Source organism: Vicia villosa, linkage group LG2, assembly GCF_029867415.1.
Source record: "Vicia villosa cultivar HV-30 ecotype Madison, WI linkage group LG2, Vvil1.0, whole genome shotgun sequence".
Classification (NCBI taxonomy): domain Eukaryota; kingdom Viridiplantae; phylum Streptophyta; class Magnoliopsida; order Fabales; family Fabaceae; genus Vicia; species Vicia villosa.
In genome coordinates, this window is record NC_081181.1 from 76,818,437 (window position 1) to 76,890,525 (window position 72,089).

At 37.3% G+C, this 72,089-nt stretch overlaps 3 protein-coding genes, 1 long non-coding RNA gene and 1 pseudogene across 10 annotated transcripts; 3 read left to right on the forward strand and 2 right to left on the reverse strand.

The window, feature by feature from the left end:
- Positions 1-22,771: 22,771 nt before the first annotated feature.
- On the reverse strand, positions 22,772-24,703 carry LOC131651562 (uncharacterized). Its single transcript, XR_009298418.1, has 5 exons — positions 24,628-24,703; positions 24,163-24,279; positions 23,757-23,864; positions 23,517-23,629; positions 22,772-23,352 (listed from the first exon to the last, which is right to left on the reverse strand). It is a non-coding gene; the product is annotated as an uncharacterized LOC131651562 (long non-coding RNA).
- Positions 24,704-25,621: 918 nt separating this feature from the next.
- Positions 25,622-27,682, reverse strand: LOC131651561 (uncharacterized). Of its 5 annotated transcripts, none has more exons than XR_009298417.1 (6): positions 27,142-27,682; positions 26,901-26,959; positions 26,608-26,769; positions 26,278-26,521; positions 26,142-26,222; positions 25,622-25,862 (listed from the first exon to the last, which is right to left on the reverse strand). XR_009298417.1 is itself a non-coding variant. In XM_058921218.1 (6 exons), exons 3-6 carry the CDS (start codon positions 26,750-26,752, stop codon positions 26,155-26,157), a joined length of 354 nt encoding a protein of 117 aa, XP_058777201.1. In that variant the 5' UTR covers positions 26,753-26,769; positions 26,901-26,959; positions 27,142-27,682; the 3' UTR covers positions 25,622-26,154. The 5 variants fall into 5 exon arrangements, 2 of the variants coding, with proteins under 2 accessions (XP_058777201.1, XP_058777202.1); XM_058921218.1 differs by having other exon boundaries at positions 25,622-26,222; positions 26,278-26,370; positions 26,474-26,521; XM_058921219.1 differs by having other exon boundaries at positions 25,622-26,199; positions 26,278-26,370; positions 26,474-26,521; positions 27,142-27,681.
- Positions 27,683-36,409: 8,727 nt separating this feature from the next.
- LOC131651564 (uncharacterized) lies at positions 36,410-40,050 on the forward strand. Of its 3 annotated transcripts, XM_058921221.1 has the most exons (11): positions 36,410-36,589; positions 36,863-37,008; positions 37,105-37,372; positions 37,487-37,705; positions 37,961-38,051; positions 38,140-38,278; positions 38,377-38,492; positions 38,578-38,698; positions 38,789-38,959; positions 39,045-39,101; positions 39,495-40,050. In XM_058921221.1, exons 3-11 carry the CDS (start codon positions 37,273-37,275, stop codon positions 39,696-39,698), a joined length of 1,218 nt encoding a protein of 405 aa, XP_058777204.1. In that variant the 5' UTR covers positions 36,410-36,589; positions 36,863-37,008; positions 37,105-37,272; the 3' UTR covers positions 39,699-40,050. The 3 variants fall into 3 exon arrangements, with proteins under 3 accessions (XP_058777204.1, XP_058777205.1, XP_058777206.1); XM_058921222.1 differs by having other exon boundaries at positions 36,863-37,372; XM_058921223.1 differs by having other exon boundaries at positions 36,412-36,589; positions 39,045-39,634.
- A 1,138-nt stretch (positions 40,051-41,188) lies between these two features.
- Positions 41,189-51,157, forward strand: LOC131651563 (uncharacterized). Its single transcript, XM_058921220.1, has 13 exons — positions 41,189-41,318; positions 43,913-44,399; positions 44,502-44,657; positions 44,948-45,094; positions 45,171-45,373; positions 45,507-45,596; positions 45,708-46,149; positions 46,267-47,156; positions 47,266-48,468; positions 48,977-49,195; positions 49,284-50,141; positions 50,264-50,844; positions 50,953-51,157. The coding sequence occupies exons 1-12, from the start codon at positions 41,297-41,299 to the stop codon at positions 50,839-50,841; spliced, it is 5,295 nt and encodes a 1,764-aa protein (XP_058777203.1). The 5' UTR covers positions 41,189-41,296; the 3' UTR covers positions 50,842-50,844; positions 50,953-51,157.
- Positions 51,158-66,905: 15,748 nt separating this feature from the next.
- Positions 66,906-72,089, forward strand: part of LOC131649402 (ATP-dependent DNA helicase PIF1-like) — a 9,457-nt pseudogene continuing 4,273 nt past the window's right edge.

The window sequence follows — 72,089 nt, forward strand, 5'->3', positions numbered from 1 at the left end:
CAGTCTGCGGATGATAAGCAGAACTCAGCCTCAGCTTAGTACCCAAAGCTTTCTGCAAACCTTCCCAGAACTTAGACGTAAATCTCGGATCTCTGTCTGACACGATACTCGAAGGAATACCATGCAGACTAACTATCTTCTCAATATATAATTGAGCCAGCTTCTCCGTCGGATAATCCATTCTTACCGGTATGAAATGTGCAGACTTTGTCAATCTGTCCACCACAACCCAGATAGCTTCACAATTCTTAACAGTTCTCGGCAAACCCGAAACAAAATCCATCGATATGCTATCCCACTTCCACTCAGGAATAAACATCGGTTGCATAAATCCAGATGGCTTCTGATGTTCAACCTTTGACTTCTGACAAGTCAAACAAGAATACACAAACTCAGCAATTTCTTTCTTCATTCCAGGCCACCAAAATAGCTTTCTCAAATCATGATACATCTTGGTAGCTCCAGGATGAATACTTAATCCACTACGGTGTCCTTCTTCTAAAATATTTCTTCGGAGTTCAGCAACATCCGGAACACAAACTCTGTTTCCAAACCTCAGTATACCATTCTCGTCAACTCTGAATTCACCTCTCTTGCCTTGGTTAATCAAAGTCAACTTGTCGACTAATTCGACATCAGCCTTCTGGCCCTCTCTGATCTCTTCAAGAATACCACTGGTTAGCTTCAGCATACCCAACTTAACACTAGTAGGAGTACCTTCACATACCAAACTCAAGTCTCTGAATTGTTCAATCAAATCCAATTCTTTCACCATTAACATAGACATATGCAAAGTCTTCCTACTTAAAGCATCAGCAACTACGTTTGCCTTACCCGGATGGTAATTCAAACTAAAATCATAGTCTTTAAGGAATTCCAACCACCTTCTCTGCCTCATATTCAGTTCCTTCTGGTCAAAGAGATATTTCAGACTCTTATGATCACTGAACACTTCAAATCTCGACCCATACAAATAATGTCGCCACAACTTCAAGACAAAAACCACCGCTGCCAACTCCAAATCATGAGTCGGATAATTCCTCTCATGCACTTTGAGTTGTCTCGACGCGTACGCGACCACTTGTTGGTTCTACATCAATACTCCACCTAAACCCATCAGCGAAGCATCACAATAGACCACAAATGATTCTGTCGGATTCGGCAAAATCAAAATAGGAGCACTAGTCAACCTCTTCTTCAGCTCTTGGAATCCTTCCTCGCATTTTACATCCCAAATGAAAGCCTGACCCTTTCTGGTTAATTTAGTTAACGACAATGCTAACTTTGAAAATCCGTCAATAAACTTCCTGTAGTAACCTGCAAGGCCAAGAAAACTACGAATCTCTGACACTGACTTCGGAGCTTCCCACTGAGACACAGCTTCTATCTTTGTAGGATCAACAGCAATACCATTCTTAGAAATCACATGTCCCAGAAAACCAACTTCCTCTAACCAGAATTCACACTTCGACAGTTTGGCAAAAAGTTGCTTCTCTTTCAACAGCTCTAACACAGTTCTGAGATGTTCTGCATGTTCTTCCTTACTCTTAGAATATATTAGGATATCATCTATAAACACCACCACGAACTTATCGAGATAAGGATGAAATATCCTATTCATATACTCCATAAATACACCAGGTGCGTTAGTAACTCCAAACGGCATTACCGAATACTCGTAATGTCCATACCTTGTCCTGAAAGCGGTCTTCTAAATATCATCGTCTTTCACACGAATCTGGTGATACCCAGACCTCAGATCAATCTTACTAAACACACATGCTCCAACCAACTGATCCATCAAATCATCAATCCTCGGCAAGGGATATCGATTCTTGATAGTAACCTTGTTCAATTGTCTGTAATCCACACACAGCCTCATTGAACCCTCCTTCTTCTTCACTAGCAACACAGGTGCACCCCACGGAGAGACACTAGGACGAATGAATTTCTTCTCCAGTAATTCTTCCAACTGCTTCTTCAGTTCTGTCAGCTCAGACGGTGACATACGGTATGGTGCCATTGACACTGGGCTAGTTCCCAGAATTAAATCAATAGAAAACTCCACTTCTCTTTCCGGTGGTAATTCATTCACTTCTTCCGGAAAAACTTCTGGGAATTCACACACCACAGGTAATTCGCTACTCGCCACTTTTTCTTTCACATTCATCAATGCGAACAACATAAACACTGTTGCACCATCCTTGATAGCTTCACCCACTTGTCTAGCCGTCATCTCCAGATCATCAGAATGAACTTCTTCAGGAAAGATTACTGTCTTCGAAAAACAGTTGATGTGAACACGGTTAAATTCTAACCAGTTCATCCCCAGGATTACATCGAGTTGTTTCAATGGAAGGCACACTAAGTCCATCCCGAATTCCCTACCAAAAATATCAACCGGACAATTCAAGCATGCAGACGAAGTAGTTACTGACCCCGACGCTGGAGTATCAATAACCATACTTCCATTTATTTCAGATATTTCCAAATTCAACCTCTCAGCACAATCCAAAGAAATAAAAGAATGAGTTGCTCCAGTATCAATAATCGCAACTAAAGGTGTGCCATGAATAAAACACGTACCTTTAATTAGTCTATCCTCCGGAGTGGTTTCCGATCCAGACAAAGCAAAGACCTTCCCTCCAGCTTGGTTGTTCTTCGGTTTAGGACACTGTGGGCTAATGTGACCCTCCTCACCACAATTGTAACAAGTCACAATCTTCTTCTTACAATCAGCGCAACATGCCCCACCTCTTCACACTTGAAGCACTTCTTCTGATTCAGCTTGCACTCATTCCTACGGTGCCCGACCTCATCACAGTTGTAGCACCTGACAAAAGCACTGGAGTCTCCCCCACTAGGCTTCTTCCAACCACCAGTCTTTGGATTGCCTCTACCATATGGCTTACCCTTATCCATAGGCTTCTTCCCTTTCCTGTCAACTAACTCGCGAGAGTGAGATGACTTCAGCTTGAGATTATCTTCCTCGAAGATCCTACTACAGTCCACCAAGTCTACAAATCTCCGGATTCTCTGATATCTGATACCCTGCTTAATCTCATCGCGGAGACCGTTCTCGAACTTGACGCACTTCGAGAATTCACTAGCTTCATCATTGTTGTAGTGAACGTAGTACTTTGCCAACTCAACGAACTTCGAAGCGTACTCTGGTACTATCATGCTACCTTGAACTAGTTCCAGAAATTCAATTTCCTTTCGACCCCTTACGTCTTCAGGAAAGTACCTTCTCAAAAACTCTCTCTTGAACACAGCCCAAGAAATAGCCACACCATCAGCTTCCAGTTCAGTCCTGGTAGTCAGCCACTAGTCGTCAGCCTCTTCAGACAACATGTGAGTACCATACCTCACTTTCAGATCCTCAGCACAATCAATGACTCTGAAGATTCTCTCGATCTCCTTAAGCCACTTCTGAGCACCTTCAGGATCATGCGTGCCCTTGAACAATGGAGGATTGTTCCTCTGAAAACTGTTCAGCTTCCTGTCAGCACCGATCGCAGCTCCATTGGCATTTCCCCCCAGCACACCAGCAATCATGCCCAGAGCCTCAGCGATAGCATCATCGTTTCTTCCTCCTCTTCCAGCCATTGTTCTGCTTAAATCACAACCAATTTAATCAGAACAGAAGTATCGACAGTTAACTCTTACTAGTCGCATACACAGGAAAGCAAAACTGACACTAAGACTCTGGTCATAACGACCGACTATGCTCTGATACCACTATTGTAACAACCCTTACTAACCCCGCGGCAATTTAAAACAATTATTCAAAGTACATGAAATAAGGGTGCCAGAATTCATAATAAATAAACATCATTCAGTCATGTCATGCATTCACTGAGGTAATCATCATAATTTAAAACGATTCATGTTAACACAGCGGAAATTTATCAAAAACGGACTAAGTTTAACATCTTCAAAACTTATCCTTCAAAACATCAAAACATAACTAGAGTCATAATCATAAACTCTAAACAATCGCGTCCCCAGTGTTACAACTATCAGAGCATGACACCTGATGCTACTAAAACACTGACTCATGAGCTAATCCTCACCGAGTCGAACAGCCGCTATCCTCAATCTGAAAATGACAACATGTAAGGGTGAGTCTCATCATAATTAACAAATGTTATAAGGTTATAAAGCTATAACACATCACAGTTGTATCATTCACCCAATTGTTTCATAAACAGACATTCACAACAAGCAAACCAAAATCAATACATCATTAATATTTACAACACTGGAATACATCCGATCATGTTATAAATTATGCATATGTATGGACTGACACTATGCATGTGGTACTAATCATCATCAAATGGGAATAACCCATGACCGATCCAACATCGTCCAAGATACGGCCCTGCCAGCACAGATTCCACACGATGGGAATCATGCCCTTCACTGATCCGACACACCCTTATGGATACAGTATCATCAATGAACATGAATGAATGCAACATATATAACATACTTATACCATCATCATCATCAATCATCAACATCATCATCATCATTCAAGTATGTTCATATATATTAACATCATTCAATTACAATTCCATAATCATCATACACAAAACATACACGTATTTGCATCAATCTTCATACTCAACAAGAATAGCATACATGTATTTTCATCATTCTAAAAACCAATCAATCATCATCATATAGATTATCCTACAAGGTTCGTTTAGCTCAAAACGGCGCATCAAACGGACCAACGGTTAAAAAGTTATGCATCTTGAACCTTTTTAAAAATATCTCAAAACACCAACAGCACGCGGCGCCATCACCCGTTCGCGGCGCGCACTGAGCGTCCCAAAATTCATTGCCTCTCTGCCAAGCTGTTCGCGGCGCAAACATTCACACGCGGCGCGAAACGAGAAAAAAGTTACGCCTTCGCGGCGCGAACACAGGTACGCGGCGCGACCTGAGCGTATCACAACTTCCTGGCATTCTGCCCACCTGTTCGCGGCGCCAACCCTATGCACGCGGCGCGAACCGGTAATTTCAGAAACCCCAACCTGCAGAAAACAGCATTCTATGCATTCCAAACACACCCAAACCATACCAGTACGAACCTAGAGAAATAGAATGCACAAACAACACAAAATACGTCTCATAATACACCATTTACACATCAATTGAGACCATAACAACGCAGACATCATAGATTCAAACATAGAGATCAAACATCATACAATTGACTCAATCCCTAAACCTATCATATGACTCAATCGACCCGAATTCCACATCTATTCAGTATTATCAACCCCTAACCCGATAATAGATGATAATCAGATAAGTCCCCCCTTACCTTAGACAAATTCTTGGTTCTTGGTCTCTCCCTCTACCGTTCTCCTTCACGTTCCTCGTTCCTCAGACTTCTGTTCTTTCACGTTCTTTCTTTCTTCCCAATTCCAATTATTTTATGAAAATAATAATAATATTAGTAAAGGGCCTTCCTATATCACACCCCCCCTTTTACTATTTCCCACATGGCCCAAATGCCATAAACCATTATTTATTTATTATTTTCACAAAATCCTTAATAATTCTAATTATTAATTCAATATTCTTGATTAAATTAATATTAAAATTATACGGGCGTTACACCATGCACAATCACGACAAGACTGATTAATGTCAGAGTGGATGAACTTTAGATCATTAGATTTACTTTCATTTGCAATTTCTATTCTGTTTGTTTAAACATTCAAATTATGATAGACATTATCTGTTTTAATAATCATCATCAATGCATTGCATATGTTTGTCTTGAGTAAATTATTTCGTTATCACTCATTTTAAATTATGTCTTTATTCTGCATATGTTTTTGTGATACTCAACTCCTGCTAAAGTTGTATACCTTTTGAGGGAGGATGACGAAAACGATACCGCAACCTCATACAATATGCTTTCGAGCGGACTATGCTGACGATGTACAGGCATTTGTTCAATTCCTAAACAGTGGAGATATAAGGATGTTAATCCCTCGTCAACCCGTTTGAGCCTAAGAAGTAGAAGTTTCTTTCTTGTACTAATCAAAACCCTTTGATTATAACCTGGGGCAGGGTAGTTCTCAGTTAATTTTATTGTGCATTCTATTTTAAGAGAATCATTCAGTATACCTTTCAACAAAGGTTTCAATCACAAGCGTTCATCCGCACACATCAAATAAGCGTTGGAGATGACAGTCAAAAGACAATGATGGTTCATCAAGCAAGGCAGTCAATATCTTTCAAAAAGGAAAAAAATGAAAAAACATATATACAAAGAAAAGCCTGCTAAGTCAAAAAATCAAAAGATGACTTAGACAAAAATCAAGGCATCCCGCTGACTGTAAGTTCAAAATAGACAGTTCAGGCAAAAGTTAGGGATATCAAAAGGATGAAAAAAGAGAAGTCAATAAATTCCTGAATAACAAAATGTTGGGACTACCAAGAGGAAGAAGTGGCTGCCATCTTAAAAGTTCTCTTTGCTTGGGAACCATCATCATCATCAAAGGTGCAAATCCAAGAGTCTCTTGGAACCTGAATGCATAAGTTGAAATTAACTGAGCTTAGGACTGAAGATCATCACGAAGAGGGGTGGGTAAAATCAAATTTTGAGCCTTTATCCTTTGTTTCTTAAACCGTGGACCAAGCCACGTTACAACCCTTGAAAGTCCTAACTGAAGCATGGTTAGTTCGAAAGCATATTGTCACCTAAAAGGTATCCTGACTCCTTAAGGTTACCAAAAATGCTAAGTTGATATCACGTTTTTACAAACATCACATTGTTACGAATACCACGTTTTTACAAATATCACGCCTTTACATCTCTTGTTTTAATGTTTTTCAAAAACTCAAGACAAACGTATGCACTGCATCTCATGAATTCATTATTAAACAAATTTTGCTACATAATTTCAAATGTTATCAACAGAAAGAATTTGCACAGGGTACAACTAATGACTGAAAGTTATCCCGACAGACAATATTACTCCAAGAAGCAATGTCTTCTACGTATACAAGGGGCATGACACGTTTTTCCCAATCAATCTGGGGCAATCAAGTCAAGATTCCAAGAATCTCTCAAAAGCCAAACAGTCAGGGGAATCATCCTAAGTTTACGATTACTAGGGGCATGTCGCCTACAATATACACTTCATAAAGTCCTCGCGAGGTGAATCTCCTTAAGTTCCTACTAGCAGGGGCAAATCTATGAAAGTCCAGTTTAACATCTGATCAATACTTAGTGGTGTGTCCTAACCAAATCCAGGAATGGTAGTTACTATAATACTAGGGGCAACTTTCACCCATGTCTCCCCACAGAGCTGGGTTCACAAGATCATATCCCCACAGAGTAATCATTAAGAAGATATCTTCAAACGCTCTCGACAAAGACATGGCTCCCCAACAAAGTTTACATCTTCAACACTGCTGGTTCTCCAACACTTTGCTCTTCTCCAACATGGGTTACTAATACTTTCGTCCCCAATCAGGGTCCATCAAGTTACTGATCATCCCCAAGCAAGAATCATAAATTCCCAGTTGAGCGTCTTCAAATAAGATCAGATATCAAAGACAAATAGATTTATTTTCTCAATCAAGACAACATAAAGCATATTCACATATCATATGTCATAAACATATTCATACATTGCATACATTACCTCGTAATGAACTCATCCATAACATACAAAGTTTCTCATTTATTTTGAGGGACTCATTACATAATACATGCATCATGACATTGCATAAAGACTAACTATACCTATTGCAGGATACAGGTACAGACAAATGAACGAAATCTCCAACTTTCCAAGATCTAATTCAGCTACTACGAATGGTACTGACACGGTCAACGCTCGAAGAATCTAATTCATTTACCACGAACGGTAATGACACAGTCATTTTCAAAGATCTAATTCAGTTACTACGAACGGTACTGACACAGTCAACGCTCAGAGATCTAATTCTATCATCACGAACGGTGTAGACACGATCAATGACCAACTAAGTCTAATTTAGCTACTACGAACGGTACCGACACGACAAAAGATCTAATTCAGTTACTACGAACGGTACTGACACGATCAACTCTCAGAGATCTAATTCTATCATCACGAACGGTGTAGACACGATCACTGACCTTCCCAGTCTAATTCAGTTACTACGAACAATGCTGACACGACAAGAGAATCTAATTCCATCATCACGAATGGTGTGGACACGATCAACTGTTTCCTAAGTCTAATTCAGTTATTACGAACGGTACTGACACGATCAACTCTCAGAGATCTAATTCCATCATCACGAACGGTGTGGACACGATCAACTGTTTCCTAAGTCTAATTCAGTTATTACGAACGGTACTGACACGATCAACTCTCATAGATCTAATTCTATCATCACGAACGGTGTAGACACGATCATCTTCCAAAGTCTAATTCAGTTACTAAGAACAGTGCTGACACGACCAACTCTCCAAAAATCTAATTCATCTACTATACGATCAACATTCAAACAACTACTTCTCAAACATTTCAGTCTCGACATCTGGATGGCATCTTTAAGCCCATCTCCAACAAATATTCCTCAATACAAAAAACATCAACCTAACGCACGGTTTTCCAGACATCTGAGGATGCAATTGAGAGTAGTCTAACGCACGATTTATTCATCGACCTAACGCACGGTTTTCTAGACATCTGAGGATGCAATTGAGAGTAGTCTAACGCACGATTTATTCTTCGACCTAACGCACGGTTTTCCAGACATCTGAGGATGCAATTGAGAGTAGTCTAACGCACGATTTATTCTTCGACCTAACGCACGGTTTTCCAAACATCTGAGGATGCAATTGAGAATAGTCTAACGCACGACTCATTCCTCGACCCAACGCACAGTTTTCCAGACATATGAGGATGCAATTGAGAATAGTCTAACGCACGACTCATTCCTCGACCTAACGCACGGTTTTTCCAGATATCTGAGGATGCAATTGGGATTAGTCTAACGCATGACTCATTCCTCGACCTAACGCACGGTTTTCCAGACATCTGCTGATGCAAACTAGACCCAGTCTAAGAAACAGTCTAACGTACGACACATTCTGACTCTCAAGTATATCAAGTAGAATGGCATCTTCAAGCCCATCTCAATCATACATCTTCTCCAAACACCTGGATGGCACCTTCAAGCCCATCTCCGACAAAAATCCCTACTTTAGCTAGGGCAAATTTCTTGGTATTCTAGTGTTCAATCATCTTCCACCTTCAGATACCGATTGGCGTACAAACCACTCTACATCTTCAGGTTGAAGACAATTGAACAGGGGCAGCTGTCATACCCCAAAATTTGCCCTCTTTTCTATCTGGCTTATCGCTTCACAATCATTTGCACCATTGGCATTAACATTCATTTAGAAAATAAAAAATATACATTACATGTTCATCTTTGCGCATTTTTGTTCATCTTTACGAACAAGATAATATTTTTGATTTACTAATCCTTATTTTGGGTTTACAATTTTAATTTTAATTTAAGTTAGAATTAAAATTAGTAAATCATTTTATTATATTATTGTATTAGTTGTATTATTTCTTTTTGTTTTACAGGTGCAAATAATAATAATAAAATCCATTGACCTCAAGTTAGTACAACTCCATCGTCATTCTAACCTAACTCTTCCTATAAATATAACAGCTTTAAACCCTATTTGGAAGAGGTCACACGAACAAACCCTGAGTCCGACACTAATCCTATTTTTTAGTCAAAACTCTGTCACAGTTCTTTAGCAATTCTATAATAACAATTACACTACTTTTTCACTCATGGACATTGACTTTTCTCCGATCATCACACCCTCTCATGTTTTCTCAGTGAGACATCAAAAACCACTATACTCCGCCGATTAAGCACCGTAACACCCTACAGAATCAGATCCAAATGTTTCAACTGTGAGAACTGTGACAAACATTCGATTCCTCACCGGAAACGTAACTACAAGCTCCCGGAATCACACTTAATAGCTGTCGGTCCCCATGTAGCTGTCTGTCGGCCCAAAAGATTCTCATCAATCGCATCATCATTTGCTGTGCCGAAAAAATAGAAGGAGATTGGGAAACCAAGGCCGCAAACTCCCCAGCTTCGACTCACGGCACGCTCCAATCCGCACTGAACAACCACTCTCCAACAAATCATAACCATGCACGGTTTCACTGGTTCTTCATCATTCGCAAATTTAGCATTACAATCATTCGTGGTTAAGTTTCATACCGCACATCTGCAAAACGCAACAGGAACAACAACTTCCTCAACATCAATTCTGATCGAACAGCAGTTCTGCCACAATTTCAATCACCGACGCTATTCGAAATCCACTGCACATCAACAACAACACGATTTCAGCAAGCAACAACAATCTCCAACATTTCATCGATGCACACGTGCGCTACAGTAAATTGCAAAAGATCCTTCAACAAATCGCTCCAAATCGTAGCACTATCTCAGCAACACGGAAATCTCTTCAATTCGGTACGATTTCAGAGCATGTTTTCTTTTCCAATCTGTGATGCTATTGCCTGTCTTATGAATAATTTCTCCTTGTTATTATTGCTGTTTATCATGCTTTGTGTTGTTGATTGTTGTTTTGTTCATGACCGATTGAGAACTCACGAGAGAGAGAGAGAGAGAGATTGAGAGATTGGAGAGAGTCACACAGTATTGTTGTTTGTGAGTGAAACAGAAAGTGTAAGAGGTAGAAGCAGAGTGAGAGTGAGAGAAGGCGTTAAGAGAAGCCAAGGAGGGAGGCGGACCATGCTCTCCCATGTTTAGGGTTTTTTCTCTTTTAATTTCACTTGGGCCAAGAACACATGATGCAGCCCATCCGAATTGCTCCATGTATACCCCTTACCAGCAGTACACCCCCCTGACAGACTCTTTTCTATTGGACTTCTTTGGCCCAACACTCAATTAATATTGACATTTTTGTTGTTTGCTTTTTTATTCTTTAGCCCATATTGTGTTATTGATATCTTTAATATTCTTGTTATAACTTTTCTATTTATTTTATTAATCTATATAATTTTTAAAATACAAAAAGATGTTACTGATTATAGTTTTGTTTTTCATATTATATCAAAAAAAATTTAGTTTGTTCTCTCTTTTGGAATTTAATATTTTTAGACATTGTTTTGTTTTCTTTTCAATCAAATTTCTTGATCATTTTCTATATCCGTTCTACCATTCTCTTAATTTTTGCGAGGTACTGCCACCGTGAGCATGGGACTGTTTTGCAGACATCCATAGCTTATGCATGCGTGGATTAATCCAACGCTTCAGAGCCTGCAGTTCCATGGTAACCTTCGAGATTCGACCACACCTGACTTTAGCACTAGGTTTCCTCCGACTACGAGCCATACCACGCACCACGTCAAATTCAAAGCTAAGTTCTAATCTTTACTATTTAAATATTTTTCTGCCTTTTGTTTAATTAGGGTTTGATTACCCCCGTCAATGAACTCCTCCTACACTTACTTTTTCCTTTTATTCTTCTGTCTATTCTCAGATGATCGGGGTCAATGCTCGAGGCAAACCTTTGCCCATCAACCTTCGTCAATCGAAGCTAAGTATTTTTTACCCTTTCCTCGTGTTTTTACTTTTATTGATCAGGGTTAACCATATTTGATGTCTGAATGATAATGCACTCACTATATTTTACCTTCTTATTTTTCCACCTTTTCAGGGTTTGTCAATTGCCAAAGCGTCGAGTATCGGTAACCCTAAACCTCAACTATATTATTACTTCTTGCAAACCCATTTGCTTTAATCCCGCTGGTTTCAATTCCCCTCTCCTCCGCTGGTTACAATTTCCCTTCCCCATTATTATTGTTTATGATATTGTGTGGTTAGTAATCTTAGGGAGTGCAAGCCTTTAAATTAATTTAGATAATTAATTACAAGATAAAATTTCTGAATTAATCACGTGATTGTCGCACCCACGCACACTTTTGGGGTAACATCTCCGTTGCCTGTTGCCTTGTTGCCTGTTGCCTTGTGTTTTTTTGCAAAATAGCCATGTCCCTCGAATACGAGGATACCTCAGCCATGTTGCCTCGATTAAGGTCATGGTCCCTAATGATGCTGCCTTCGATACACATGATCTCGACCCTCGGAAGTTGCCTACGAAAATGCTGAGGTATCCTCTGGTTGCCTAAACGAAAGGCTATTCTGATCCTTCCTCTAGACTACCTGCCTCTCTATGGCATGGGTCAGTCTTATGGCGAACGATAAAGCAATGACCCTTCAAACCTCCAAATGAAAGGCTTCTTGCCCTCTTATGGCAAGGATAGACCCTTTCACCCTGAAAGGCTAAAAGAACATTTTTCATTTAACTAGGTAATTGCCCTTAATTGCTTTGCCTTGCTCTAAAATGTTTTTCATATTCTTTCTCATAATCCTTCAAAAGGGCTACGCTCATTTACGAGCTAAAGTCCCTATTCTTTTTTCTACATTTCTTTTCAAACAAAGAGCAAAGCAATTAAGAGCTCATGGAAAACCATGGATGCAAAGGGTGCCTTACACCTTCCCTTTGCATAATTACCCCCCGAACTCCAAATTTCTTTAAAAGGTTTTTTCTCTGTTCTTTTAGCCTTTCTGTTAATTTGGATAAAATAAAAGTCGGTGGCGACTCTTGCTTAACCGCGACATTTCGATTATAAAAGTCAGTTCACCGTATTACACAATAAATACGCTAGATAAATTTAAAATTTTTATTATGATGATAAGTATAAAACAAACTTTTTTTTAGTATGCAAACCCTTCATGATCTTTAGAAATTCATGGTACTTATATCTTTCATCTTTAAACGCATTCTCTATTTCTTTCAGTTACATTTGTCATTGATTCCCTTGTATCAGGTATCCTAAGTTTCTAAAATTAAAAAAAAAAAAAACTCAGCATTAGTGAAATATATAATATTCAACAAAATATTAACCCAACTAACCAATAAAATGTAAAATCAACAATTGAAGAAATGACTGTAACACAAATGTTCTATGAACAATCTGAAGTCGTCTTCTAAATATTGACAAAATAATTATTCATACTATGTACTTTACAAAAAAAAACTAAAGTGATTACTTACACTATCAATTTATATCATCATCCGTTTCCATTAATTTATATTTGATTAAATTAAAAATCAAACCTTTTTCAATATTCAACATCTATGAGTGTATTTTAATTAAATTTAACACTTAAAAACACAGTTTAAGACAGTAATGTTGGATCAACTAAAAAAATATGAATTGAAAGCTTCGTGACACAGATATTAGGTGGAAAAAAGATAATATAAATAAATGAAATGAAGACTCTAAAGCAACATAAGGACTTGAACAAAAAAAATCAAAATTTATAAAATTATACAGATATTATAGTTGTTGAATGCAAATGAACTAAATGAAAAGAAGCTATTATAAAATTTGCTTCAAATATTTACTCAATTTTATATATGTACCTTTGTCATCTCAAACGCTAGATGTGAGAATCAATGGACTTATAAAAAAAAAATGAGATGAAGATTGTATTTTCAATGTGACTTTGAAAAAGAAATTGGGAATGAAAAGCATAAAATTGTATTTTCAATGTGACTTTGAAAAAGAAATTGGGTATGAAAAGCATGAAATGAGACCACATTTTATTTTATTATATACTAGCATTCAGACGGGTACTCCCGTGCCTGTCTGTCCGCTTTTTTTAATGCGCACAACAGAGAAAAATAAACGTGTGTACATTTTTTAATGAGGTTTTTAACGTACGACAAATTTTAAAAATAATATTAGTTAGACACAATTAGTAGAATTAAATTAAAGATGATAAATATGTATTTTTAAATTGTGTTATGAACTCAATCTTCTTCGTATCAAATTAAAGATGACATATTTTAAAATTGTGTTATAAGCCATATCTTCTTCGTACATGAAATTAGGAAACTACTTCCATAACACGTGTATATCTTTTATGCAGTTTTCGATATACGACTTGCTAAAAATAACTTTATTTAGACAATATTAATTTTGTAAGAATTATTCTATTTAGGTAGAAAATTTTTAGTGCACACACGTATGAACTAAACACATATAAAAAAAACCTTGAATACTCTCTCTTTACTTTTACTACTCTCTCTCTCTCTCTCTCTCTCTCTCTCTCTCTCTACATCCCCCTTTTCTCTCTCCCTCCCTCCATTCTCTCTCTATATATATATATACACAGATATCTCCCTCTCATTCCCTCCCCCTCTCTCTCTATCTCTCTCTCCTTCCCTCTCTCTCCCTTTCACTCTCCCTCCCTCCCATTCTCTCTCCCTTTTCCTCTCTCCCTCCCTCCCCCTCCTTCCTCTCTCTCTCTCTCTCTCTCTCTCTCTCTCTCTCTCTCTCTCTCTCTCTCTCTCTCTCTCTCTCTCCCATTCTCTCTCTCTCTCTCTCTCTCTCTCTCTCTCTCTCTCTCTCTCTCTATCTCCCATTCTCTCTCCCTTTCCCTCTCTCCCTCACCCTCCTTCCTCTCTCTCTCTCTCACTTTCTCTCACTCTCTCTCCCTCCCTCCCATTCTCTCTCTCCCTCTCTCTCTCTCTCTCTCTCTCTCTCTCTCTCTCTCTCTCTCTCTCTCTCTCCCTCTCTCTCTCCCTCTCTCTCTCCTTCCCATTCTCTTTCCCTTTCCCTCTCACTCTCCCTCCCTCCCATTTTCTCTCTCTCTCTCTCTCTAAGCAAATTGCATGAGATATACAAGCAAGGCGACGAATTATCTAAAAAGAAATCATCAAAGAGAATGCACCATTAAATCGGGCAGCCACACACACTTGAATCAAAGCCCACCGGAATCGATTTTCGCACAACAAATTAATATTCAAAGGTGCTTTTCAATTCAAGTCATATTTGTTCCAATTTATTGGTGCATTGCCGATTAAAAAACTCATGCCAAAAGTGCTAATTCCTAATAACACAAAGAAACTAATCAACTCAAAAGATGAAAGAAGAAAAAAACGGTCCACAAGAGAATCCTAAAAAACTAATACCAACATTGAAAATTTCATTGAACAATACTCAACCTAAAATAACCATACTCGATTCCTCAAATTGAAATTAACTAACTCCCCAAAATCATAATACAGAGGTATTGCTTATACCCTAATTTCACAATCCCAAAAGATGAAAGAAGAAAAAAAGAACTTACCCAACCCCAAAGCAATGTCAATCAGAGATTAATTAACTAACCTTTTAATACCTTATAATAATTAAAGTTAATAATATTAATCTCTGATTGACATTGCTTTGGGGTTGGGTAAGTTCTTTTTTTCTTCTTTCATCTTTTGGGATTGTGAAATTAGGGTATAAGCAATACCTCTGTATTGTGATTTTGGGGAGTTAGTTAATTTCAATTTCAGGAATCGAGTATGGTTATTTTAGGTTGAGTATTGTTCAATGAAATTTTCAATGTTGGTATTAGTTTTTTAGGATTCTCTTGTGGACCCTTTTTTTCTTCTTTCATCTTTTGAGTTGATTAGTTTCTTTGTGTTATTAGGAATTAGCACTTTTGGCATGAGTTTTTTAATCGGCAATGCACCAATAAATTGGAACAAATATGACTTGAATTGAAAAGCACCTTTGAATATTAATTTGTTGTGCGAAAATCGATTCCGGTGGGCTTTGATTCAAGTGTGTGTGGCTGCCCGATTTAATGGTGCATTCTCTTTGATGATTTCTTTTTAGATAATTCGTCGCCTTGCTTGTAAATACTTGTGCACGTTGTTTCCATTTGATCAGGACCATTTTTGTGCGTTTTCGTGAAATAATACATGGCTGCCCGGATTTGACTTGGTGCGTATATCTTTTAAGGAATTTTTATTGTACGATTCCCTTCCTAAAATAATATTAGTTAGTAGAATTAAAATCAACATGATAAATATACATTTGTTAAAATTGTTTTAGTGAGTTTACCTATATATAATAATTTTATTATTTTCTGATATTAAACAATTTGAGTTTTATTGAAAGAGAGTGCATTTTTTAAGAAGTTTGTGTTATACGTCTCACAAATAATATTATCTAAACATAATTAGTATAATAAAAATTAGATGATCAAAAACATTTTAAATATGCTTTAACATTCTATTCTCTCTCTCCTTTCACATATGTCACACCGATTTTTTTATTAGGCTCTCTCTCCATTTCAAAATTCAAACAACTCTCAATTTAATAGAATTTAAAAAATAATGATAAAAGTAATGAAAATAGGATAGAGAGAGAATAGAATGCTAAAGCATATTTAAAATGTTTTTGAAACCAAGAATAATAGGATATTTTACCAACATTATATAGGGTAGTATAAGCAAGCACGGTAGCCTATGGTCACATCAGTGTGTGATTGAGCATTTTAGCGGCTAAAGTCAGTGTATTTTTGAAAAAAATATTTAAGAGAAAATTCCATACGTAGACGCCATTTACATTTTTTTTAGTTCTGCTTTTATTATGTTTAAATGCAGATAAATTAGAGAATCTTGTATTTGATACCTTGGTTACCATATGCATCCTTCTTCCATATCTCAATTATATGTTGAAAAAAATAACAATTTCCATAAAAAGCGATTTTGTGTTTCATCTCTGTAAATGAAAAATATAAAATTCATTTTATTGAGTTAAGAATTTGAATACTCTAATGATTTTGTGTGTTAAACAGGGTATTGCATAGCCAAAGTAAAAAAAAAAAAAAAAGTTACTACAGAGAGTTGCTGCAGAGAAGAAGAATAGGGATCGGAGATAAAAAATATGGATTGGAGAGAAATGACTGTTTTAATTTTTATTCTCCATAAATAATGTTGAACGGTTTAACTTGGGCATTTGTATTTTTAACTTCCATCATTTATCTTCAATACTTGAATGGTTCACTTGGGACAACAATTTTAATTTTAATTGCTAGCAGTTTAAAAAGACTTGTGTGTGGCGGTTTCTTTTAAGGATATTATTGGAATTAAAATAGGCCAGACCAAAACCATGTATCCCCTTTATATATAATATATATATATATATATATATATATATATATATATATATATATATATATATATATATATATATATATATATATATAAAAAGGGATACATGGTTTGGCCCATGTAATAAAAACGAAGACTTGGTGGCCAAAATTTGGAAGATGGTGGTTCCTCCTAAGATAAGGATTTTTGGGTGGAGACTTTTTGTTAATAGATTGCCGACTAAAGACCTATTCAAGATTAGAGGTATTCCTATTCCTTTAAATTCTTTAAGTTGTTCTTTTTGTGAAGCGGAGTTGGAAAGTAGAAATCACTCCTTCTTTAATTGTAAAGTGGTGGACCTAATTTGGAAAGATATTGCGATTTGGGAAGGTAAACCGGTAGGAAAGGAGGATTGTTTAGCTAATTTTTTGGATTGGTATAGTTTTTGTAAAGACAACAAAGTTAGGGAAGGAAAGTGGGGTCTTATTTGGATGGCAACCACGTGGTCCATTTGGTTAATTCGGAACGGTATTTGTTTCCGGAATGATGGATGGAGTGTTGATAATACGGTGTGGAATGTAAAGATTCTTGCTTGGAAGTGGTCTTTTTTGGGAGAAAATTCTAAGTCCAATTATACTTTTTACGATTTCATTAAGGATCCTTTATTGTTCCTTACGTAACTAGAATTGGTTGGTATTTTCTCTTTTTTGGGAGGTTTCGACCGCTTTTGTGTAAACAGGATTGGAGAACCCTTTGTTCTTCCTTTTATTGATTCTTGATTACTCAAAATATATATATATATATATATATATATATATATATATATATATATATATATATATATATATATTATATATTTGGGTTAATGAACTTTTTGGTCCCTCTATATATTGCAGATTTCGTTTTTAGTCCCTCCAAAATTTTCCTTTAAGAAATCGTCCCTTCAAAATTTATTGTCTAAACTATTGGTCCCTAACGTCAAATTTGCTAGAGATTAGCTACGACTTTAGCCACTGATTAGCTACGAAATTTGACGTTAGGGACCAATAGTTCGGAAGAAAAATTTTGAAGGGACGATTTCTTGAAGGAAAATTTTGGAGGGACTAAAAACGAAATTTGAAATATTTAAAGGGACCAAAAAGTTCATTAACCCTATATATATATATATATATATATATATATATATATATATATATATATATATATATATATATATATATATATATATATATCGGGACGACTCAAGTGAGAACAATTGGTTATTATGAGAAATGAGAACAGTGAATCATGACCATTAAATTTTGATTTGTGCATTTTAATGAACTGAATTGATTTCTCTTTCTATGTTGATTTAAAATAAATATTAAGGATCATAGAAAAAGAAGTCAATCTAGTCCATTAAAATCAACAAATCAAAATTTAATGGTCGTGATTCATTGTTCTCATTTCTCATAATAACCAACTGTTCTCACTTGTGTCGTCCCCTATATATCTAAATTTAACCTTATAAAAAAAGGTTTAACTTATTTACCTTATATGAAATGAATGGTTTAAATTGTTTGACCAAAAATTGTAATATTTATATTGATTATTAATTGGTATAACATATATGGTATTTGACTATTTAAATTTGACTAAAAATGAATTGTTTTACCTAAAATTTCATAAAAACCATTTTAATTTTTATATACAACATATATGGTATTTGACATATAAAACACGGACGTACATAAAAAAATATATAATAATAGTCTAAATAAATTCATAAAAATCATTTTAACGTTTTATTAATTTTTTTCGTCATTTGTGATATCAAATATGAATTGTTATGGTATTTACTTTTTTTTTTTCTTTCTAAAAAATTTAATATTAAAAAAAAAACTAAATGATGCAATAATTTTTAATGCATTTCTTCTTTTTTTTTTTTTTTCTTGTTTTAATAATTTTATCTTAAATGTTGCATAGATTTTTTTCGCATGTCATTTATTTTATTTTTATTTTTACTTTAAATTAAATAAAAATGATTAGGGTTCATCAAAGACACTTTAATTTCATCTTCATCATGCAAAATAAAACTTACTAAAAAAATCATTCGCAAAAAGCCCAAAAAAATTGTCCTGGTCTTCATACCATTTCTTCATAACTTCATCATGTTTATCAAATCCAATATATATTTTTTTCAATTCTAGCTTTAATATTAAACTTCTCTCACTTCTTTTCTAAACATCTCTAACCATGATTCTTATAAAGGAAAATTAAAAATTATTTTCTTCTTTTTTAAAAAACTATTGTTTTTAAATCATCAAGCATGATTGTTTATAATTTTGTTATGATTTTACATAAATCAATTATGTACACTTATTTTAAAAAATTCATCTTTTTTTTCTTTTGAATATTATTGTATTAAATCATTAAACATGTTTGTGTAAATTTTTTTTATATAATTTTCAAAATTTTACAAAAATATTATATATATATATATATATATATATATATATATATATATATATATATATATATATATATATATATATATATATATATATATATAAAAATTAGTATAATATATAAAATTACCGGGCTTAACTTTTCTATAAAACTTAGTTCAACCTATTTAAATTGAAAGATTTTTTAAAATATTAGGCCAAACCAAAGTTTAAATACACTTATTTATTAATATATAATTAAAACATATATTATTCAATGTAAAAGTCTTTCAACATTAATAATGATATCTCCCCACACGTACACAATTTAAGAGATACTGTGTGGAGTTACTAAACTTCTCTCACTTCTAGCTATAACTAGTGTCTTACCCGTGCGTTCGCATGGGTACCCGTTGTTTTCGCGCATTGTGATTGAGAAAAATAAAAAATATTAGTAAAAGATTAAGTTTGGGATAAAATTGAAAAGGCTATAAAAATAATAATATTTTATTTGACAAATTATAATGAAGGAAAAATTTTAAAATCGCAAATTCACAAATTATAACGAAGAAATATTCAATCAAATTATATAATTCAATTAATGATAACTATTTAATATAATTGATTAAACTACAAACTATTAGTCCGATCTCAAACTATCAGCTAAGGAGAATCGATTATTTTTTGCTAGCTAAGGAGAAAATTAGTTATTTTGGCTCAATACCAGTTACTTCATTTTCCCGTTAATATTCGTTATTTTGATAAGTAACTTCGTATTCTCGTTAATATTTCAAATTTCTTCCCGTTAATTTTCTATATTTTGATCAGTAACTTCATGTTATTGTTAATATTCATTATTTTGATCAGTAACTTCATGTTATTGTTAATATTCATTATTTTGATCAGTAACTCCTTGCTCCCGTTAATATTCATTATTTTGATCAATAAGTTCGTGTTTCCCTTAATATTCCAAATTCGTTTCCTTTCATATTCAAAAAATTTATCTGTAACTTAATGTTTATGTTAATATTCAAAAATTTATCAGTAACTTCGTGTTCCTATTAATATTCAATATCTTGTCAATAATTCCGTGTTCCCGTCAACATTTATTATTTTGATCAGTAACTTCGTGTTCCCGTTAATATTTAATAGTTTGATCAATAATTTCATGTTTCCATTAATATACAATATTTTGATCAGTAACTTCATGTTTTCGTTAATATTCAATATTTTGATCAGTAACTTCATGTTTTTGTTAATATTCAATATTTCGATCTGTAACTTCATGTTTTTGTTATTATTCAATATTTTGATTAGTAACTCATCATCTCGTTAATATTGAATATTTTATTCAGTAACTTCATGTCTTCGTTAATATTCAATATTTTGATTAGTAACTTCATGTTTTCGTTAATATTCAATATTTTGATCTGTAACTTAATGTTTCTTATATTATACAATATTTTGATTAGTAATTCATGTTCTCGTTAATATTGAATATTTTATTAAGTAACTTCATGTTCCCGTTAATATTCAATATTTTTATCAATAACTTCATGTTCATGTTAATATTGAATATTTTATTAAGTAACTTCGTATTCCCGTTAATATTCTAAATTTGTTTCCGTTAATAATTAATATTTTGATCAATAACATCATGTTCCCGTTAATATTCATTATTTTGATCAGTAAATCCGTGTTTCCATTAATATTCAAAAAATTTATCAGTAGCTTCGTGTTCCAGTAACGTCGTGTTCCCGTTAATATTCAATATTTTGTCAATAACTCTGTGTTCCTGTTAATATTTATTATTTTGATCAGTAACTTCGTGTTCCTATTAATATTCAAAATTTGTTCTCGTTAATATTCAAAATTTGGATCAGTAACTTAATGTTTCCGATAATAATTAAAATTTTAATCAATAACTTTGTTCTCCCGTTAATATTCAATATTTATATTAATTTTATAATTTTTTTACATAATTAAGTTAGATAAACAAATATGGTGTATCATGTCATATTATTTGTTATAATTTTTTAAAGTAAAAACCCAGCTCACATAAGGCACAAGCTGGTCATGTGCCATATAATAACTTGCCTTTCCATCTCTACTTTCTAGTCTCGTTTAAAAGTGAATAATGTTTGTGTGAGAATTTCTATTTATTTTTAAAATGTTGAAATGATCTTATGCATGATTAATTCATGGTAAGCAAATATCAATTTGGTAACAGTTTGAATTCTAATTGTAAACATGCTGTGCTGAAGGGGTCAACATTAATGAAACCTACAGCTACTCAATTGGCTAGGAAAAATCGTCCAGCTAAAAATGTTGCTTCAAGGTAATTATTTGAACTTATTCTTTTTTCAGTGTTAAATAGACATTATTATTTTTGGCAGCCCATCTGGTGGGGTGTATGCGGTAGTAGAATGCACTCTAAATCCATATTTTTTGGAAATCTTCCATGTTAATGCGTTCTGTCACAATATCTCTGTTTGTTCAATCAGGTGTATTAGTTTAAGTGCTTGGTAACTTGTGTGTGTATTTTATTCTGAATTCTTTTTGAAGTCATATATTTCTTTAAGTATTAATCATATGAGGGTATGAATCATAATGTATATTTCTTAAATCCTACCTTGGCAAAAGTAGACTGGACAAAGTTTTCAAGTACTTTACTCATATGAAGTAAAAAAGTATATTATATTTTGTTTTCCTAATACAAGACTGTTGTTCCGAGGAAAATTTTCAATCATTAAGGAAACCTCTATTGAGTACCTAAACCTTAAATGGGAAGAGCAAGAGTGGTTCCTACATTTTGGGGAGAGGGTCTTGTTTTTTATGAGGTGTGAAAGAGGTTTGCCTAATCCACTTTATTCTTTCACTTGTTCTTGCAGGGTGTCACTATTGAACAAAACTCTGCTTGTCCCATGCTGAAACTTACTATTCCCCCTGAGCTTAAAACCGCACACAGAGCACAAAGAATAAGGTTTGTGGTTTTGGATGTTGAGTGTTTCACTGAAATTTTAATGTTAAATTTTCCTAAATTTTTTAATAGACATTAGACATTGAGAAGTATTTTTTGCTTAACAGACCCAAAATGGAAGAGGCAGAACACATGACCGTGGCTGCCCCCAGATTCAAAGCGCATCCATTAAATAGAAGGGTTCGTACATGCTAGATATAATTGCTATTGTTAAGTTAATTTTGGTAAATATTGCCATCATGTTCTCTAATTATGTTTGTAATCTAGATTCTCGATGCTCCTTCGTTGCTGCTTCTCAAAAGGAGCACTCCACGCTTGCTAGAATTTCAAGTAAGAATATCTATATTTACAACAATTTCATTATTATAAAAAGGAAAAGAGCCAAGGTAACACTTAATCAGGAAAACAAAGTTTTTTCAGCTTAAATAATATTGAAGCTCAGGTTTTCTACATCAATTTTTCAGGAGTTTCACTTGAAAACTTTGGAGAGAGCCATGCAACACACATCTGCTACCTCATCTTCACTTCACTGCAATGATTCTGAAAAGGTCAATTTAGTTCATAGAATTTTAAGCAGTAGCATACCAAAGTCCTCTGGTTGCAGGGTTGGGACAAGCATACTTCTGTTTCTGCTCATGAATATAGAATCAAGGATGCCAAAAGGTAACAGATGCCATCATGGAAACTCATTCTAACTTTGACAATATTGAAACCGTGGTGTACTAATTACAGTGTGTTTCTGTAGGCCTACTGCGATGGGCGCCACAAAGCCTGATGGATTGGATTTTACTCATATTTGTAAAGCTCAGCCTCTTCATAAGAAGGTAGTGAGTCATTGCTTACAAATCTTGGTATTATTTCTGAAGAAGTTCTGACTGTGAGTACACAATACTCACAATACTTAGCTGCATAAATTCGACAGATAAAAATGCATTTCATTACAAACAAACAACCAAAATTAAATAATCGATCAAACCATTATAAGTTTATAACTATAAAAAATACAAAGAAATAAAACGATCGGATTTGTTAGGAATGTGGGAGATCATTGATGAAGAAAGTGGCGTACCGTTTGAGAATCAAGTATGAGAACCTTCATGCCGAAGATGTCCTGCAAGATGCGGTTGAAGTAATCGCGCGCAGACGATGTGAGCACCATGTTGTTGTGTGTATGAATTGAATCTGTAGAAGAAAGTGAGTTGATGAGGAAGATGAATGGAAGAGGTTGCGACAGAGACGAAGAAAGGTTTAGAGTTCAGAATTCAGATGACTTTAGAATTCAGCAACATTTAACACCACAAATTCATACCTAACAGTTCAAAACAATCATTGAGCCATCAAAACGTGCTTTCTGAGCAGCTTCAGGTACGTCAAATCGAATGAATCCTGACTCAGCTCCCATTTTGAAATCTATGTACTGAGCAAGGAAACATGAATATAAAATTAATATGCAAGTCATAAGCAAAACAATTCAGAAAAGCAGTTAAGCAAATTCAGCAAATTTGATGATTTAGTAAGGATGAGAGTGAGACATAATGGTCTAGTATCTAAACCAACATTAGGGTATTCAAACAAAAGAAGGAAACTAAATCCTTTTAACAGTGCTAAAAAAATCGAAATTAAAAGGTAAAAGTTATAAACAATAGATGAAGAGTCTAAGAAAAATATCACAGAAGTAATAAAGTTCCAACAGCTGAAGAGCAAAAGAAATTTACCTTAATATCACCAAACTTCTCAAAGATAACCTTCAGTTTCCTGATCCGTTTTTTCACCTTCAGTGGCTTTTTTTCACCTTCTGCGCTGGCTCTGTGCCGTATACGATAACATAGTGTCTAAGATAAAAAAATATATATTATGATTACCATACATATACACTTGCTCTAACTCTGTGCCGTATACGATTGCAGGTTTCGCACAGAATACAGCTAATTCGCACCATATCACAGATCAAAGCTGGACATACCGACGAAGCATCACACATAACGTGACGCCAACATCAAAATATGAGAAGAAAATGTAACATATGATCAAAATTATTTTTAATATACATCGATCAGTAAGCATAATTCCATTATGCTTAGCGGTGTAGCGCTGCTATAGTGGCTATTTAACAACATCGATCAAAATAACAAAACCTCACATAATTTGGCTTACCAAAGAAATGACCGTGCATTCATTACCTTGAAGAAGTATGTTCCAAGTCTCTGCTGTACAGAAAATCTACATCCTGGCCTTTCAGCTTCAAATACACTGCATTAAGCAAGCGAGTAGAAAATTAGAAGAAAAAAATCAAAATCTACGTAGAAATTTAGACCATTTAATTTTGATCCAACGACTGCCGATGTGTTGACTGCACGAATGTGTGGGAATGAGATTTCAGCAAATCCAAATTCATACATATACATAAGAAACATAATATAAAATATATTGTCAGTCAAAAGCAAATATTCTTTTAATATTGTGATGAGTAACCTGCTATGCAAAGCTGCATAGGCGAACACTTTGCAGGCACTGCCGGCGAATCTTCCCCCTTCCACACCACCATACCTGAATGAATAAACACTAAATCAAAATCAAAATCAAAATCAAAATCAAAATCAACTTGTTAATATTAACGGAGAACTATAATACTTTCTAATAAGAGTATGAAAATACCTCTTTTCTAAAATGATACAACTTGTTAATATCATTTGGTGATGTTACATGATCCTTAATGAAAACGGTGACGATCTCATTTCGATGTTGTGTCAGGAATACATTGATCTCTTTCAGAACATGAATAGCAGGTTGCTGTTAAATTTATCATAACTCAAAGTTAAAAGACTTTCACTAAGCATGATCATTCAGAAAAATTCAAAGAATCCCTTACAAAGGCTGTAAATATTGCGCACGGCCCGCGACACAGCCAAATGTCACCATGGTAATCATGCATATCTAACATTAATCCTCTCACACCATTCTGCATAGACAGAAAATTTGTCACCTATAAACAAAAAAATATTATGGCAGTGAATTAAAATGTTTAGAAATATGTGACATACATGCAGCTGATCTGTAATGGAGTCTTCCTGATTCATGACAGACGAAATTTGAGAGTTTATACTCAAATTCGCTACCCTCGAAGCAAAAGAGTTATGAGTTGTAAGCCATGAGTACTGATTAAATGGAAGTTCCATCACCTACACATAATAACATTATTGTATCAGCTATAGAACAAAAATGAAAATAAAAAAGTATGGCGAGGAATGGTAAGATCCTTGGACAATTTCACCTTCTTCACCGTTCTCTCTGCTCCATCACCCTTAACAAAATAACAACAATAACAAATCAAGATAAATTTCAATTCCATAATTAGAATGACCGTTTGGTTGTCTTCTTCATTCTGCAATCTCTTTCACGCGCTTAATTTCTAACTCTGCGAAATGTATATGAATCTGTAGTATACTATACAATATACAATTGAATTGAATTGAATTGAATATACTATACTATACCCTATCTCATGTCAAATCAAAATTCACAAAATTATATACAGGTGTTGAATTGAAAGATTCAGCTTACATTTATCTTTTAACAGAAGTTAGTTCATCTGATTCTGGTTTTGCAACAGAAGCTCTAATAGAAGTGATGACAATGCTATAATTGCATGACTAACTTTTGTAACTGAAATTGACAGGAAAATATAACAGAATACCTCTCCTATTTCCTCAAATGCAACCCCAACCGAAATAAACTCCCTTCAATAAGCTGACCTGCATAATGATAACACGTGAACCTGTTCAACGTCATTAAACCGAACCAAAATCCTGAACACAAGCATACAAACTTACCAATATAAATTATGAAAGAGGAATCAAAGAAAGACTGAATCGACGACATCTCACAGCTGGTGGTTCGAAGGGCCAACTCTTGTGAATTCCAAACTTATATGTGATTGTAAAATCCAAATCAACAGCGTTTCCAAATCGATTGTGGCTGCAAAATCAAAAGATAAAATAAATTCAACAGCACAATTTGGACACGAACCCTTTAGTGCTGCCAAGTCGTTCCTCCATAAGCGTTGAAGTACTTTAACTGTGAAAAAGGAACTTAAATAACTTACAAATATAGAATTGAAATGAACTAATCAAAATTTTGGAAGTCTGCATTGAGAATTTTACCTGAAGCTGAAGCAACTGGATATGATAATCCTGAATTCAACGCATTTAAATAAGCAAAGCTTATGGTGTAAAACATTGGTCCAACACATGTTGAACTACCAAATGCCAAGAATATGACCCGTGTACTCGCCAATGTAAAAACCATAGATAGATCTTCCTTCCCTACATCCACATCATTCAACATTAAGGTAAAGAAACCAAGAATAGAGGAAGAAGAGAGGGAATCTCAGTAACAACTTAAAATATTTAAAAAGAATGAAACTTAAGATAATTCAAGGTATAGCACTACTCACTGTTTTTTCTTCCCAAGCCCCTTCACTCTAACCTTCTTTTCCTCCAAAGATGTTGTATCCTGTCTCAGAATCATTTTCATAACCATATCATTAATAGTTTCCTTTGGAAAACCATAAAGGACAATAACATTTGGCGCCTACCTTTGGCCAAACCCATTTAAGGTAGACAGCAGTCATCTCCTTTAAATTTACAATAGTTACAATAAAAACACAAAAAGAAGAATTAAGAAAAAAACAATACCTAGCAACATCAGTGGTGGCGGCGTCTAATGCTTCCGTAGTGAATTTTTTGATTTCTCCTTCCTCAGTTTCTTTCTCACCAAAATCGATTTCACTCATTGAGTAAAAAAAGAGACAGCACCATAATAATCTCCCTTCACATATTTCTATCTATTTCCATCGAGAACCAAAAGCCAGTATCAGTTAAACTAAATCGACACCGAAAGACGACATACCTTGTTTCCATCGTAGATGCGCGGCGGTGGTGTAGTCGTCGGCGTTGGGGATACGATGGCGAAATCAGCAGTTGCAGGTTCTGCGGGTTTCAATCTAGAGCGAAGTAGGCAGAGGTGGACGTGGGCGGTTGCGAGATGTCGTTGTATGAAGTTAGTTGTGAAGTTGAGGGAAACTCCATGGTTTTTTTTTTCAACTTCTGCGATTGATGTAATATGGAGAGCAGAAAATTGTTGTAACGGTGCTTTCAATTTGTTAACCTCTATTGAATATGGGAAGTTAGATAGATATAGTAACTGCTGGAGGTTTTTAAACGTGAAATGAATTGATGAAAGAGTATAATTTGAAAGAAGATGATGTGGAAAATTGTGGTGAGGGTTGCTGATGTGGACAACCCAAATAATAAGAAAATGGTAGACTTTTCTTATATGATAGATATTAAACTTCTCTCACTTCTTTTCTAAATATCACTAACCATGATTCTTATTTTTAATATTTTGTTACTTTAAACAAAATCGCAAACAAAAATTGGTGGCCATATATTTCATGTGCATATTAACCGTTAAGTTGCTGCCGTCAAGGGAACAATTGGCTGCTCGCGGAATTATCACAGAGGAGAGTGATACGGTATGTGTGTTTTGTTTTAATGAAATTGAAACTGTGAATCATTTATTCGTGGAATGTTTTGTTTCCAGAATTGTTTGGCAGAAAATTGGGGTTTGGTTAGGGGTGGTGCTGGAAAATTGTGTTGATATTGATGACCATTTGATGAGTTTTGAAGGGCGGCTAGTCGGGGTGGTGAGTAAGCGGAAGCGGCTTGTGGTGTGGTTGACAACTGTTTGGGCCATATGGTGGATGAGAAATGAGATCATTTTTAATGATCAAGACTAACATGAAGATCAAGTTGTTCACAAGGCTATTACTCTAGCTTGGATGTGGAATATAATAGGCTCAAAATCTAATACTGTGTCTGATTTTTATTTATGGTGCCATTGTCCGGTACAGTTTTTGAGTTGTTGATTGCTGTAAGTTAACGTTTTGAGTACGTTTTGTGCTCTTGGCTATTTCAATATATCATCGCTTATAAAAAAACCGTTAATTTGCTACAATGGTCAGAATAAATGTATATGCCTTAGATAACAACCTCTACTGCCTTCAGATTAATGAGGGTTTCTTGAATCTTCAATCTCCTCTCTTTGACATGATCTTATGTTATTCTTTCTTTCTTGAGTTGCACTAGTTAATCCAAGTTGGACGATCGTTATTACTTAAAAGAAATGACCAATTTGATCTGATGTCATAGTCACAAAGATTCGATCCTCCAAGACTAGTTAATATAGATTAGACGATCAAATATGTGTGAATACTTACATCAGTATCTGATAACAATAACGATTATTAATAGAATGTATAATGTGCAGTTTACGAGTCACTTGCTTGAATTTACTTGCTCTCCATCAACACATGAAAAAGATTCTGACTTGGGATTATTGGATTATATGGCAACATCAAATGATCCATCTTCTTTAAAGTTAAACACTTTAATTTCTTTATCTAATTTCCTAATTGAATCATCATTATCATCAACTTCTTTTCCTTTGTTCATTAGATCTAACTTTTTGTTATATTTTTTGCTTGGAGGTGACAAATTCTTCATGACCCTATCCTCTTTTTTCTTATCAAATTTCATTTCTTTTTTCACTTCAATTTTTGGTGATGAAATAGATTTATGATCACCTACATATATAATTATAAGGACTAATAATAATTAAACAATATTTTTAAAATCCAAAATGTTGTTTAGCACAAAAAAAATTAAATAAATAAAGAAGAATAAAATTATACCTAAACGAAATTTGAAGCATGAAGTTCTCCATCTCATGAAGAGGACATGGTGGTTTTATTTTATATTTTATATTTTGAAACAAGAAAATATTATGAAGTTCTCCATCTCATGATGAGGACATGGTCATTTCTTCTAACTAATAGTGATCTAAATATGAAATATATAAGCATCTTCATTATGGTGAGGGTGCAGAACAAGTAAGGAACCAACACAAAGAGAAGAATACATCTAATGCAAACCATCATGACACTAATCCACATGATCATGTTTGCATTGATACTTTAAAAGAGGTACATACTAGTATTTTTCCTTTGTTCGATGCATTATTGTTAGTGTCTTACAAACTTGTAATTGTTTTTTTTTTGTTAAAGGGTGTAGCAAAAGATAGCATTAATTTGAATCCAACTTAAGAAAGAAAGAATAATATAAGATCATGTCAGAGAGAGGAGATTGAAGATGGTCGGTTGGTGACTAATGGTTGAAAACTAAAACCACTCTAAAATATACTTTAGGGGGCAAAGTACCCCAATTTTACTAAAAATTAGTTGTTCTTCTTTTGGGACCTATGAATCATGGCAAGAACAAAAGTTGAATCCACTATCAGTAATTTTTTTATAAGCAAAGAGAAATTTGATTGAAGCAAAGAGTTAAAGAGATTACTCTGCGCAAGATACAACAAAAGCAGTAAATTAAGAAAAAACAAAATCAACAATTTAATTAAAGATTTAGGCTAACTTCTCCATCTGCCAAAATAGAATCATAATTACCCTGACCATAACTTTTATCTTCTCAACTATGTCCTACACAGCCAACATCCCTCCTTAAAAAAGAATGTCATTCCTAGAAACTCATAAAATTCAATGCACAACAATCCAAGCACTGTTTGTAATTATGTGGGTACCAAATTTTGTTTTTTAATATTCTAATAAATTTAGGCCTTTAGATTTTTGCCATAAAATTCAAATTATCTTCATATCAAATCCATTCCTTATATTTTATTAAACTCCCCAAACTTCATCAACAAAAATTTGGCTCATATTTAATATTTAATATCTCCTATATAACCATGCACAAAATTCCGAGTAGCTTGGAGCAACATAATAAGCCAAAATAGATTAATGAAGAAAGTCATAAAATCATCAAGAAGGTCAGGATGGCCTTGCAAAAGTGTAGTAACATTTAGAAGTTCAATTACAACAAATCAATTTTAGTCTTTGATGGATGGTGGGATTATTGAGGTGCTACTGCTCAATGGGCTCTCTCAAGAGATGTGTCTGATCAGTGTCCTATTATATTAAAGTATGATAAACAACTTTAGGGATCAAAACTTTTGCATTTTATTAACCACTGGTTGTCCCATCCTGAGTTTTCGGATCTAATTCTTAATTCCTAGTTGTCTTCTTCCTTTGAGGGTTGGAAAGTATGTGCCCTTATGGGTAAGCTTTGATCCCTTAAGTCTACTCTTAAAGGTAGAAATATGCGGGTGTATGGGGACCTTAACTACCATATTGAGTCTCTCATGATAGTGTGGGTAATATTGATTTTTGGCTGACCTAAATACAATTTTTTGCTGAGGAGGTGGAGATTATGTCTAAAGCCATTCACTACAATAAATTGCATAAGTAATAATGCTCATGTCATCACGATTCTTCCAAATACCATGGTGACATCTCTGAACTCAGGCGCTAACTTTTTTTTAAATTAAAAATTATTAAGATATAACAATGGTTGTTAAGCTCACCTTGGTGATACAATTACGATTTCATGGGTTCAAACCTCAACGCTCTAAAATATTGTATTCCTAGACTAGTTTAATGAAAGCGTATCTAATGATCATAGTGCATCCGAGATACTTAAATGATTGTCGTATGATCCAAATATTTTTTGACATAACTTGGACTACATAAGACATTGGTCATTATACCGTTTATACCAAATCAAAAGATGATCGTAGTATAATGCAAAATAATGGGGTTATGGTTGAATCGGTGAATTTCTCTAATTCGAAAGATACGAATTTTGTATTGGAAACTACCGTGTTCTATGGTATAATTGATGAGATTTGGGAGATTGATTATGTTATTTTAAAAATGACTTTATTTAAATGCAAGTGGGTTCCAATTAATAGTAATGATGCCCACACTGATGACTTAGGATTCACCCGCGTCGACCTTGGCAAGGTGTCTTTTATGACCGAACCATTCATCATGGCTTCTCAAGCAAAACAAGTTTTCTATGTTACCGAACCTTCGGACATATCGGGGAAATGGTCAATCGTTCTCCAAGGAAAACACATTCCTCTTAGTGATGAGAGTCTTGATATTCTATCCACACCTTCTTACTTGACACAAGTTCCTACCTCATAAGATGAAGTTGATGGAGATGATGTGCATGTTATTTAATCTATATGAGAGTCTTGATATTCTATCCATAACTTCTTACTTAATACAAGTAGATACCTCATTAGATGAAGTTGATGGAGATGATGTGCATGTTATTCGAATCGATCGTGAAGAATACATATGGGAAAATTAACAAGTAATTTATTCTTTATTCATAATATATTAACTTTATGTTATAATTTCTAAGTATTCTCACTAACAAGTATAATTATTTGAAATTACATGTCTTTAGAGTCAAGACACCAATAGACAAGACACCTATAGACAAGAAATTAAAACACCAAGATACAATTGTGTGATGTTATGTAATGTGTAAATTGTAGTTTGTTTGTTATAATAAATTGTAGGATATATGTTTGTTTTAATACAAGTGAATATGATACGATTACGTGATATCATGAATATGATAAAATTAATATTATTATTATGATAACTTTATCACAAACGTGAGTTGCTTTTTCTGTTGTGATTTGGTGAACAATAATACAAGTTAAAAAAATAGGAAAAATTATAAAAACAGCATAGTATTTTTTTAATTATGCAAAAAATTTAACAGCGGTTATATATCATAACCATTATAATATCTCGTGCGCTTTTTAGAAAAATATAAATAACAAAATGGCATAGCTGGGAATCGAACCTAGGACCTTTATTTTATCACAAAAGTCCTTAGTAAGGACCGTTGTGATAGGGCGCGCAGTTTCCAGTTTGTTACAACGGTTACTAGGCCATGATTGTAAGTATCATATATACAACCACACGCTACATAACAACATCTGGGTCTACGTGATTAAATATCTTTCCCAACCGTTGTTGTTTTCCTTTTCCGTAGTACCGTAAGAAATAATAATTAATCTAGAGGAAAAGTAAATCTTGGTAAATTTACAATAATGCTTATTCACATAATACTTTCCTCACCAAACTCAAGAGCTTATCAAATCACTATGGATAAATATATGTGAGAGAGACTGGGAGAGAGAGATAAACAACTTAGAGAAAGATTGAGAGAGAAGAATGTGAGATATATTACATTTTCTAGTTTTTTATAAGTGAAATGGGGCAGGCTTCTATTCATAGGTCAGGGAATGGTTCATCTTAGGAAAACAACCAATGGGCAAAATAGATTACCTATATCTAGTGAAGTCAATATTTGTTGAAGATAGCTCAAACAATTTAAGATGCTCATGTTTATGTTTCCACACTTTTATTATATTGTTCTTTATTATGCTTTATTTTATAATTTCATAATGTTTATGTTTCGGCCATTTTCTCTTTGTCCATTTGAACGTTTTATATTCCGTTATTTTCTCTTTGTCCATTTGGACATTTTATATTCCGCTATTTTCTCTTTGTCCATTTGGACTATACTCTATCTTTTTGTGCTAAAACACTAATAAATAACCAAAATCATAAAAAAAAACACCTGAGGCTCTATGGACTATTGGTTACTATCCCGAGCATTCTGGAAACTTGGATTTGTTGGACGTAGTACCTCTGGAATCTGTTACGTTGTGGTTATTCTGTCTAATATTCTGTTTGGCATTGGGTTTGTTGTTTGTTTGTCTGTGCAGGTATTTCCTCGAATTCCCTTGATGGTTAATTCCAAGGCATTGAGATAAAGATTTTACCCGAAAAAAGCCGTTACTCTGCCCAATTTTCGTCAGAATTTTAATGTGCTTAATGCAAAGTGGTGCTAAAGACAATAAGTTCATTTGGATCCCCAAGTGGTAATGCATCGGTTTGGGGTTGGTACTCCAAAGGATGAGAAATCTTCCTTGAAACTTAATGTTAAGTGTTGGCTTCTTTTTAGTTAGACCGTTCCTTTCTTTAGCTTTTATTTTACGCACTAGGATAGCCTCTTCATCTCCTCCCCTTCTTAGATTTTCAAAATCTTCTCCCTTTGTCAAAAATCTTCTTATATTTGTAAAACCTTTTTATACCTTTCTTCAAAATGTATCTTTTGCCCTTAGTGGCCCTTCTTCAAAGTTTAGACACGAGTAATTGTTGTGGTGAGTGGTGATACCCCACGATTTTGAAATTGATCGATATAATGAGATCTTTTCCGCGTGAGAGAGCTAGTGGAATACTCGTCGATTTTTATCCGAGTTGGAGCCCTTCTCTCATTAGCAATGGAAAGAGTCCATTTGTTCTCATGCTCAAGATCAATGTCTAAGTATTTCTCTCCGACAACGATAAAGTGTTTATTCATTTTTTTAAACGTTTTTTCCTTTAAGAGGAACTGCATTCGTTCTGACTTCTCCATTGCACCGAGAAGGTATGTAGGCATAAGACGTAATGTCTTGCCGGGTGTGTTTTAAAAAATTGTTTCTTTTTCACACACAATACAGATTTTCAAAAAGGTTCCTATGGAGTACCACAGATATGAGGGGTGCTTAAAACCTTCCCCTTGTATAATCAACACCCGTACCTTAGATCTCTTTTTTGTTTTAAACTGTGGGTTTTCTTCGTTCTTTTCCCTTTCCCTTTGGAAATAATAAAGCGCGGTGGCAACTTTCACTGAAATAATGAGTTGAGTCAATCTAATGGCTTCGATCTTAGATTTTCCCCGCTACAATCACCCGTAGAGGCAAAGAAGTATGATCCACATTAACTTCAACAAGACTACTCTTGAAAAAACCAACTCGATGACTTGAAGCCAACTAAAACCCCATATGCTTTCCTTAATAATCCACAAGTTCTTAGTAAAATGGACGACCGTAAAATGGATGACCAATAAGAGTGTATCATGGGCATATTGAAGGTGAATGGAAACCAAATCATGCCCACCCTACACCTAGAGTATAGACCAAACACAACAGCACTAGAAACTAAACCACAGAGCCTCTCAAACACAAGGAGAAAAAGGAAAGAAGTTAGGGGATACTCTTGCTTCAAACCCCTTTAGATGATGTTCTCTTGAGTTTGACACCCATTAAGAAACACCGCAAGATTCCCAAAAAGACACAAACTCTTATTCAGGATCTCCATTTTTCACTATACCCGGACATGACAAGCATATAATCCAAAAACTCCAGCCGTCTAAATATCATGTTTTCTCAAAGTTTGCCTTAAAAATAAGCCAAGTCTATCAATTTATTTACAACGTCGACTTCATATGCTAACATTCTTCCTCTATGGAATGTTTATTGATTTGGAGAAATGGGCTTCTCCATTACAATCCCAAGTGTGGCAACTAACACTTCATCCACCAAATTATGAAGGACTCCAACCATAGATATCGGTCTAAAACAAATGAGACTTAACCTACTCCTACCCTTTCATCAGGAAAAAAAATGGAACTGAAGTTTTCCAAAACATACCAAATGTCACCTAAAATCTACGCAAATAGAGGGCGAAAAAAGCACCTCTGGCATAATATGAATGATATCCTGCAAATAAAAACCAATAGAAGTAAAATGTCTAGAAATACATGTTTCCAAAGGAGGAGTGGAGAAAGTTGATATCACTTAATCATTTATAGGAACTAAGTCTGAGTCTGGCACCTGGTCTCAAAAAGGTGAAGTAATAGGAACAACGACAAAAATTTGGGAGTCCTGTAGAGATGGAGAAACAACAATGTTTGAGCTCAATTGGACAAAAGAACTCTAGATTTAGAGACTCTAAATCTAAAGACGGCTGGAAGAAACTAATGTCATTTGATATGAATTAGGAACAAGGTTTACAACTAGCACCTGAGATCAAGACCACAACTCTTCCCTCTCTTAGCACAACCTCTTCAGCGTGAGAATAGATATGACCAATTGTTTAAGGAAATAAATAAAGTTTTGAAATTTTAATATTAACATATCCAAAAGAAACACTTTATACATGTATTGGTGTGTGGAAACATATTTTGAGAAATAGTAGCCAAGATAAAGGTACGATAAAAAGCCATTGGATAACTTCAAAGAGGAGAAAGTGTGGCTAAGGTACAATAAAAAGATATTTCTTTTAGTGGGTTAGTACTTCGAACAAATCTCTCCTTAAATTCAAAATTAGTTGTAATCATGTCCTAAATTACTTTGCATTAGATATGTTTTAGCAGCTTGATTTATTGTCCAAAATAATAATCACATCAACCGGGAGTTTTTGTACTTAGGGAAGTTACAGCAAAAGAATAACATAGGTTGCTATCATATACTCGTAACCATGCCCATCTATCTTCTACATAAAAATGATCATATGATATGGTAAATAAATTCATTTAATTATGGTAGTTGCAATAAAATCTTCAGGCAATTTCTCTTTAATTAAATCAAATATATAGGGCCTTTGGCCCTCATCATCACCAAAAAAATTTATTGAATTGTTTTCAAACCTTACAAACTCATAACATTAGATTTTTGCAATAAAGTATGAAATATCTCCGTATCAAATCCATTCCTTATATTTTATTAAATTCTCCCAACTTCATCTACAAAAATTTGCCGCATATTTAATATTGAACCTCTCTTATATATCTCCATGCACAAAATTCCGAGAAGCTAAATAATGAGAAGAAATAGATTTTGGAAGAAAGTCATAAAATTCATCAAGGAGATCAGGATAACCTTGCAAAAGTGTAGTAGCCTGTAGAAGTTCAATTATGACAAATCAAACATCAACACAAATAGACTTATATGAAATTAAATAAAATCAAAGAAATATACGTTAAAAATAAATCTACTATCTACCCAATACTAATAAATTGACCAAAGTTACCATTTAACCCTTCTATTCAAATTAACTGCCCCAACCAAAAGGATGTTTCTGTAAATAACAAATTGCAAATTACATTTGGCCAAACCGGCGCTTTTGATTGGCCACACATCCTAATTCAATGTACTTTTCAACAACACTTTTTGTACTTCGCTTTTCCTTTTTCCCTCCTTCCAAATACACGCTTCTACACGCTTATTAAGCACAGCTTTCTCACTCTTCCTTCTCAACCTTCTGCAGAACCAAGAAGCACCGTCGTTCTCCGAACACCAACGTTCTCAAACACTCAGGTAACATTATATCTCCCTTATTTTCGTCGTGTTTCCTCTTACCCTAAACCGCTAAGCATCTTCTTCTGGATATAGCGCATTTTGCCGTGTATTTCGTCGTTTTGAAACGTCTTCATGTCAAACCTGTTTGGTGTTTTCAAGTTGTGGTTTTTCTGGAAATTTTCTTGAATGTGTGTCATGTTACTTTCTACTTTCAAACCGGTTTTCTGACTCACAGTTGTGATTTTTATGTTTTTTTTTCTTCTGATAAGCCACACTTTCCATTTAACTCAGGAACCATGTCAAGAGCTCCAATCCTCATGAAAGATCTGGTCAAGGGAAACCAGATATGGAAAATGGCTATTAGGGTTGTTGATTTGTGGATTGTTACTGAAAAAAATGGTTATCAGCACATTGAAATGGTCATTTAAGATGGAGAGGTATATCCTTTTGTTAATGTTGTTTGTGGGTTTCTTTACTTCTTGCCGACTGATTTGTGTGAATCTAATAAAGCGATTTGTTCATCCTTTTAACAGGGTGATAAGATTCATGTCACCACCAGGAACAGAGACTTCAACGACTGGGTTCAACAGGTCAAGGAGCATGACACTTTTTTTCTTTATAATGGAGAACCTGTTGACAACGACGCCGCTTTGAAAGTTTTCTCTAACACACTCAAGCTCGTCTTCAACGGAGGAACTACGATGACGAATGTCGCCATACCTGAAATACCTACTCACAAATTCTGTTTTCACCCGATTGCAAACTTTCTCAAAGGGGACTTCAAACATGATTTGCTATATGGTAAGATATCACTATATATGTTCTTTATACTATTTCCTCATTTTTATGCCTTTTTGTTTGCCATTACGTTTTTACTTTAGTTATGTCATTCTTTTCCGTCATTCAAATTTGCAGATGTCATTGGAGTGTTGCAAGATGTTGTTAAGACCCAACAGGGAGGTGGTGGAAGAAAATCTTGCGTCAACGTCACTTTACGTGATGTCGAAGGAAATAGCATTGAGCTGGTGTTATGGGATGATTACGGCAAGCAATTCATGAACTACACTACCCCGAACAACATTTCAGGGCCTACTATCATCATACTGACACATGCCTGGTGCAAGCCAAATTCAGGTCTCATTACCATTTCAATTTGTGTGATTGTCGTTTAATTATAACTGCTTTTAAGGTTATTGAAATTTACATGGATTGTTTATTTATTATTGTATGATTCTAATGATTGTGTTATAATCTAACTATCAAACCATCACATGTTATGGCAGTTTGCTTTTAAGGATACTGAAATTTCATGGGTTGTTTATTTATTATCGTCCACTTTTTAGTGATTGTCTTATAATCTAACTATCAAACCATCACATGTTATTGCAGTATCAGGTTTCCCGTGTCTATCCAATGCATGGAACGGCTCAAGGCTTTACATAAACCTGGAGCATCCACAAGTCAATGAATTCAAAGCTAGGTAATGTTATATGAACCTAATAAGCATCTTAATAAATACATGTCTATGATACTGCAGCATGTTAAAGACTAATATATTATTCTCTCAGTTTTGGAGCAACTGCTTTGTCCAATATACCTGCCCTTTCCCAATCACTAACCTGCGATTCTACCATTCAACCTGTTAACAACTTCTGGACAGGCTTGGGTGAGGTCAAGAGTATCCAAGCAATCTCTGATTTGGGAAAGGTCTGCCTTTTATTTCCATGTTTGTATCATTCTACATTATTGATGTTATATAGATCATTCTTACGCAACTACGAAGTTTATACTTATTTACGCAATAGGATTGTTATGCAACAACGATTGGGACTACCGTCGGCTTAAGAGCCTCCAAAAACGGTTGGTATTTTGAGTCATGCACTGGATCCTCTGGGAATGCAAATCCGGAACCTGTTACCAAGTGAGAAGTTTCTCTTGCCGTTTCAATACATGTCAATTATTGCTGTAATGCCTTCATTAACTTTAGATTGTACTATTCCTTTTAGATTCAAAGTTGAAGTTGAGGTAGTGTATGATGGACACAAGGGAATCTTCGTTTTTTGGGATAAGGACTGTATTCCTTATACTAAACTGACTGCTAAGGAAATAAGAGAAGTTATGAAGACGGTGAGTTTGACATTGCCGCATAATAGTCATAATTACGTCCAGTCTATTTGTTTAACTATTATTAACTGTGTTAGTTGTTGTTATCAATAGGCTGGAGAGGACAACCCAAAAATTTGGCCTGCTCAACTAGATGTCCTGCTGAATAGAGAACTCGCCTTTCGTATCAAGTATCAATCACAATACCAGCAATTCTCAGTCGTGAAAATACTTAACGACGAAGACCTTTACAACAAGTTTCACAACTACCTCACCACAAATCAGGTACATATATCCGTGTCATGCAATTTGCTTAAAACCTTTACCTTTAATTCTGCAAACAATAATCATAATTGTGCCCATTTTTCAGAATCCACCCAATCCTCCTGTTCTAGCAAATTCCACCACTGCTCCTAATACAAGCCAAGTAAGTTACTCATGTTTGACTGTGAATCCTCTGCTCTACAATAGTAGCATAGTCATGCAAATCATGTTCCACCCCTGCTCCACAATATCTCCAATATCTCATATATGATTTACACTGGCCATAAATTTTGTTTTGCTTAGCAGTCTAAAAAAATTCATCATCTATAATATTCTGTGATTCAATTCTGGAATGCTATGAGGTTAACTTCATTGTTTTTTCATCTACCATATTTCAATCAATACAATCCTTTTGTTGAGTTAAATCCACAATATTATAATGAATATGAAGTTAAACACATCTTTCAGAATTCTGTGTTAGCTTTTATAGAAGGACTGCGCATAGCTACAAATGTTGTTTCCACACTGAAACTCCTTTGTATATCGCATATGCAAGACACAGAAACATCTGAACAATCACTATGCGCTAGAGCTGCCTCGGCTGCTAACCATACTTCAAGTCCAAAAGCAAGCTCGAACACCACTCCTGCCAAGAGGATTGCTATGTCAACCTCGGTTAATGATCTCATACTGGCTGAAGAGCTCACTCCTAAGCAATCGGCCACAAAATCCAAGCCTGGAAAGAAAATTAAGCATTTGAAGAAGGAGTAATTTGGTGGGGTGTTCTCGGCTCTTTGTCTCATTTTTTGATGCTGTTTGTAGCATATAATCAGTTGTAAGGATTTAATCCAACTATTTAGTATTTATTTTGTTGCCCACTCTCACTACGAGTGTTCTATGCCATGATGCACTGTACTTTAACTCCTAACTCGCGGCAGTGCTATTTTGTGTTGTATTCATGCTGGATTTTTAATTTTTATTCTCAAGGCATTTTATTTATATATGTTGATATTATTCTTAATACTCCACTGATAGGCAATCGAAATAACTTCATAAAAAAAGCAAATAGACTGGCCATGATATGAACAAATACTCTTAGAACTGTTGTACCTAAATAACTCCATACATGGATATTCTTAGAACTGTTGTACCTTACTAACTCCATACATGGATATACTTAGAACTGTTGTACCTTGATAACTCCTTACATGGATATTCTTAGAACTGTTTCACCTTAACTATTCCATAGACAGTGCCAATTGACCATAGTTAATCCTTATGAGTTTTAGGACGCACACAACAGTGGGATTAGGCTACAAATTTTAAATTTCCAAATACCACCTTTCAACTTTACCAGCTTTTTAGCAACCTCTTCAGTATGTTATCTATTCCTAGCCATATTATCTCCCTGCTTCTGTGCCAATCGCAGTTCTGGACTATCCTTACACGTTATCCCAGCCTCATTGAATACATTAATTACCAACCTTAGTTCCACTTAAGCCATAATTTAAAAAACATTTTATAACATGTTAATTCAACCTATCTTGGCTGAACACATATTAATATATTTGTATATTTATAGTAGATTCCCAATGTATTATATTTATTCAACACACATTTGTGGTTGAGGTGTTGAAACGAAGGTTTCTTATGTAGGCTTGTAAGACTGAAGAGAATAAGGAGTTGGTTGGTGTGAAGATGGATGAAGTTATAGGGTGTGAGGGTTGTGAATGGTTTACTAGGCAATGGATGAAAGTGTTGTGAGGTGAAGTTGTAGCTGAAGTGAAGCATGAGAAAAAAAGTAACGTGGAAATGGGAGATAGTAATAGTGCAAGTTTCATATATGGTTCTTTTTTTTTAATGATGATGATGGTGTAATTGTAGTAACAAAGAAAAGTGGACAAGTATATAAATTACCAACCTTAGTTCCACTTAAGCCATAATTTAGAAAACATTTTATAACATGTTAATTCAACCTATCTTGGCTGAACACATATTAATATATTTGTATATTTATAGTAGATTCCCAATGTATTCTATTTATTCAACACACATTTATCCAACCCGTCTGAACACTCGGTTTATAAGGTATTGTTGTACCATGTATTATCCAGCATTGAACACTCGGTTTATAAGGTATTGTTTTACACACTGTACATCTCTTTTATCCAGCTTTGCAAGATTATATGTGATTATTTGTACAATGGCCAGATTTTAGGAGTATAGCATGACTGTACCGTGCGTTGGGAACTGCCAATATGCTCCAAAAGTTTCCTTGCCTGCCACAGATCAGCAAGTAGCAGCTTCAAGGTCCATAGTTTGTGGAAATTCTTGAGTAGAGTGTCACTTCAACCTTAAATGCAAGCAGGCTTTTCCCACGGTCAGATTTCATAGTACACACTTTGCCAACTTTATTTCCATTTTTTCCAAACATCACATTTGCTTTTCCATGAACAAGTTAATGTTATATAGGATTTGTCTTATATCATGGATAACTTTATTCATGATAGCAGTCCCTTGAACAATTTTTCATGATAGCAGTCCCTTGAACAACTGGTCCTGCACAATATTAATTGACCTACATCTAATGTCAGCCTAGCATGCTAAGTCTAAGCATGTTATCTTCGTTGAGTTAAATCCATTGCTCTCCAAGTATTCTCTTTTTAGTTCGGCAAAGTAACTAGATTTTGTAAGTCTCATTTACATAATTTTGTTCTAGCTTAATAATTAGATAACATTAATATTTAGTGATAGCATGGAATGCATAACTTGGCCCCTGCTACGTAATACTCCCTCCGGTCCTTAATATAAGAAGAAATCTACTTTTTAGGTTCATTGAAGAATTAATGTATCTTGACTATATATAGTCCAGATACATTAATTCTTCAATGAACCTAAAAAGTAAATTTTTTCTTATATTAAGGACCAGAGGTAGTATTAAACAAAATCAAAAGGTTGGTTAATAACATAAGTCAAACTTAGTTGTGCTAAGTAATATTAAACATATTTAAAAAGCTTGGTTAACAACATAAGTAAAAATTAGTTGTGGTAAGTCATATTAAACAAAATAAAAAGGTTGGTTAACAAAATAAGTTAAACTTGGCCCCTGCTACGTAATATTAAACAAAATAAAATGGATATGAAACATATTGAGGCTAGGGGTGCTCGCGGTGCGGTTTGGGCGGTTTTGACGAAAAAAATCATCCGAACCGCAAGAGAAAAAATAGTGCGGTTTGGTTTGGTTCGGTTGGCTTTTAAAAAAAATCCGAACCAAACCAAACCAAACTAATGCGGTTTGGTTCGGTTCGGTTGGTTCGGTTTTTTACAAATATTTTATTGAGCCATACATACACATATAGATGATAACATAATTTTGTATTTATACATTCATACACTATCAAATAACAACAAAACTCATCATATTTTGACAACAATTTTCCATTTAATATGTAAAAATTAAATTAGACAAAAGTGGAATATTAAACATAAAATAATAGCATAAAGCAATATAAAAATTATTATAACGAAACAAAAAAATAGAAGAGACGAAAGATTAGTGAAAGTGAAAAAGAAAAAAAGTGTTGAGAGATTAGAGAAGAAGATATGCGATAAAAACGAAACTGAAATACGGAACATTTACATAAAAATGAGAAGGTGTAAAAGAAAGAATATAAGAGAGTAGAGATTATAGAAGAAAAGGGAAGATGTATGTGGCAAAGAATGTGCGATAATGTTATTAGAGATTTTAGAAGATCGGGACTGAAATTATATGTGTAAGGATGAGAAAATTGTTCGTAATCATAATGCTAATGTATAATAAGTTTAAGTTTGGGTTGGATGTGGGTTAGTAAAATTTAGGTTGTAACATAGTGCGGTTTGATTCGGTTTGGTTTGGTTTACAAAATACAAACCGCAAACCAAACCGAACCGTGCGGTTTTGTAAAAACTGACCCAAACTAATCCGAACCAAATGCGGTTTTTTGCGGTTTCGGTTTGGTTTGGTTTGGTTTGCGGTTTTCTATTGGGTTGGTTTGGTTTTGATCACCCCTAATTGAGGCCCCTCCCTAAATCTCATGCAAATTTTGGCTCTAAATCAAAAACTATAATTTATTTTTATAAAAATAAAAAAGACTCAAGTATGATGTGCATACCTGGAACAATATTTACAATTGTTGTGTACTGACTGGTTTGAAATGAGAAATAACTAGGAACCACCATTATGTTGCCTTCTAATTTTAATGCAGCAGGTGAGCATCTTCATTGCTTATATTTGTTCAAGTTTAATTTTCTTCTCATAAGTCTTAAAACAAATGCCTCAGAAATTTGGAGAAAATATTTTGACTATTAGACCTCCTCTTGTCAAACCACAAGGAATATTTAGAATGCCCTTAGTTGTCTAAAACATTAGAATATGGATTGCAATCCATTTGCACTGTGTTGTCTCTGAGAAAATAATAGAGAAATTTAGGGAGGCATGGAAGATAATAGTGGAATAAAATTATGTATTTTGTGGATTATGAATGTTGAAAATGTTGTTCTAATAACTATTAATTTCTGCATCCTGAGAAAATGTAAGAACCTATTAGTTTGTAACTCACCTTAGTGCTGCTGAGACCATAAGTTTAGAATGTTAAACTTACTCACTCTATGCATTTGAAAGTTACTCATAGTTTGATGGAATATGCCTGTCTTATAGGATTCATTTGTTGAACTCATTTATGAACGAACCCAACCCATTTATGATGAAACAACCACCTCATTAAAGGCATAGAGATTTTATAGGTTGAAGTATTAATTGAACTTTTGTCATTACATAAACATTCAGTATTATTTTTACTTCTGTCCAATATTACAGAAACATTTTTAGGTTTAAAGTTAATATGTTGGTGCACCAAAATATCTTTGTTATAAAATACTATTTTGACACCATGATGGTTATTATATTACAACTTATACTGTCATTGACTATTGTAGATGAGTTATTTTTGCCAAATATGAACTCGGATGAGAAAATTGTGTCCGGAAAAAAGGCAAGAGCAAGAAGGTCTTTGATTATGAAAGAAAACCGGTACAAACGTCACAAAATTAATCACCAGGACCTGCTTGGTGTGGATACAATGTACAATACTCCATGCCACATCACGCCGAGACAACCTTTGTCCGAGCTGACTCCGTCATCTCAAAATATTGATACAAGAGCACAATTCAATGTACCGGCTATTCAACTAAGCGCATGTGTTGCCGGTTCAGAACCTAGCATACCAAGACACAGTTTTAAAAGTAATTTGAGAACCTATCAAATTGGCAATCTAGGAAAAAATCTATTGTCAAAGTTTGCTACTACTTCAACCGTTGGGGAAAGAGAAACGTACCCACCTTCATCATTGCAATCTAAGCAACAATCATTTCCACTTTATGAAAACACGGTCATTGAAGCTGGAAGTTCATCAAATACAAAAATGTAAGTTTAATGACTTTACATTCTTATCCATACATCAACCAATGTTCAAATTTTTTCTATAGAATCTAATTATAACATCTTAATGATACTTAATGTCATCAGTGGTGCACCGATATCCACAACAAGCAGGGGCAGGCCTAAAAAACAATTTGGAGTTCCAAATATGGCGTTGAACTTGTGCAGCAAGTTTCCTATACTGACTGGTGCTGAAGGTACCGCCACACCGAGTAAGACGCACGGTGCATACTCACAAGCTAGGTACTTTTATTCTGTTTCTAAACACTGTATGGGCAGCCTGTTAGAAATGGATTTTTGATCTTTATAAGTCTCCATACTAAACTGCACACTACGAAAGTCTATTGACAGCATGAATATGGAATACAACCTCTAATTCCAAGAGAAACCATACATGAAGCTGAAATAGACAGCATGTCTATTGACATAATTCAACTTTTATTTTGTAGTTTCATTTTATATGTAAACCTTACATATTCTTTATCAATGGTTAATGGTGATGAATTTGGAATATGATAACTTGCATTGTGCAGATGTCCAACGATCCAAAAACCAGGTCGGGGCAGGCCTAGGAAAACACAAACAGATCAAAACCTAGCTTTTAATTTGAATAACCATGTCCCTAACCAAAGTTCAATTCGGGACAGCCAGTCTATACCAACAGACTCACCGGCTTCAAGGTAACCACTGCGGTACATTATGTTTTAATTCACTTATAATTATAGAATACTCATTATGAAGGCCATTGTTCAACAGCGTTCGCAGTACACCAATTTCCACTGGTCTGCAAACACAAGAGGACATGAACCAACATGTTTTGCACGAAGCACCGCCGGTATCACAGTCCACATATATTCCAAAGCAGAGAACAGAACCAACATGTCCTATATTTACACCTACGGTCAATATGGATTTTGAGAGCGACTCCGACGATGATAGCGACTATGACCCCTTTGCAAGTAAGTATAATACTTTCTTCCAGCAATAATAACAATACATGGTTTAATTTTTTGTCACACTTTCTGTTGAGAAGCCAACCGTGCGATGACCTCATTCTAATTCGTGTACATTTACTGTGAATTACCATAACAGCATATGAATCCGAAGATGAGTTCTGTTCAGACTTAGAAAGAGATGGAGCACCATTTACAATTCATGCGAATGCAACCGGAAATTCCGAGGGTATGCAGTTTTTGATATATTTGGCAATGACAACATATTTTACGATATCGGTTCCACTAGGCTGCATTATTATTTTCTAATCAATGATTGATTATTTTGTTTCTTATGTAGAATATTACGATATCGGTTCCCCTCTTATCGAATGTCGTTATTGTAAAGCAATGATGTGGTATCAAGAGAGGATGCACAAGAGTTCCCATTATGCTAACCCGAAGTTTATGCTTTGTTGTGGGAACGGGAAAGTTGAACTGCCAATGCTTAGACAGCCTCTAGAAATACTTGCAAAGCTATTGTTTGATCACGAGAACGTTGCTAGCCGGAAATTTCAACAACACATCCGTGTTTACAACATGATGTTTGCATTTACTTCACCTGGAGCAAAGTTGGACAATCGATTTAACGATGGACGTGGGCCTCCAACACTAAGGATACAAGGTCAAACCTGTCATCAAATCGGAAGTCTGTTGCCTGCTCAAGGTCAAAAACCAAAGTTTGCTCAATTATATATTTATGACACGGAGAATGAAGTTGAAAACCGAATGCATGGACTAAGGTTATTGCCTCTTACATACTATTGTGACTGTTATTAGTATGCTCTCATCTCCTTTTTTTGTGATATCTAATCATGTGCAAATAACTAATATTAATATTAATGTTTTCTCATTTGAAGGAACAAAGAACACTTTGATCCAGTGGTTATAAATGACTTATCCAATATGCTGTATGAATTCAATCCTCATGCTAAGAGTTTTCAAATGGCAAAGCAATGGTTAAATAATGGGGAAACTCCAAACATGAAGCTGCGACTCATTTCTAACAGGTCCACTGATGGAAGAGTGTATAATCAACCTACTGTCTCTGAGGTTGCGGCCTTGGTTGTCGGTGATATTGACACAGCTGAAATGAGGGATATCATAATGCAAACAAAGGGAGGACGACTTCAAAGAATCAACGAACTGCATGCGGCTTATATGGCTTACCAGTATCCTTTGATTTTTCCTTATGGTGAGGATGGTTATAGACCTGATGTAGCACATAGAGACTTGCCTTTCAAAGAAAATAGCATAAGAAATAGGCTCACAATACGCGAATGGCTTGCATTTCGCATTCAAACGAGATTAACCGAAGCTAAGACTCTGTTATCTTCTAGAAGGTTGTTCCAGCAATTCCTGGTCGATGGTTACACAATGTTGGAGTCCGAGAAACTAGAATGGCTACGCAAAAACCAACCTAAGCTTCGGGTTTCCAAGTACAACTCTTTAGAGAAAGAGGGCGATCAGAGTCAGCTTCCAGGTGTAAGCATAGGTAAGCGAGTTGTTTTGCCTTCGTCCTTTGTCGGTGGTCGTAGGTTTATGGATCAATTATACTATGATGGGATGGCTATATGCAGTAAAGTTGGGTTTCCTGATTTGTTTATTACTTTTACCTGTAACCCAAATTGGCCTGAGATTCAAAGAGTGCTTGGACCTCTACACCTAAAACCTCAAGATCGACCCGATGTCATTTCAAGAATTTTCAAAATCAAGTTTGACCAATTGCTTTCGGATCTAACCAAAAAAGGTGTTCTTGGCAAAGTGCTTGCTTATGAGTTATTTATTCCTCTGTTCTCTATTTTTGTAGTACTATAACTAACATTGTTCCTAATTCTGTTTTGCTCTTCCAATGCTAGATATGTACACCATTGAGTTCCAAAAGAGAGGATTGCCTCATGCCCATATATTGATCTTTTTGCATCCTTCAAACAAATATCCAGGACCCGAAGACATTGACAAGATCATAAGTGCTGAAGTGCCCGATCCGGAAACACACCCTCGGTTGTACAATTTGGTCAAAGCTCACATGGTCCATGGTCCTTGTGGTTTGGCAAATGTCAAGTCATCTTGCATGAAAGATAACAAATGCACCAAGTTTTACCCAAAGAAGTTTCAGTCCACCACTATAGTGGACCAAGAAGGCTATCCGGTTTATAGGAGAAGAAACAACGGTCACACAATTGAAAAAAATGGCATCATTTTTCATAGTGGTCATGTAGTTCCTCACAATCCAAGTTTGTTGTTGAAATACCAAGCCCACATCAACATGGAATGGTGCAACCAAAGTACTTCTATAAAATACCTTTTCAAATATATAAACAAAGGTTCGGATCGAATTTCTGCAATCATACAAGGTCAGGACAAGAACAACGTTGACGAGATCAAGCAATATTTGGATTGCAGATACATCTCCCCAAGTGAAGCATGTTGGAGGATCTTCTCTTATTCCATACATGGCAGGAAGCCAGCCGTGGAGAGATTGTTTTTTCATATGGAAGGTGAAAACTCCGTGTACTACAAAGACTACGAGCAAGTTGGTGATGTTTTACTAAAACCAAGTGTAACCGAGTCTATGTTTACATCATGGTTCGAGGCAAACAAAACTTACGAGGAAGCAAGATCACTAACTTATGGTGACTTTGTTTCTAAATTTGTTTATCATAAAAGAAGTCGTAGTTGGAAACCAAGGAAACGAGGGTATACAATTGGTCGACTCATTTGGGTTCCTCAAAGCACTGGTGAATTGTTTTATTTAAGGATGATGCTCACTGTAAAAAAAGGTCCTTTGTGCTACCAAGACATCAAGAAAGTAGATGGTAAACAACTTAAAACTTTTCGTGATGCATGCTTTGCAATGGGGTTTCTACAAGATGATCGAGAATTTATCGAGGCAATCAAAGAGGCGCATCTATGGGGTTCCGGTCCATTTTTACGCAAGTTGTTTGTGACTATGTTGTTATCTTCATCCATGAATAGACCCGAACATGTCTGGAGGAAGACTTGGATGTATTTATCGGATGGCATTCTTTATGATCAACGGTTATTGGCGAGAGATCAAGGTATTTTATCTTAATTGTTATATTTGGTGTTCTCATCCGTGCTGCATACCACATGGAATATTCCCAACTTTTTTAACTTTGGTCTGTTACATAATTCCCCCATGACATGTTAGCATAGATATAAGAAATATCAACTCTGGGTCTGTTACAAAGATGCCACTTTGGATCTGTTACAGTAACTTCACTTCGGTCCTGAAACGACACTTTAGGTTCACATTCTATTGACAAAATCATTTTAAAAGTTTTGAATGAGGAATTTTCAAAATGTTATCCACTGTTATAAATAGTGTGCGGTTAATGTTATGCAGCCAACTTCTGTTTTGGATACTTATTGAAATAACATTAGTTATTAATAAATTTAGAAACACATCCAAACTTCATTTTTACCTTTTTATTATGCATGCTGTTACATTTTTACCTTTTTATTATGCATGCTTACATTCATTTATTCTTAATGCTCTGATAAATGCTTACATTTTTTCATTATTTTTTCACTTTAATAACATAGGTCTTACAATGAGCGATGCCGAGTTAAAAGACCGGACTCTAATGGCAATTGAGACACTCTTACAAAATAATAATCGAAGCCTGAAAGATTTCAAGACAATGCCATATCCAAAAGATTATGTCGTCTCCTTTACAGGAAATAGGCTACTCTATGAAGAACGCCAATATGATGTTGTTGCTCAACAACAAATTTATGAGAATTTGTACTCTTCTCTTACAGGTAATATCCCTCTATTGTTGCAACGTCAGATAATATTTGAGTTGGTACTTTTGTTTAACAATCTATTGGGTTACCCTTTTATACACAGATGAGCAAAGAAGCATTTTTGAGGAAATCATGAATGCTGTAGAAAAGCAACAGGGCGGCGTATTTTTTTTATATGGATACGGTGGGACTGGTAAGACCTTTATGTGGAACACCTTATCAGCAGCAGTTAGGTCAAAAAAAATTGTCTTGCCCGTTGCTTCAAGTGGAATTGCAAGTTTGTTGTTACCAGGTGGAAGAACAGCTCATTCTAGGTTTAAGATTCCTGTCCCTACATTAGAGACTTCTATTTGCAACATTGAAAAAAAGGATGATCTTGCTGAGCTTCTCAAGATGACAGATCTAATCATATGGGATGAGGCTCCTATGGCTAACAAGTTTTGCTTTGAAGCTCTGGACAAATCTTTAAAGGATATTATGAGTGGACCCACAAAGCCATCTGAAATAGTGTTTGGAGGTAAGGTTGTTGTCTTTGGTGGTGACTTCAGACAAATTCTCCCTGTTATACCAAGAGGTACAAGATCTGATATTATCCATGCCACAATCAATGCTTCTTATATTTGGGATCATTGTAGAGTTTTGAGGCTTACGAAGAACATGCGCTTGCAAACTGGTCCACCTGATTCTACAGCTGATGACATAAGGAGCTTTTCTGAGTGGATTTTAAATATTGGAGATGGGACCATGTGTGAGCCAAATGATGGTTATGCTGATATTTGTATTCCAGATGAGTTCTTAATTTCTAACTTTTCTGATCCAATTAAGGCAATTGTTGAAGATACGTACCCTGATCTCATTCATAATTATCTTGATTCCAACTATCTGCAAAGTCGTGCAATATTGGCTTCAACAATTGAAGTTGTTGACGATATAAATCAATATATCACAAACCTTCTTCCAGGTATTAAAATTGCACTTAGTACAATTTATGCATGTCAATATTATATACCTTCTAATAAGACAACTTGAACTATTCTTTCCAGACATTATTAACTAAATATACGTATTTTTTAATTGTTGTAGGAGAAGAGAAAGAATACTTTAGTAGTGATTCTATTGATAAATCTGATGCAACTACCTTTGATGCGTATGAGCACGTGACACCCGAGTTCCTAAATGCTCTTAAAACTTCAGGATTGCCTAACCATTCAATCAAGTTGAAGGTTGGGGCTACTATTATGTTGATGCGCAACCTAGATCAGTCTGAAGGATTGTGCAATGGTACAAGGCTTACTGTAACCAGGCTTGCTGCTCATGTCATAGAAGCTAAGATCATTTCTGGAAAAAATATTGGTAACCTCTTTTATATTCCTAGAATGTCTTTGTCCCCATCGCAGTCCCCATGGCCATTTAAATTGGTGAGACGCCAATTTCCAATTATTGTTTCCTTTGCCATGACTATTAACAAGTCTCAAGGTCAATCACTTGACAATGTTGGATTATATTTGCCAAAAGAGGTTTTTAGCCATGGGCAATTATATGTGGCTATTTCAAGAGTCAAATCCAAAAAGGGATTAAGGATTCTTATTCATGACAAAGACAAGGAACCTATGATCTCTACCACCAATGTTGTATTCAAGGAAGTCTTCCATAACATTTGAAAGGTGTGAATTGACCCTTAAATCTTATCATGTCATTAACAATAATATCTGACCACTTTGAATTTACAAATGTATAGAATATAATTTTTTTTATGGTTTTTTCTATTTCAGGATGATTTCATTCACTTCCATGAGGAACGTGTGCGATACATTATAACTCCTTTGCAAACCTTTTGGAGAATTCTTGCTTTTGGTTTCAGTGTAACCTTTTGTAACACGTTTTGTATACTACTGCTTATTTTAAAACAAATATTTTGATTCATACATTAAAACTCCTTCATTTGTATGACATTTAACAATACTAATGATATATCATTTTGTCCGTTGATTTCTTTGTGTTGTACACAACATAAATAGAAAATCACCCGTGCGACAGCACGGGTCTCTGACTAGTTGTTTGTATATAATTAAATTCTACAAATATACCTCTTGACAGACCATAGTGAAAGACTTATTTTTCTTATAGTACATAATTAATATCTTCATAAATGATTTGTAAATATGATGGTCGTCTCCTTCAAACTGAGCCTGCATGCAGAAAAACAATCACACGTTAAAAGTAATTTGTTTTTTTCTACATTATGAAGAGTCTTAGAAACTCAACAAGACTCACTCATACCTTTATCTTATCAAAAACCGTGTAGCATCTTCCAATTTAACACCCTTCTTTGGTTGAGATTGTTCATCTTCCAATGGAAGTTTGATTTCATATCCAGTTGGCATGAAGGTGTTTAGTCTCAATATCAAATCTCTGTGATCTTTTAATATTTCCTTCATTTTGTCCATGACATCAATAATTTCAATCCTACAAATGCTCCAAACAAGGATCAGCAATCTAAATCCCTCTCACAAAATAAACAAAGAAATAAAATAAGGGAACCACATGATCAGACCTTTCTGCAATATAATCCATGAAGACTTTCAGAAACTCATGAAACTTATCTTGAATTAATCTACCCTTTATTTCTTTAAGAAATTCTATAGCATTTTTATTACACTGCTCCATAGTAGGTTGGGATTGCCCTAGGCCAGACTTTCAGTAAAAAAACTCAAGATAATTAAAACCCTAAAAAAATTAGAAAAGCAAAACAAGCTTTCTCAATTCCCTCGATTTCACTTAACGGAAGAAATAAAAAATTCCACATAAATTAATTAGTGGGAGACATAATTGTTTAATCTGCAAACCTCAAGTCATTCATTCCAAAAACAAGATTAAGAAAACTTCTTATTGATTTTCGGGGGAACAAAAAGGGGACTGATATATGTCGGTGGCAAATCTTGTTCTTTCTACCGGATATTTTGCATGCTGAAATTTAGGGCTAAATACTAATGGTTTTGGCGCGATAATTGAATAATTCACAGAAGCGAAATTGAAAATAAACAAGTGCCGTTTGGGTGATATTTTGGTATCTATTTTTTATTTTTTTTTTTGTAAATTCTTAGGTACCCATGATAAGTAGTAGGGTACGGGTACCTTCGGTGTAAATTAATTAAAAAAAATAATTTATTTTAAAATAAAAATAATTTTAAAGATGACATGGCAATGAGTAACCTTGTTTGATTGGATGAGAGTACCGATACCCAACAAAACTAAAGGGTACAGGAGTCTTCACCTTTTTTTTTCTTCATTTTCCGGTCATTTTACAACATATACAACTAGTGTAGAGACGCAACTTTCTCCCTTCTCCCGATTAGGTTCAAAATAATTTTTAATTCTATTTATATATATATATATATATATATATATATATATATATATATATATATATATATATATATATATATATATATATATAACATTTTCTTTTTCAGGTTGGAAATGGACACTCTATTTCCTTTTGGAAATCACATTGGTTGGAAGGTGGCCCTCTAAAGGATCGATTTGCAAATCTCTACAATAGTTCTTTGCTTCAAGATGTCTCAATAGGTGCAATGGGTGGGTGGAATGACGGAGTGTGGTCTTGGGGAGACTTGGGCATTCCCGCATCGCTGGACCACATTTCCAATTCTGATCCGGTCTCGGCCACGGCTTTGGGCATCGCTTCAGGGCCTGTTTTAGATGCTGCCACGCATGGCAAACACACTCCTGTTCTGCATTCATCTTCTGGTTTTATTGCAGGTGCTGTTACAAACACCGGCACGGTCACGAGTCTAGTGGCAGCGCTGCAGTATTCTTCTGGCCATGCTGCCCGCGCTCAGCAGCTCACGGCCTTGAAGGAGGAGCTGTCCGCAACTGTTTTGGAGGAAAACAGAAGGGATTTTGCTGTTTGGAAAGTGGATTCGGAAGGAACTTACAATGTCGCTTCCTGCTACCGCGTGCTTTGCAGTCCTTTAGTTCCTTTCGGTCCGTGTAATCGTTTTGACTTGGCTTACAAAGAAATTTGGAAGGTAGAAGTTCCTTTGAAAGTAAGGTTTTTCGCTTGGAGGTGCTTCATCAACAAAGTCCCCACGAAGGATTCTCTTAGGCGTAAAGGTATTCTTCATAATACCGCGAATCTTCAATGTGTTTTTTGTGATAATTGCTTCGAATCTCTTTTTCACTCTTTCCTCACATGTCCGTGCGCGGGTATTGTTTGGAGGGAAATGGCGGATTGGGTTGGTTTAACCTTTAATACCGGATTGGATTTTAAAGAAAACTTTTTGATATGGAGCTCCTATTGTCGTAACATGAGAATTAAATCCGGTAAAGAAGGTATCGTGTGGATTGCTACGTTATGGAACCTTTGGCTTCGAAGGAACGATATAGTATTCAACACCGGCACTTGGAATTCGCGGGATATCGTTTGGAATTGTAAGACGCTCGTATGGAGATGGTCGTTCATAGGGAAAATTACTCATTCCAATTATAACTTCTATGAGTTTAGCAATAACCCATTGTTTTACTTAAGTTAGAATTCAATCGGTTTGTAATTTTCTTGGTCGACTTTTCTTTTGGTTTGTATCTCAGACTCTTTGAAGTTTCAATATATTTCTTGATTTAAAAAAAAAAAAGAGGATAGAGGGATTTGGGCTGGCCTATTTTCATTCCAAATTTACCCTCAACTTCTCTTATTTTGAGCCATAAATACCGTCAATTTTAATTACTAAAAAACTAATTACCACGTTAAAACCGTAACTACCTGTAACTTCTATTTTATTATTTGTAAAAAAAAAAAAATTCCCCTCTCACTTCTTCATATGACGGTTACCATATTAATGAAGTGCAAAATTCTTTCCTACTTTAAAACACGTATTCAACAAGCTTTAAAAATAAATATATAAATAAATTCAGGAAATGAAGAAAATATGTTATCAATGATCATTTATAGATTAATTGAAAAAAAAAGTAAATGTTAACTGCTAGAAGCTAAAACTGCCAACATTAATCTATACAATGCACGTTGTCGTGGCCCCACAATAGTGACCAATTTTCATAACAATTTTTTCAAACACTTAGTGATAACTGGAGCCATTTTAATCATTTTTCAATTTGTAAACAACTTCACATCACCTAAAGGCATGCACTGTGCAGACATGGACAACTACTAGCAAATACCTTCTTCTATCGTGTCTCTGGTAAACCATATGTCTATCAATCATTTTTCCAATTTCATAGTTTCTTACTCATTCATGTTGCTTTCCCCTCATTTACACAGACAAACAACTTTTCTTAATGTAGAAAACTAACTCATGACAGAAACTATATAATACGTAAGAACAAATTAAATTACCTATTATCTCTTAAACACACATCAAGAGATCTTAACATAGAACTCAGTCAGCATAAAATGAATCATAAAATATTGATGGTTTGGTTCCTATGTGATTCTGTTCCTTGAGCATAAATATAGAATCTCTATCATCTCCCTGCTTTTTTAATAGATACCGACTTCTTATAAAAGCATGACTAAACATATCAAAAATCTCTGTGGCCAATCAATGATAGAAGCAATACATAAATTGCCTGAAGTAATTGATTATACATTGCGAAAAAATTTTATTTGCATTAACTCATATATGTTTCAAAATCACATGCATTTATTTGTGATTGGTGACTGTAGTTTAATAATGCGACTTACACGTCAAATGTAGTATAATAATGTAGGTGAGTGTTTGACATTTTTCAGTGTGTATGAAAGAGTGGTTATAATGAATAAATAGAAAAGAGAAGAAATACCAAAAAGATGACAAAAATCTTTAATTGCGCATGTCCTAAATATTCCGTTCGAATTCGTGATACCTTTCGAATTCGTGATAATGGAGAATTACATACTCTGTCTTTTGTCAAATTGAGAAAACAGAATAAAAAATCTTTTCACCTATGTATGGGAAAAAATGATTAGCTTATAGTTTACAAATGTACTTTCAATTCATATGTCATTGTGGTGGTTCTCTCTTCATGTGCATTTTTTGATTTCTACTACTTAAGCATGAATCTTAATGCAGCCTTATTGTCCTTTTTAATATATAAGACTACAGGAATACAATTGCAACACATATCTTTTATTCTTATCCGATATTGCCTACTGCTTATAAAACCTGATATGAATGCAACACATATGATCTCATCAGCTCTATCTACAATTGCAGTAATAAATCCACTAAAATTAAGGTGTTTGAATTTTTAACTAAAATTTGTAACAAGCATGTAAGTATTGTATATCATTTAGGAATACTGTTTACCATCTCTAATACATTAATTAACTTTTTGATGCATGCATGACACCGTCATTTATTTCTTCAATGTTCTCGGATTTTAATCTTTTTTTTTTACAATACATTTTTAAGACGCACAGTATATCATACAATATAATAAAGCAAGATGAGTAATTAGGCAAGTGGGACACATGGCAAGCTCACATCAATTCTTATATTTGGACAACTTGCTAAAAAAGGAAAGTTTTCATTTAATTAAATAAAAAATAAACTAAATAATTGTATTCTTTATATTTTGTTTTTGAATTAATTATTTCATTAATTCCTAAGTAATAATGAAGACTATAATCACTCTAAAAAAACTCAATAATCATATTGAAAAACTCAATAAACACCATTTATCATTCCTATTTATTTTTTATTTACCATTTAAATGTTGTACGTTTTCAACGTGACTATTGAGTTTTATATATTCTATCTTTATCTCACAATTAATTTTTCTTTCCTATACTCTTTATCTCATAAATCATTTTCATTTCCTATTCTCTCTCAAATCCATAGGCCAATTAATTTTCATTACATATTCTCTCTCTCTCTCTCTCTCTCTCTCTCTCTCTCTCTCAAAAAATAACATAAAAAGTGTTCTGGACTGGGCCAAGGTTAGGCCCAATATGATTTTCGGCCCAATAAACCTCAGAGGCCCACGTTCCTCTACGACCCTCCTACGCACCTAGGATGCCCACCTTAGACATGCTCGGCCGCCCTATATCCCCGGAGCATATGGCACCCGACATGCTCGGCACTGACGACCCCGCAAACACCTTCGTTGCCGAGGACTCTGCTCCGCGCAGGGTTCCTTCATATTCAACCCTCCGAACAACTCGGATTCCACGTGGCTCCTGAAAGACCGCGTCTCCCTGGAACTTCGGAGCGGTTAACCAGGACAGAGGGCATGCACGCACCTCCGATATTTCCGCTCAGGAAACCTGGCAGTCTCCTAGTTGGGCTTGGGAATCCAACCCAATAGCGAGATCATGGCCCAGCGCTGGGGGCTATAAATACCCTCTTTAACTAGAGGGTCAGGTATTCAATTCTTACTCACTCTTAGCTAGTACTTGCGCTCCTTTGCTCGTCAACTTACTTTGGCATTGGAGTACCTTGCAGGTACACCCCCCCTTTTCTCCTTCCTAGAAGATCCAGTCCGAGCAGCCTACGACGATTCTTCTGATCAGGTACGATCAAGTGGCGCCGTCTGTGGGAAACTTGCTTCCCCATCTTTAACGAACAAAGATCAAAGCTAATCATCTCCAATCGTCATGGCTGACAACAACAACAACATCCCAAACGCTGACCCTTTCCTCCTTCACGAGCTGATCGAGGAATCCTCCCGCGAGCTAGCTAATCATCGTCGGGGGGATCGTCGGCGACAAAGGTCCGGGCATGAAACCCAGGACACTCAGCTGTTGCAGGTCCTACAACAGGTCCAGAATGTTGACCATGTTCCTCCAGAAGGGCACGTTCAGAACGGCGAGCAGATCCGAACAACCAACGGGCCGGAACATGCCCAGAATGTGAATGAGACCGACCTCCGAGACGGGCAACATGCTTCCTCAACATTCCCGAGGACGCTGACCCCATCACCGTCCGCTTGCTCAAAGAAATACAATTGACGAACAGCCTCCTCAGAATTCAGGACGACCGAATTCACGAACTAGAAAGACAGCGACGACGTCGCCCCTCTCCGCGGAAGCACTACAGGTCATGCTCCTATTCCTCCTCGCGCTCACCGCCGAGAAGATACCGTCGGCGTTCTCCATCCTCTTCAAGGTCTCCCCCGAGAAGACATCGCCGCCGGAGGACCCGTTCCCGTTCTCCACCCAGAAAGAACAGGAAGAACCAGAAACCTGAAGCCGCTGAACAAAGAAGCCCCTCCCCCGAACAGGGCCGTCGGGGCCCCTCCAAAGCTGCGTTGGGTGACAACCAAGAGGATTCCCGACGAAACAGGCACTACCATTCACCATGACCAAGCGACGAGGAGGACTTCCGCAGCCCCTTGTCCGCCAATATCCGGAGAGCCCACCTCCCTCGGGGGATGGAAAAACCGCCAGTATTGGACCAATACGACGGGACCACTGACCCCGACGACCATATTCGGAGCATCGAAGCGGTCATGGACTATCACGTCGTCAGAGGCTCGATCAAGTGCCGCATTTTCCCGACCACCCTCAGGAAGGGAGCGATGAATTGGTACAGGAACCTCCCTCCGAACTCCATCCATTCCTGGACCGAGCTCAAAGAACTCTTCTTGAGCCACTTCACAGCCTCCCGACGACAACCGAAATCGGAAGCCAATCTCGAGGCCGTGGTACAAGGACCCAACGAACCTCTTCGGGATTACCTTGAAAGATTCAACAAGGAGGCCGTCCAAGTGCAGACGGCCGACTACATGAAGAGGTACATCTTGGAGCGAGGACTTCTCCCCGGCAGTGACTTCAAGAAGGCCATTAAGATTGAGAAGGTGCACTCGATGAATGCCCTCCTCCGCAAAGCAAAGGCATTCATCGACTTTGAGGAAGGCGAGGCAGCCGCGATCAAAGCCTCGAGGGGCAGTGATGCCGCTCGCAGCTCAAACCTCGAGGATCCAGGGTCACGCCGAGGACAAGACAAAAGAAGGGACGACAGGTCCCGAGATGTCAAAGAACGGCGAGGACCGGCAGGGCGTTTCAACGACTACACTCCTTTGAACACCTCCCGGGAGAAAATCCTGGCCGACTGCCAGAACGCCGAGTTCAAGAAATCCAACATCAGGCCCCCGAAGTCAAATCCTACAAGACCGGGGACGGACAAGTCCAAGTACTGCAAGTACCACAAGAGTCACGGGCATATGACCGACGAATGCATACATCTCAAAGATGCCATAGAGACCCTGATCAAAGAGGGCCACCTGGCAAAATACACCAAGAAGGGAGAACCCTCCAGAAGAGACATCCCTCGAAACTCTGACGAGGGGAACTCACCAGACAGCAGACCGCTTCAAGTCGCACTGTCCGTAACCCGACCAGAAGACTTCATCCCTTCAGTCGGCGTGACGACCGCCCTCAGCACCTGGGAACATTTCCCCACCGCAATGGTCATCTCCAACGGCGGCGACCCCGGCTCCCTCACCGTCAGTTCAGTCAAGAGAAAGTTCGACGAGCTACTCAGCGCCAATGCCGATCTCGGCCCTACTCTGCGGAAATTCCGAGGAAAGTCAGAGCCAATCACTTTCTACCTCGAGGAACTGCCCGGCGGAGCTCCAAACGCCACCATTCCCCTCCTCGTCCGAGCCAGAATGGCAAACTTCGATGTTCGACGGGTCCTGGTGGATGAAGGTAGTTCGGTCGACATCATGTACTCTCACCTTTTCCGAACACTTCAGCTGGACGACTCGCACCTCACTCCCTATGTGGGTTCCGACCTCCAGGGTTTTAACGGAGCCACCACCAAACCATGGGGCTACGTCGAGCTGATTGTCACCTTCGGGGAAGGGGAAGCGTCCAGACAAGTCAAAACCAGGTTTTTGGTGATCGACTGCAAAACATTGTACAACTGCATCATCGGACGCCCAACACTGGCCGAGCTAACCGCCGTGCCCTCCACGGTCCATCTGAAGATGAAGTTCTACACGAGGACAGGGAAAGTGGCCACCATCAACGCCGACATTGAAGCTGCGAGGAGGATCTTCGATGCCTCCGTCAAAGGACTAGAGCTGATCGCCCCTCCGACCAGCTCCAACAAAAAACCAAGAGCCGAAGACAAGCATCCTCGGGAAGATCAGGTTCCAACGGCCAACGTCAGCTCGGTCGACCTCGATGCAAGGTTTACACAAGAAGAACTGAAGACCGGGGAAGAGACACAATCAAAGGCCCCTCATCCCGTCCGGCCTATCCCCGACGGAGATTTCGAGCTGATCCCCCTGGGAGACAACCCCCACAGAGCAGTGAAGATCGGCAAAGACATCCGTGACCTGCCGAGGAAGCAACTCGTAACCTGCCTTCGAGCCAATGCCGACCTGTTCGCCTGGAGCGCCGCAGAGATGCCCGGACTCGACCCTGAGGTCGCCTGCCACCACCTCTCCATCAATCCAACCGCCAAGGCCGTAGTACAACGTAGGCGTCGGCAGTCTCCCGAGAAAGCGGAGGCTGCCGAGAAAGCTGTAAAAGACCTCCTAGAGGCAAATTTTATTTCCGAGGCCAAGTATTCAACTTGGCTCTCAAACGTTGTACTTGTTAAAAAATCTAATGGAAAATGGAGAATGTGTGTTGATTATACTGATGTTAACCGGGCATGTCCAAAAGACGCCTACCCTTTACCTAATATTGATAGACTGGTCGACAACTCGGCCGGCTATAAACTGTTGTCTTTCATGGACGCTTATTCTGGTTACAACCAGATTCCCATGGCGAAATGCGACAAGCAGTGCACGGCTTTCATGACCGAATCGGGCAACTATTACTACAACGTAATGCCCTTCGGACTCAAGAACGCCGGAGCAACTTACCAGCGGATGATGAACAAGGTCTTCCGAGGAGAAATCGGCGACACGCTCGAGGTGTATATGGACGACATGATCGTCAAATCTCGAGAAGACTCCAACCACACGCTACATCTCGAGCGGGTCTTCAAGCAGGCCAGGTCCTGCAGGATGCGCTTCAATCCGGAGAAGTGTACCTTCGGAGTACGGGCAGGCAAATTCCTCGGCTTCTACTTAACAGAACGAGGAATAGAAGCCAACCCTGATAAGTGCCGAGCATTTTCAGACCTCCCTACCCCCATCAATAAAAAATCCATCCAAGTACTAAACGGAATGCTCACGGCATTATCCCGCTTCGTCGCGAAATCCGCCCAGCATGCACTTCCATTCTTTAAGCTTCTTCAGAAGGAAGCAGCTTTCGAGTGGTCCGAGGAATGCGAACAAGCATTATCCCACCTCAAACAAGTGCTCTCCAAACCCCCGGTGCTATCCCGACCAGACAGCAACGAGGTTCTCTATCTCTACTTGGCCGTTTCAGGCGAGGCGGCCAGCGCGGCCCTGATCCGGGAAACGGAAGACGGGCAGAAGCCAGTGTACTTCACTAGCAAAGCCCTACAAGGGCCCGAGGTCCGCTATCAACAGATAGAAAAAATCGCGCTGGCCCTAATAACGGCCGCCAGAAGACTGAGGTACTACTTCCTCGCCCACACTATTATCGTCCAGACAGACCAACCGATCAAACAGCTTCTGAGCCGACCAGACATGGCCGGGAGAATGCTGAGATGGTCCCTCGAACTGTCCGAGTTCGACATACAATACGAGGGCAGGAAAGCGTTAAAAGCCCAAGCACTCGCCGACTTCGTGGCCGAGATGACGACGATCTCCAACTCCCCAACACCCACCGAGAATAAGTGGACCATCTATGTTGATGGCGCCTCAAGCCACGCGGGCAGCGGAGCCGGTATCATCTTGGAGAACGACGAGGGGCTCGTCATCGAAGTATCCTTAGTCCTATCCTTCACCACATCGAACAACCAGGCCGAGTACGAAGCCCTCCTAGCGGGCCTACGCCTCGCCGAGGACGTGGGCGCTCGGGAAGTCATGATTTATACCGACTCTCAACTGGTCGCGTCCCAAGTTAGCGGCGATTACCAGGCCAAAAACGACACACTAGCCGAGTATCTATCGCTCGTCAAAGAAAAAATGAAAGGATTCACAAAGGCAGACGTCGCACACATCCCTCGGGAACACAACTCGCGGGCCGACCTCTTATCCAAGCTTGCGAGCACGAGAAAGAAGGGAGGGAACAAGTCGGTGATACAAGAAATCTTGTCCGATCCAAGCATAGGCAAAAACACGCAAGCCATACAAGTGTTTGCCATCGGAGACGACCATTGCTGGATGACCCCGGTGTACAAATACCTCACGAACGGCGAGCTCCCCGACGACCCGAAGGAAGCCTCAGCCATTAAGAGGAGAGCCTGCTCGTACACAGTCATCGAAAATAAACTCTACCGACGGGGCTTCTCCGTTCCCCTCCTTAAATGCATCGACGGCTCGCAGGCATTGGAAGTACTGCAAGAGCTTCACGAAGGGATCAACGGCCAGCATCTCGGCGGCCGGTCGCTGGCGAGGAAAGCCCTCAGAGCCGGCTATTATTGGTCGACTATGCAGCAGGACGCCAAAGAGCATGTTCAGAAATGCGACAGATGTCAGCGGCACGCCGACATGCACCTAGCTCCCCCCAACGAGCTTAAATCCCTCTCCTCTCCTTGGCCTTTCTCCACCTGGGGAATGGACCTCCTCGGCCCTTTCCCGGTCGGATCGTACCAGAATAAGTACCTGGTGGTCGCCGTGGATTACTTCACAAAATGGATAGAGGCCGAACCTCTCGCCAAGATCACGTTTCAAAACGTGCTACGCTTCTACAAACGAAACATACTCGCTCGGTTCGGGGTACCACAGGCTATAATCACCGACAACGGCACCCAATTCACTGACAGGAAGTTCCAAGAATTCGTGGCCAAGCTCGGCACAAAACAGCACTTCACCTCAGTCGAACACCCTCAAACGAACGGGCAGGCGGAGGCAGCCAACCGAGTCATCCTCCGAGGACTGAAAAGGAGGCTCGGCGAAGCTAAAAAAGCCTGGGTCGAAGAACTACATAGTGTACTTTGGGCGTATAGAACGACGCCCCATTCGAGCACAGGCGAGACTCCTTTCAGATTAACCTACGGCACCGAAGCCGTAATCCCCGTGGAAATCCGAGAACCTTCTCGGCGCACCGAATCCCCCCTCGAGGAAGAACTTAACGACGAGGCCATGAGGGAAGAACTCGATATGGTAGAGGAGATCCGAGCAGGATCCTCCCTCCGAGAAGCTAAACTAAAACAGCAAATAGCTCTTCGCCATAACGCCAAAGTTATAAAGCGCGAATTTGAAATCGGCGCCCTAGTGCTCCGCAGAAACATGAAAGACTCGCGCGAGGGCAAACTAGCCCCAAACTGGGAAGGCCCATACCGAGTTTGTGACAAAACCGAAAATGGCGCCTACTACCTCGAGAATCTTCTCGGCGAAAAACTTGCTCGACCCTGGAACGCTGAAAAACTCAGACGTTATTACAGTTAAACATAAACTAAAACGCCCGGCCCCTGGCCCAAACTCAGGTAACAGACGGGCACGGAACCACGTCGTCGGTACGGATGTGAGTATTCCACGACAGCAACTGTCGATCCCCCTCGTCAGATGGACGGACCGACCCCTCGGCGGATTCTACACCTAGACCCTCCGTGGAAGTACCTGCATGGCAGAACCCCAGCTCGCGATGGGATCGTTCACGCCGCGAACGCTTGGCCACAACCGCGGTCTCGCGCTCGCTAAAAGCGCACACCTGCTCTGCGCACCCGGGCCGTACTCAACACGCCCGGGCAATCAATCTAGGCCGAGCATAGTCCACAAAACCGATAATATCACAAGTATATAGGTAACTCTCCGGCGTATCCGAGCATAAGTCATCAGTTACCTGAAGCAATCGAAAAATACTCTAAGTATGGAGGAAATACCTCGTCATTCGAACGCAACAGGAAAGTTATCAAAACACGAGCATACAACGATAACACTGAAGGTGCAGATAAACAGATATAAGCAAGCAAAATTATAAAACATTGAAATTGCCGACCAACTTGGTCGACGATGTCCAAAAGTTACAATCAAAATGCCGGGCACGCAGGCCCCCAAAGTAATTCGGGCATTACCCAACAAAAGATAAAATGGCACGCAGGCCGAAGAAGAAGGGCACGCAGGCCCGGGACCACTATCTACTCTTCACTCCCTGGAGACTCGGGCACCAACGCGCCGTCCACAATCTTCGAAGAAAGCCCGATATTATCCTCCTTCAAACCAGGGTTTAGAAGCCTCAGTTGACGAATAGCACGCTCGAAACCGACTTCAGCCATGTCGGCCAAGCTTATCTTCAGGCTATCTATCTTCTCCACGAACTCCGCCCTAGACTGCAAAGCAGCCACGTCCGGCGACTCGTCAGCCGAGGGAGCCCACTCAAGCTGAAGGTCGGCAAGCTTTTTCTTCTCCGCCGCAATCTCCCCGTCCTTCTGCTTGAGAACCGCATCGATCTTTCTCTTCAACTCCTTGCGATCAGTCTCCAGGGTCTTCACCCTGTCCTCGGCAGTCTTCTTTGCCGCCTCCGCCTCCTTCAGGGCCTCGGACGAGCCCGAGCCACCATTGGCTAACATTTGGGCCATCCCCAAAACCCTCATCACGGCAGCACCGTCGCACGCCAGCTGTTTCTGAAGGGACGGAGGGTCCATCTCACCGATCCGACGAGCTTCATCCGGAGAGGTAACCAGGGGAAACTTTTCAAAATAAACCCCATCCTTGTAGCAAGGAGGCAATACAAAGCCACGCTCGGGACCTAGGCTCGACGGCTCATGGCGTCCCCCCTCGGTAGCACGAGATCTCTTGGAAGCCCTCTCGTCTTCCTTCATCCGAGGAGAACCTGCTGAGGCCGAGTTCTCTGCAGCACCAGTTCCCCGATTCTTCTTCTTCTGATTCCTCCTTGCATCCAGAGCCATCTTCAGGACTGGGTCCTCCTTCTCCGGCATGGCATCTGCAAAGAAAAAATAAAAGGAGTTAGCGAAAACACAGGACAGAAGAGGAAAAGCAGGGCGAACGAACACGACCTAACAACGACCGGGTCTCCTCGGGAGTCCGACAAGATAACAAAGCCTTGGTATTAATAGGCCGCTGCTCCACAACCGGCACACCATTCTCGTCCAACACGGGATTCCCGTTCCTCGTCACCCACCGGGACATAGTGAAGCTGTCTACGTATTTGCATAGGACCGAGTAAGACTCTGCGTCCTGCTCGTCCAGGTCCCCATCTTCCCAAACGTAATGCTTAGGGGGAGACGAGAAGTGACCTTTCCACCAGAAAAACGGGAACCTCGTACAGAATTCCCTTGCTACCTGCCCGTCCTCACCCCTCACTAGCTCCCCGTCGGCGTCACGAAGGACCACGGAATCCGACACATCGTAGTAAGCCGTCGGGCTGAGCGGACGAACGACGAAGTATCGGTCCTTGAAACCTTTCACAGAGTCAGTGTACATCCCGAAGAGCTTCCGCTCGGCATTTTTGAACGAGACCCAGCCATATCGCCCGTCTGCCGCCGGCCTTTGGACACGAAAACACCGGCCAAACAATGCGGTCGTGGCACCAATACCCAAATAATTACAGACGATCTCGAATGCTCGCATAAAAGCAAAAGCATTGGGATGCAATTGGGACGGCGCCAAATTTAGAAACGCCATCATCGATTTCTGAAAGTCAGAGAAGGGCATTCGGAAGCCGAGCTTCTTGAACACGTATTCATACATCGCAAAGCCATCCCCGTTGAACCGAGAGCATATGCGCTCGTCCTGAGACGGGCACGTCACTTGGTAATTCGGCGCTTCGCCCTCTCTCAAAACCTCGATTTCTGTGAAGGCCCCGTCTAGAGACTCAGTGTATCGGGAAGTGACCGTTAAGGCTTCCTCGGCTATCCAGTCGGCCGCAACCGTGCATTCGTAACTAAACAAGGGCATTGGGGAGACCCCTCCCTCGGCGTCGGAGCCCGGAGAACCAGCATGGTCATTGTCGACCAGAGAGGGCGCGTTTTGATCCTCGATGATCTCAACATCGGAGCTAGTGGCCGTCGAGCCGTCCGACTCGCTACTCCATGAGTCAGATTCCGAGCTGGACTCCGAGTTGGCGCTCGAATCAGAGCCACCTGCACGTAGAAGGGAGAAAGTGAATTCGACAGTTCATCAAATCCACCCTTCCACCGCAATGCAAGCGAAAGGGTAGAGCAGGAGCTGCGGAGCCCTCGGCTAAACCCTCGTCGAGGAAAGACGCCCGTTAGCCGGGGACTCGAAAAATGACGTGACACGACAACGAAAAATCGTATCCGAACAGGCACAATGGTCCAACGCCACATCATCTGGTCCACCGACCCACGCTAACCCCCGGGCATCGCCTGGATAACCCGAGGAGGAAACAACAACCGCTCGTTGGACCCGATCTACGTTTACGACGACGACCACGAAAATAAAGCGCACAAACCCTAAGGAAAAGAATAAAGCAACGAAGAGGGAAGCGGACTTACGTGAAGACATGATGATGATAACCGGATGAGCTCCTCGGTAGACGAACGGTATGTTGAACAATCTGGAAGAGTATCTTCCGAGGAACGCCTGTCTGATGCCGAGCAGGTAAACAGAGAGAGGGAAACTTCCAAATGAGAGGATTCGCCCCCTTTTATAGGGAAAGGGCTCGGAAGGCGAAGCGTCGCCTCTCCTGACAAGCGCCGCCTCCTAGACCCTAGGCCATTATTACCTATGCCACGTCAGCGCGTGTCACCCACGCGCGACGTTTCGCCCCTCCACCGGTTGTTCCTCCGAGCACATCTGCTTGACGAGGAAATATATCTCATCGAGCATCTCCCGAGGGTCCCCGGACGTCGCACATAAGGTAAAGTCACAGCTTCTTGACCAGAAAACTCCGACTTGGGGGGCTCCTGTTCTGGACAGGGCCAAGGTTAGGCCCAATATGATTTTCGGCCCAATAAACCTCAGAGGCCCACGGTCCTCTACGACCCTCCTACGCACCTAGGATGCCCACCTTAGACATGCTCGGCCGCCCTATATCCCCGGAGTATATGGCACCCGACATGCTCGGCACTGACGACCCCGCAAACACCTTCGTTGGTGAGGACTCTGCTCCGCGCAGGGTTCCTTCATATTCAACCCTCCGAACAACTCAGATTCCACGTGGCTCCTGAAAGACCGCGTCTCCCTGGAACTTCAGAGCGGTTAACCAGGACAGAGGGCATGCACGCACCTCCGATATTTTCGCTCAGGAAACCTGGCAGTCTCCTAGTTTTGCTTGGGAATCCAACCCAATAGCGAGATCATGGCCCAGCGCTGGGGGCTATAAATACCCTCTTTAACTAGAGGGTCAGGTATTCAATTCTTACTCACTCTTAGCTAGTACTTGCGCTCCTTTGCTCGTCAACTTACTTTGGCATTGGAGTACCTTGCAGGTACACCCCCCCTTTTCTCCTTCCTAGAAGATCCAGTCCGAGCAGCCTACGACGATTCTTCTGATCAGGTACGATAAAAAAGAAACGAAGAAAAGGACCACCGCGAACCCGCATTCTCCGACATCCATGAACAACCTCACGCTGCAACTCCCTCAGTGTAGTTACCGTACCTCTGCACGGAACCGTCCAAGCAACCTTCCGTCTCCGCCTTAGCACGTTGCACCACCACGTTGCTCTTTCGTCCTTCATCCGAAAATTGTGTGCTCCCTCCTTTTGTTTTTCTATTTCATGTGTTGGGTTTTGGATGTTTGTTTTGGTGATTTATGAAAATAGTTGAGAAGAAGAAGTTTGGACAAAGAGTGAATGTCGAGAAAGAGGAAAGGGGAAGTGAAGTTAATGTTTTTCGTTTTGTAAAGTCCTCAAATGCTATTGTGATTTTGTTGCTTTTCTATTTTTCTGTGAAGTGTTTGGTTGCAGATCTATGATGCTAAATTTAACTTTTAACTTACTTATATTTGATTTAAAGTTGTACCCAACAAAAGATTTGGCTCCTTTGATGCTGGAAGACTATTAGTCGGGGTGAGGAAGAACAACACACTTTTGTTCGTAATGTTGAGTTCATGAAAAAAAAAGGTAGTGTATTCTTCTCCCTTGCATTATCTATATGGTTGATGAAAAAAAGGTTATGTATTTTTCTCCCTTGCAGTATCTAAGATTTTTATGGATGGATTGTCAATGGAAATTGAGTGTAGAAACAAAAGATGTGATTGTTACATGGTTGATGATTTTGGAGTTTGGTTCATGAAGGGTTTTACGCACAGGTAGTGTGAAGTTTGGTTACCGCAACTTTTTTCAGTTTTTATGTGGCTTTTAGAAATCAGCAACTGATGAGCTAAAAGTATATGTCAATCTGCATTTTGGTTGATTTTCCCCCAATGATTGGTTGATCATATATGGAACCCACAATTTCAAAAGCTAAATCAATACAATATGTTATCTATTAATGTAATAAAATTTTGTTTAGCAGGATATAATGTTGACTGTTTATTTAACTGGAAGATTTTAAAATATCAAGAGGTATAACAAAGGGAATAAAGAATCCATTGTGAGTGTCTTCTTTTCATGTAGGTTAACCTGATTGTTACGCAATTGAAACAAGATTTTAAAATATGTTTATATTGCAATATACAACTAATGTTGTATTGTCATTTGTTATTGATTGTGAATTGGTTGCATATGATAGTACAACATAGAAACTCCCTCCTTTCCAAGTAATTCCAATACTGATTTTGTATTTTTTAAATGTTTCAATTTGCATATTTTGTTGATGAAGCCAATGTATCAATTCATACAGCTACAGAAGAAGAGGCAATTGGTTTGAAATAGTATAACAATTGATTCTTACCACATATGTCGGTGTCCATGTTTCTTTCTCAAAAGAAGGATCACTTATATTTTTCATGGTTTTTATCAGGTGGTGGTTGGAAGTTTTCAACCAAGCGGCGAAGATCAGTTGGTGATAGTTAAGTTGATGATACATAGATGCAGGTTCACACTTGACATTCATCAACACAAAGTCTGATTTTTTATTTCTTCTAGCTTTACTATAGTGGCATTTGAATTGACGCATGATTAATCAATTTCATGTATTTGTGTTGCGTTGTTGTTATAAGCTATGTAGCATCAAAATTTCTAATTGAAGTTGCGTGCGACACTAATGATGACACTGATACATGAAGTTATATTCCATTTTGTACGTTTTTAAAAATTATTATTGGTGTCTATGTATCTGCGTTGTTTCAAGTGTTCGTGTTAGCTTTTGTTCTTTCTAAAGAGTTTATATGTTTGTACATTTAATGAATGAGAATTAGTGAGTTTATAGCAATATAAAAGATTCTGTTATAATAGTTTCTATTAGTCTTTGAGTAATGCTTCAGTTTTTTTATCTTGCTATTGTATTTTTTCAACTGCCAGTTTCATATTTTTGTGCATAGTAGTGCAAAATTATATAGAGAAACACGATATTTATTAACCGTAGTGGTGTCAATCGAATATTGCAGAAAAATAAAGGTTATCTAAATATTCGTAGTCAAGGTCTCATTTATTTTGTGTTGTTTTTTATTTTCTTTTTTTATAATTATTTTCTATTGAATCTTCTTGGCATAAGAGAAAATAATTTTAAGAAATGAATTATCATACAATATAATAAAGTAAGATGAGTATTTTGCCAAATTTTCTTTTTGTCATCTAAAATTAAAATATGAAACTGGCAGTTGAAAAAAAATACAATAGCAAAATAAAAAAACTGAAGCAATAAAGTAGTAATTAGTAACTGAAGCAATAAAATTAAAATTAATATAATAATAGTAATATTTCTATGAGAAATAGGAATATGCACTGACAGTGTAAAATATATTTACACTGTCAACCAATCACAACCATGTATCCAATTAAAACATAATTTTAATTTAAAAAAACTAATATGACATGGCAAGTGTAATGATTTTGATTGGATGTATGTGTAAAGTTTGTTTACACTGCACTACCTTTAAACTCTTTAACTCTATTTCTATAAATATCTTTAATTATTTTTTAATTACTTAATTTATTAATTTCTAACAACTCTATTTTTTATTTTGTTACTATTAAACAAAATAATTAACAGTAGCAATTAGTAACTTGGGAGTAGCAATAACAAAACCCGTTCAATTTTCTCCATTAAAAAATTTTGTTCATTAGATTATTAGATATTCAAACAAAAATTGGAACGATTTTCAATCACATATTCTCCCATTACTTTTAATCTGCAGTATAATAAAAAGAAATACATATGCTTAACAATTATCGACTAATTTTATTACAATATTTATGAATTATTTTCTTTTTTTACACACATATATCTTTCATCTTGGCTTTTGTGTTGTGTGTTTAGCATGCAATAATTTTTCTTCTTTTTTATAATTTGTTTTACATTTTAATTTACTTTTTATTAAATGGTCATTTTAATATCATTGAGGATAAAGCTTTTTTTTTAAAAAAAAAATTTCATATTATATATTGTATTTTATTTACAAATAATTAATATTTAATAAATAATTTATACCTTAAAAAGATTAATAAATTTAAATATAAATATAACATTTACTATTTTGAACAATTTATTGTAAAATTTGCCTTGGGATTTATATTGGACCGATCATGCATAAATATAGTGAACAATTCCACTTAAAAAATGCACATAACAACCATTTTTTATTATACTGTTATATTTTTACTATACTACTATATTTTATCTAAAATTTTTAAACATATAATTTATTATTATTTTATATATTTTAATTTTATATTAATTTTTTATGTAAAATAATTTCCGTGCATCGCACGGGTAAAACTACTAGTAGTTTTTTATATTTGATATTATTTTTCAAATGTGATCAATGTAATTAATTACTTTTAAATTACATGTGAATGTTTTGGCAGCTATATCATCCAAATGGAGAATGATACCCGTCAAGTATCAAGTCAACATCAACGGGCACGAAGGGCAGAAAATGAACGCAAAAGAAAACAACTTATGGACAACACACAAAGAGAAAATCATTTATTGAGACGACGAGAAAATTATAGGCGACGGCAAGAGCAAGAGAAACAAGCTCAAACATTACACACTATAACCAGTCGATCGAGAGTTCCATTGCAAAATTTGACAAATATGACTTTTCCAAGTTCACACTTTCAAGGCACTCATGACCATGAAGCCGGCCCGAGTAGAATTACACATGTTAACGATGTTGCACTTGGTTGGTAGTGATCAATATAAAGATTTTGATCATAGAATTATACAAAAATGATTGTTAATTTGATGTTTAATGTATGTGTGTAACCCTGCAGGTCGTACGTTCGCAACACCCCATCAATCTATCAACAACACTCAGTCTGGTACAGGTATAATGGGTTATTGTTTTAAAGATACTATAAATATTTTAACTTATATATATATATATACACACACACATATACATAAATATGAATATTCTATCTTTTTCTTACCAGATGATATGCCTGTTGATGGATCTTTGGAGGATGTAGCAATATCGGATGTTAATATGGAAGGAAGAGAAAATAATGCCTCATCGTGTCATCCTCAATGTATGTTCATTAACTTTCTCCCTCAGATAAATGTCGCTTACATTAGAGAGACATGAAATTACAAATTATACGCTATTAAATTTGTATGTTGATGCACTGTGCGTTGAGTTCTTATTTGTATTTTAGATTTTAGATAATATTCAGTAATCAACATCTATCCGCTACATGTAGCCTCGCGACATCCTTTTCGAGAAAGATACAATATTGCTCGAAATTTCAAAAATAACATGGTGATGGCAAAATCTCGGTTGCCTAATCCAACTACCTGTAGACGTTGCAACGCAAGACTGTTTCACCACGAATCACGTGACACATGTTGTTCTAGTGGGAAGGTATTGTTTCCAAGGGTTGATGCTCCTACAGAATTTCAAGAACTATTTTCGGATGGTTCAGCAGAATGAAAACATTTTAGGCAGCATATTCGAAGTTACAACCATGTCTTCTCTTTCACTTCGATTGGTGTTCACGTCGATGAATCTATTCTTGCATCTGGTCGTGGTATATATACATTTCGTGCTCAAGGAGCTTTTTACCATAACATCGGAGGTTTCTATCCCAATGAGGGTGACATGCCACGCTTCCTACAGTTATACATCTATGACACAGATAACGAGCTACATTATAGAATGCGGGAAAATCCACAACTAAATGAATCTGTGGTTCAAAAACTACAACATTTGCTCCACCAGTATAATCCTTTCGTAATTAGGTTCAGACAACTGTCCTTATTTCCAAATATCAGTGACTGTAGCCTCATACTCAAAGAGCGTCCCAGTAATCACCCTCAATATAATCTTCAATCTGCGGAACAAGTCGCTGCAATTATTGTTGGAGGTGATACTGAATCTATGGCATATGGAAGGGACATTAATGTCATTCGCTATGATGGAAATCTAAAGAAAGTACAAGAAACAAAAGGATATTATGATCCCTTGCAGTATCCTATATTGTTTCCATTTGGGACGCATGGTTGGGATGTTAACACGACAAATTGTAATGGGCGAAGAGTGTCATGTCGAGCGTATTACAGCTACATGCTTCAGGTACATTTAAGTTATTTTATACTACATATTAAAATGGCATAAATATAATTTGAAACATGTATTATTTACTTGAGGTTCATGTTGTTTAATCCACCGTAGATTTGTCCAAGTGATCAATCAATGTTGTTAAATGCGGGTCGACTATTACAACAATATATCATAGACAATTATGTCAAAATTGAATCAGGGAGGTTAAGGTGGATTCGAGAACACCAGGCAAATATACGTGCTGAAGTGTACCAGGGTTTACAAGATGCTTTGCATGTTGGTGAAACTAATGCAGGTACACATTAGTATTTAGTTATAGATTGATAA

What these genes read in the sequence shown, in the direction of transcription:
- LOC131651561 (XM_058921218.1), bottom strand. Translation starts at nt 26,752, where the DNA reads ATGGTTTTTACATTGGCGAGTACACGGGTCATATTCTTGGCATTTGGT. An exon ending in TCCAGTTGCTTCAGCTTCAG is followed by an intron (nt 26,522 to 26,607) that starts GTAAAATTCTCA and finishes CCTTTTTCACAG; the next exon opens with TTAAAGTACTTCAACGCTTA. An exon ending in CGACTTGGCAGCACTAAAGG is followed by an intron (nt 26,371 to 26,473) that starts GTTCGTGTCCAA and finishes ATCACATATAAG; the next exon opens with TTTGGAATTCACAAGAGTTG.
- LOC131651564 (XM_058921222.1), top strand. Translation starts at nt 37,273, where the DNA reads ATGACGAATGTCGCCATACCTGAAATACCTACTCACAAATTCTGTTTT. An exon ending in CTGGTGCAAGCCAAATTCAG is followed by an intron (nt 37,706 to 37,960) that starts GTCTCATTACCA and finishes ATGTTATTGCAG; the next exon opens with TATCAGGTTTCCCGTGTCTA. An exon ending in CAATCTCTGATTTGGGAAAG is followed by an intron (nt 38,279 to 38,376) that starts GTCTGCCTTTTA and finishes TTTACGCAATAG; the next exon opens with GATTGTTATGCAACAACGAT.
- LOC131651563 (XM_058921220.1), top strand. Translation starts at nt 41,297, where the DNA reads ATGCAAGCAGGCTTTTCCCACG. An exon ending in GCAAGCAGGCTTTTCCCACG is followed by an intron (nt 41,319 to 43,912) that starts GTCAGATTTCAT and finishes TGACTATTGTAG; the next exon opens with ATGAGTTATTTTTGCCAAAT. An exon ending in TGCAACCGGAAATTCCGAGG is followed by an intron (nt 45,597 to 45,707) that starts GTATGCAGTTTT and finishes TTTCTTATGTAG; the next exon opens with AATATTACGATATCGGTTCC.